Below are 72,089 nucleotides of genomic sequence, written 5' to 3'. Positions count from 1 at the left end.
CACCATCACCAACCCCAGCTATCACCCTTGGTCCGAGGTCCCCATCACCTTTAGCAAGGTCGACTAGTGGGTGGACATCTCTTACATAGGGCGTTTCCCCCTTGTCCTTGATGCAACCATCTAGAAAGTGTTTTTCAGAAAAGTGCTCATCGACGGTGGGAACGCTCTGAACCTCCTCTTCGCTAGAGCCTTAAAGGAGCTAGGCCTTGGGATAGGAGATCTCACACACTCTGACTCCTCCTTCTAGGGTGTGGTACCTGGCAGGGCATCCAAACCGCTGGGAGAGATCACCCTACCAGTATAGTTTGGCACGGCTAGCAACTACCGCGTTGAACACATCAACTTCTACGTCGCTGACTTCAACACCGCCTACCATGCCATACTTGGTCGGCTAGCTCTGGCCAAGTTCATTGTTGTACCGCACTATGCTTATTTGGTGCTGAAGATGCCTTCACCTACAGGAGTCCTGGCCCTACGGGCCAACCTCTCTATCACCTATGCCTGCGAGACAGAGAGTCTCGCTCTCGCCGAAGCCACCGACCTCTCCATCCAGATGGCTAGCGTGGTCACCGACGCCAAGACGGTGCCCGCCGATGACCTAGAGATCCCATTGCTAGTGGTTGATAGCTTTTTGAGATCTTTCTTAAGCTTTTCATTCTCATTCTTGAGCTTGACATAATCATCATAGTTGTCGGACTCAACCAGTTTCTTGCCTTTGCTACTAGAACCTTGCTCAATGCTCTCAACAATCAAGTCATCACATGATGTAGCTATATCAATCTTAACAACATTGTTAGTAGCATCATGTGGCTCATTAGGTAATAACTCATGAGAAAGAACAAGATTGTCATGATTAATCTTAAGATTGGTGTACTCTTCTTTTAGCAAATTGTAACTAGTGATAAGCTCATTATGTATCTCCTCAAGTTTATCATGTTTTTCTCTAAGCTCCTTTTTAGAGGTTGTGAGCTCCTTGAGTTTGGATGACACAATTTTATTTTCTTCTCTAAGCTCAACACTAGCTTTTTTGGCTATGTCATACTTTGCTAAGAGTGAGTCCTTCTCAAGTTCTAGCTTTTCATTTTTAGCTCTTGTCTTTCTAATGATTTTAGTGTATTGGTTTAGCAACTTGACAAGATCATCATAAGAAGGTGATTCAAATTCTTCATCACTATCACTACCACTTTCATCATTGCTAGCATTATCGTCACCACTACTATCATCATCTTTTTGTACCTTTCGTTCACCCTTGGCTATAAGGCATAGGTGTGTAGAGGATGATGGTGGTGGTGTCGATGAAGATAGTGAAGAATCAATCACAAGAGCGGCCACCTTCTCCTTCTCCTTCTCACTTTCATCATCGGATGAGCCACTTGATGAATCAATGTCCATGAGCCAATCACCAACAATGTATGCCTTGCCATTCTTTTTCTTATGAAATTCCTTTTTCTTGCCATTCTTCTTCTTGTATGGCTTGTTCTTCTTCTTTTCATCATCATCTTCATCACTTGAGTCATCTTTCTTGCCCTTGTACTTCTTCTTGTACTTGTCTTTCTTGGATTTGGGGCATTGATGAGCTAGATGACCAAGTTCTCCATAATTATAGTAATCCATTTCGGGGATGGGCTTCCTTCTATTACTAGTGAAGAATTTCTTTTTCTTGCCATCCAACTTGACACCATTCTTGTTTAGCTTCTTGAGCATCTTAGCGGTTCTTCTCACCATGAGAGCAAGACTTGCATCATCAATCTCATCATCACTTGAGCTATCATGATCAACTCTTACTTTGCCCCTTTCTCTTGACTAGCCTAGAATGCTAAATCTTTCTTCTTGGTGGAAGAAAAGCCATCTTGTGGAGTGATGTGCATGTACATCTCATATGCATTGATCTTCCCTAATATTTAAGTTGGTGTAGCGGTGGAAAGATCACCTTAATGAAGCACCGTTACAATATGCCCATACTTATCAATGGGGAGGACACTCAAGATCTTTCTTACAACATCGGATGGTTGCATTTGTGTGAGTCCAAGCCCATTGACTTCCTCTACAAGAACATTCAAGCATGAATACATCTCATTGGCACTTTCTCTAGGAAGCATCTCAAATGAATTAAGTTTTTTCATCACAAGGTGATAGCGTTCTCCATGCTCACTCTTGGTTCCCTCATGGAGTGCACAAATGTCCGACCATAGTGCACGGGCGTCTTTGTGGTTCCACACACGGTTAAAAACATCCTTGCAAAGGCCTCTAAAGAGGGTGTTTCTAACCTTTGCATTCCACTTCTCATAGTTAACCTTATCTCCTTGAAGGTTGGCGGGATCCTTAGGTTTTGGGAAGCCTTGTGAGGCAGCTCTAAGAACTCCAACATCTAAAGCCTCTATGTATGCCTCCATGTAAATTTTCTAATAAGAAAAATCATCTCCCTCAAAGATAGGAGGGGATCCATCCCTGTGGGACATCTTGCTCTAGACGGTTAAGCCTAATTTAGGGAGCACGAGGCTCTAATACCAATTGAAAGGATCAAGATGCCCAAGAGGGGGGTGAATTGGGCTAATTCTAATTTTTTGCAATAATTAAGTCCTACACTTAGCCCATTTCACCCCTTGTGCCTAGAATGTATTTCTATTATTCTCCCACACAAAAGTTTTGCATCCTAGGTTCCAATCCTACTCTAGCATGGCAATTCTAGGAATGTAAAGACATGAAATGAATTGCTCAAATATAAATGCTCAAAGTAAAGAGAGGGAAAGGAACACGGCGATGTTTTCCCGAGCTATTGGAGAGTCGCCACTCCCCACTAGTCCTCGTTGGAGCACCTGCGCAAGGGTGTAGCTCCTCCTTGATCCGCGCAAGGATCAAGTGCTCTCTACAAGCTGATTCTTTGATACTCCATCGCGGTGAATCTCCCACAACCGCTCACAACATGACTTGGGTCATCCACAAGCTCCGTCGGATGATCACCAAGCTCTCAATCACCACCGAGCCATTTAGGTGATGGCGATCACCAAGAGTAACAAGCATAAACTCTCACTTGACCAAGACAAGCCTAATGAAAAGGTGGATGCACACTTGCTACTCCCTATGCACTAATAAGGTCCTTAATATTGGATTATCAAATCTCAATCACCCCACTAGGCTCTTGCTCTCCCTTGCACTCCAAAGGTGTTTCTCGGCTGAACAAATGGGCAAGAGACCTCCCATGGATGAGTGGAGTAAGTATTGATACCCCCTCATTCAAAACATAACGTTTGGAGGCTGAGACATCACTCTATGGGCTGACCGAACGCTCCGGTCAGGGTGACCGGACGCTCCGATCAGTTGTACCCACCACTGTGTCAGAGAGAGTCATTAAGCTCTAACCAGACTCTGACCAGCGTCCGGTCAGCACCCACCGAACGTATTCGGTCAAGAAAAAGCCTCTATAGAACCTCTCTGAAGTTGACCAGACATAGGCACCCCAGCATTCGGTGCTCCTCCACTCAGCGTCCGGTCAGTACCAGACAACTACAGTTGATCAAATAAACTGACCGGACTCACCCTCCAGCGTTCGGTCACAACCAGACCAGCGTTTGGTCAGTACCAGATGACTGCAGTTGATCAAATGAACTGATCGGACTCACCCTCCAGCGTCCGGTCACAACCAGACCAGCGTCCGGTCGGTCATTTAACTCTCTATTCACTTTCAACTTGAAATCCTATGTGAATGAAGTTGACTCCAATTGATTTTAGGGCTATTCCTGAGCTACCTAGTGCTAGGTTTGACAAGTGTGCACCACTCCTAACCCACTAGACTCATCTAGGTCAATCTACTAGTCCATACCCCCCTTAATAGTACAGCCAAAGGAAAAACAAAGTCCTAAACTACTCTAAGTGTCTCTCCAATACCAAACAACACTTAGAACTAGTCCGTCCTTAACTTTGTCATCCATCCTTTGAAAACCTAAACGGTTTCCATCGATAGGGGCATGACAACCATGATTGCCCAATCAATTTCTATTACCATGACCTAACTGAAATTGCTTCTGCAAAACACACATTAGTCATAGTAATCTTGTGTCGTCATTAATCACCGAAGCCCAACTAGAGGCCTAGATGCTTTCAAGCCCCAAGCTAGCCAACCCCTTTTTATAGAGCCCCCTTGGCTCAAAGAGCCGTTGGAGGCTCGTAGACACGACCGAACACACCCTAGCGTCTAGTCGGCTATGTCCGATCAGCCGATGCCTGCCATGTGTCGCGCCTTTGAATTCCATGCATTCGATCTCAGTGGTCACTTAGTGTTTCACACACAGTTAAAGAGTGACCGGATGCGCCGCTCAAAGTAACCAGACTTAGGGCCAAGCAGAGTCCGGTCGAGTCCAGTAAGGCACCATAGAGGTTTTTTGTTCACTGGACGCATCCGGTCAGAGGTGACCTGACGCGCCTGGCGTCCGGTCCACGCACTGCTCCTCTCCGCGTGCCTATGAAGCTGACGTCACCGTACGTCAGCGCTGACCTGATGCACCCCCTACGCGTCCGGTCGCGCCAACTCATCACTGTAGGAAAAAGTGACCGAATGCGTAGGTGCGAACACTAGCGTCCGGTGCTAAACCCTACTGCTGCTGCTTTTAGCCCACTGATCGGACGCACCAGTACAGCGTCCGGTCACTGCAAACAGCGCCTCCTCAACTCCAACTTTGCCACCCTTGATCAAATGTGTCAACCACTAAGTATATCACTTTGTGCACGTATGTTAGCATATTTTCACAAATATTTTCAAGGGTTATTTGTTAGCACACTAGGTCCCTAATGCATATGCAAGAATCATATCACCTAGTAGCACTCGACAACCGCTTAGCCAAAGATTTCCCCTCTTTATAGTACGGCTATCGATCCTAAGTCACTCACACTCTCTATGGTGTCTTGAGTGCAAAACAAAAATCTATTTGATACCTTTGCCTTGATCAACATTATTTTTGTTTTTCTCTTTCTTCTTTTCCAAGTTGAGCACTTGATCATCATCAACACATGTCCATCTCCATCTCCATGGACTTCATCTTGCTCCATCACTTGGATTGGACTACCTTATCTAATTCACACACTTCGATCAAAGGTTAGTCCTAGGGTTTCATCAATTGTCCAAAACCAATCTAGGGCTTTCACCAGGGCTACTACGGCGATGTCTACGGTTGGGTCAAGACGGAGGCGGCGATGGGTTCAAGGCCTAGCGTCTAGATCTGGTGGCCCTAGGACAAGGGGTGGCGCCCGAGATGGTGAGGACACGAGCCCTGTGGCTGCTGACGGCGATGTTGGCAATGACTTCGGTGGGTGCCAGAGCCGACGACGATGGTCAGTGGTGGCCTCGGCATGCGGCAATGTGACGCAAGCGGTGAGTGAGGTCTGGCTCTGCGTGGCCCGGTCGAAGGGAGTGGCGGCCGACGCAGCTGAGCGGCTACTGCGTGCAGCCGGCGCGTCGATGCTCCTCTGAAGGGGCTTATATGGGACGGCAGGACAACGGCGATGGCGGTGAAGGCTGGCAGGGGGTCCGGCTTCGCGACCCAGCGTTCGTGCTAGAGGGTTCTTGGGCGAAAGCCTTGCGACGGTGACGCTGTTAGGCGTCGCTCCCCTGTTGAGGGCGTCGTGTGTTCCCCTCTAGCATGTCTTCCAAGGGTGAAAACTCGGTCCACATTGGACGTGCGATGGTTGCGCCATCGGCATTGCTCCCTTCTTGAAGGCGTCGCATTTGGATTTTTGTCGCGGCTTCGATGCAATGTGAAGGTTCGAGGTTGAAAGTCAGAGCTGCTCTTCGGTGTTTGAGCTTGGCAACGATGACCGGCGGCGGCTGTTAGCCTCGGACTCGTCGGGGGTGACTAGTGGGTGGCCTGTCATGAGCTGCTGGCAGCTTGGCTTCTATGCTCAGCAATGATGATCCATGGTAGTGCGTCGTGTTTGTGCTCAACTGCGTTGCGTGTGATGGTTAACCTTTCGGGTGGTTTTTTGACATCTCATTTGGCTAACCTTCTTATATATAATATTCCTTTGTCTTAATTGTGTGGTAGAGCTCCTGTCTTTGTTTAAAAAAAATGGCAATCGAGTAGAAGGAGAGTGAAGTACAGTGGTCGCTTGAGTATGCTGTGAGCTTTCTGGAAGTCTAAGAAGTTTGGTCAAGTCGGTCTGAGTCGGTTAAGCTAATTTTGGAATTCTTGGACGCAAGAGGCTTACCTTTGGAGTTTGGACTGAGCAACTCTGCTCGGCATGCGTCCATTCCTACTCCAAAACCGCGAGTGTGTGTGGCCTAACGTTCGTTCTGCCGCATCACACAAGACCTTCAACAACCGATAGTCAGATTCCTCAGATACGCCCCCGCGATTATGTTTGGCTGAGTTTAGTTCACGAATTTTAGAAATTTTGACTACCATAGCATTTTCGTTTTTATTTGACAATTATTATTCAATCATGGACTAATTAGGCTCAAAACGTTCGTCTCGTAATTTCCAACTAAACTGTGCAATTAGTTTTTTTCATCTATATTTAATGCTCTATGCACGTATCGTAAGATTCGATATAATGACTACTGTAGCACTTTTTGAAAAACTTTTTGAGACCTAAACAAGCACTTTGGCACAAAGCTAGCGTCCTTTTGAGCTCCCTCCAATAGGCACGTACGAGCGTCACTGGTACAGTAGAAAGTTCAGACCATCAGTCTTCACACTCGTGTCCACACGGCCACGCACACAGAGAGACAGAGTAATAGAATCTGTAAACTGTAACGTGAAAAGAAACAATGTCCTCGCAATGATTCGGTCTCGTCCCGACGGTACATCTGGCATATACGGGCCGGCATATATCTTGGTACCATCATGTTAGCACTGGTGCACACTGCCTGCATTGAACACGTCACAAACACGGGGAGCCCCTCCTGCCATCCCACGACGTGTCACTGTCAGCCACGCGGACGCCTCTCTTCGACCTCGGTCGTACGCTGCGGCTGTGCCTGGGATCTACGTATATACCCGTCCTCTACAGCTTGTACACATCGCGAGGACGTGGTTTGCATGGGTAGATTGATCAGCCACTTGGCCACGTGGTCGTGTCCATGCCCCGAAAGATGCGGCAAGAGGCCGTGGGGGAATCACGGCCGTTCGTCAGATCGACGACGGCGAGGCGGCGCGCCGGGCCCTGTTGTTGCGTGATCAATGATTAGAGGGGGGCCCTTTTTGGCAATGGCAAAGCCTGGGGACACAAGAAACACGGGCGCATCATGGCACCCAACGTAAAAAGGAAGCGTAAAGCGGGTCGGTCCGGGCAGGCGCCTCCATTTTCAAACCACTGATGACTCGTCGTTCTCTGTCATTCACCAATCACCATGGCAGGAGATTCTGTCGTCGCAAAGTCATTACTGATAGCGTAACAGTAGTACTAGCTAGTTCATAGCGTTAACTGTTAGCACATGATTGGGCGCGTGTTTTTACCGTATTTACGGCTACATGTCACAGATCTTTGCATCTACAAGACGCGCTACGTGATTGGTTTGGTTCAGTTTAGCACAGCGAGCGACTGTAAAAATCGGAGCCCGCAGATCACTCAGAAGGGCATCATAATGCATGATTCCTTCAGTGTGTCAGATGCTGCGATGAGTGCAAGGACCAAGGAGCTTAATAGAGGAATATTCCACTGTGATACTTTTTTCTACAAGCGCTGACAGGACGGGTCCCGTTAGTTAGTAACATGCAACAACGCAGCTCAAGGGACAGTTTCTGAATAAGTCACCAAAAAAAGGGACAGTTTCTGAAAATTTACGCGTAGTTTCATCATGAGCGGACCGTGTTTCTGCATTGTTTTTTTTACAAGACAGACCTTTCCTAAAAAAACGCCGGCTTGTTTTACGAAACAAATGCATCTTTTTGGAAAGATAAGTCATTGAACGGAGCGTACTTCGAGTAGTTGGATACCTTGTCCAGCAAGACAAGCATAGAACCATTCAGAACAATGCATACGTATGCGCCGCCAAAGCCGGCTGTGACCACGGTAGAGTGTGAATCGAGTTTGGCGCTGGCTTTGTCATCTACTAGGAGCATGCTGATTGTGTTTTGCATTTTTGTGATTATTCCAACTCAGAGTTGATCCTATCAACCCATAACGACATTATATTTTTGGAGGTGTCTGTATACCAGAGCCGTCGTATAAGTACGGCTCCACCAAACCCTTTAACACAGGGCGAGGAACGTGATGTGACTGTGATTATTTGAATTATTTATGATATGATTTTATGAAGGAGGTAATAACAGGCCAGGCCCAGGCCAAGCAAGAAGAATTAATATCCCGTGGAATTCTTGAGTCTCACTCTTCGCCACATTTTTCAACGGCTAGCTCCTACCCCTTTGATTTGACGTATAGCGAAATAAAGATAATAAAAGGAAGGATTACAGCTTGCATTCTCATGATTACCCGGGCAACCCTGGTTTTACGCCGAGCTGACAAGCACTTTGAGCCTTGGGTCCCTTGATTATCGTCCATGGCGGCTACCTTGATTTTCTGACTATTGTCAAAAAAAAAAAAATCAAGAATGAAGTGTGCAATTGGAAGCATCTGACTTGGTCATAAAGAGGTGGAGATGACTACGGACGGAAGAGAAAGCACTTTCAGCTTTCTATAAGCTTTTATTTGAATACCGAACATTTCAGGAGACCGTCCAAATTTCTATATATAAAAAAAACATCAGAGAAGAGAACGCTACGGTTTCAAGATTTCCAGAGCGTGCAAACAACACTGTGCCTCGACATTCTAAGCCCCCGATTCCTGACATTCACAATCACATGTCATCACCCTTGGAATCTTTCAGATTAAACAAATCGCTAATCACCAACGCACTCAAGCGCTTGTTTTTTAAATATTGTTATATATACCTTACATAAAATAAATCTTGTCAGATTATATCCGATTCCTCTGTCCATTACACGGCCTGTCTGAGTCTGACTGTCGAGTCGAGTCGATCGAAACTCTCCCTGGTCCGCCTTCGGACCCAGTCAGTCAGTCAAACACTCAAACTTCCCGTTCCCGGCGACCGTGGGGCCCACCACCCGAAACTCCTCCCCACGCCGGGCCCGTGTTCCAGTGGCCCATTGGGCTCTAAGAACAGCGCGCCGTGGGGGAGTCCTCCGGGCCCACAGTGCCTGCTACGCGTCCCCGGAAACCCATCCCCCACGCCTCGTCCTTACCGTTATACCCCGACACAGGTCTCGCTGGTAGCCTGGCCTCGTCTCGTCTGCGCCGGCCTCGCCTCGCCTGTCTTCTCTCTCCCCCACTCTCTCTCTCTAGCCCCCCTTCCTCCCTCTCCTCCTCCTCCCCCACCCGCACAGTGCCCAATGCCGCGCAAACCCTAGTGCCCCCACTCCCAATCTCGCGCGGCAGCCATGGGGAACTGCTGCCGCTCGCCGGCCGCCGCGGCGCGGGAAGACGTCAAGTCGTCGCACTTCCCGGCCTCCGCCGGCGGCGGGAAGAAGAAGGCCCACCAGGCGCGGAACGGCGGCGGGGGCGGCGCCGGGGAGAAGAAGCGGCTGTCGGTGCTCGGGGAGGAGGGGTGGGACGTGGGCGCCGGGATCGAAGAGAAGTACGCGCTGGACCGGGAGCTGGGGCGCGGCGAGTTCGGGGTGACGTACCTGTGCATGGACCGGGGCACGCGGGAGCTGCTGGCCTGCAAGTCCATCTCGAAGAGGAAGCTGCGGACGCCCGTCGACGTGGAGGACGTGCGGCGGGAGGTGGCCATCATGCGGCACCTGCCCAAGAGCGCCAGCATCGTGTCCCTGCGGGAGGCGTTTGAGGACGACGGCGCCGTGCACCTCGTCATGGAGCTCTGCGAGGGAGGGGAGCTGTTCGACCGCATCGTCGCCAGGGGCCACTACACGGAACGTGCGGCGGCCGCGGTCACGCGCACCATCGTCGAGGTCGTGCAGCTCTGCCACCGCCACGGCGTGATCCACCGGGACCTCAAGCCCGAGAACTTCCTCTTCGCCAACAAGAAGGAGAACTCGCCGCTCAAGGCCATCGACTTCGGCCTCTCCATCTTCTTCAAGCCCGGTAAGCTCCGAGATCCGTCCCTGATTTCATTTGGGCGAACCGCTGGCCGCAATTTTGGACTTTTTCGTGGATTCAGGCTGGATCCGTGGGGTTGGTTGCCGTTCTAGTTGGGGTGGATTTTCTGTAGTGGTCGTTGCTGTAGCCACTTGCTTTTCTCATGCCTGCGCAATCTGAGGCAGAATTGGTCGTCTTCTGCTACTAAACGTTAGGACTTCTTTGGAACAACTTGTAGTACTGGACATGACAGCACTTATCAGTCCAAGGTAACTTCTTGCTGTTGCCTCTGGCAAGCATTCTTGCTAGCTTTGTTGCAGACGGTGCGGTGAGCTCAGAGATTCGAATCTAGGAGCTAGGGGGCCTGTTAGCAGCTACTAAATTTAGTAGTTTTTAGTCATTTTAGTAACTTTTTAACCAAACGTTAGGACTAAAAGCTACTAAAAGGGCTTTAGTCCTCTCTGGAATTACTAAAAGTGACTAAACCGTTTAGTAGCTCGAACCAAACACCCCCGACACATTGGCTTGCTGAGTCGCTGCCTGCCAGCTATTTTTAGAATTTGGCAACAATTAGTGGGAGCACACGTCACGTAGCTGTTTCCCAGCATAGGGACTTGCCTATAGCGTTGTACTTATTCAGGTTCAACTGAGGTAAGGTGTTTTGGGAAACTCAGATTATGTACAACAATAGTTTGAAATACAAATCTGCATATAGGAGTATGTTTCAGGCAACTTCCATTAGGACTTAGCTGTCTTAGCAGCACTCACGGGTAACTCCTTGTCTCCTTATCACCTAAACAAATGATCCTTTGCTTTGGCTGCAATGCAACTATTTTTGCAGTTGCTGTAAATTGTCATCCACATATAGCCACAATGTGGGTGTGTTGGGATTTGGTTATGATTTGATGTACTTAATTTACTTGCTTTGTGATGTGTGTTTTTTTGGTTTCCTTTGCTAAATGTCTGTATGATATTTGTTTGAAACTCATAAAAGCACTGTTTTCCTTTCCAGGTGAAAAGTTTTCGGAAATTGTGGGAAGTCCATACTACATGGCTCCTGAAGTCTTGAAGAGGAACTATGGACCTGAAATAGACATATGGAGTGCTGGTGTTATCTTGTATATTTTGTTATGTGGTGTTCCTCCGTTTTGGGCTGGTAAAGGGATTTCATTTGTGAGAACACCTTGTCCTCTAGCATTACTTTTGTGCAAATGAGCTTACCAGGTAATAATTGCAGAGACTGAACAAGGAGTTGCACAAGCTATTCTTCGGGGAAATATAGATTTTAAGCGAGAACCCTGGCCCAGTGTTTCAGATAATGCTAAAGATCTTGTTCGGCAGATGCTTCAACCTGATCCAAAGCTCAGGCTAACAGCAAAGCAAGTTCTTGGTAGGTTGTATCTGTATATCGAACTTATTAACTCATAGTGCTTCATTGTATGGCACATTGCATCAGATCTGTTCAGTTGAAGGGATCAAAACCAGTGTTACCCACACCCATGTCCTATTTTTTTTGCCTAGTCAAATACCCAACACCTATGCTGGATACTTGGATTCCAAGTGCCATTTGGAGGGTCCCTAAAAAAACTGCCAAATCGGACCCCCGCACCCGAGTCGGACACTGATACCACACAGGTGTCCATGTAACATGGATCAAACATAGTTTCCAAGTGTAGTTGGTGCAATTTCTGCAGGATCTAATCTGTATCCTTGTTCGAGAAGTTGGTGCAACTATAGTTTGTGCCACTTTTTGAGCTTCCAAGCGTGTTGACTACTTGCTTATGTAATCTGACTAGGTACAGTTACGTAATGCTATGATTGTGTTAAGACGTGTTAACAAAAAAAATTTGATGGATCAAAGTTGGAAGTAAAAAGTGGAAGTAAATGCTTTTCTGTAACTCTTATTTCTAGACAGTCTTTGGAGTTAGACGTGCGTGTTTTCTTATTGCACCTCATGGCAACTTCCAGATGGCAGTTACTTGCAGATGTATTCATTCTCAAAAGAAAAAGCTGGTTAAATAAGCTTGTTGTTTATCTACAAAAAGAGATGATTGATATTGTTTTAGCAATTGAGAGAATACCATTTTCTGCTCTTCTATACATACTGATCACTTGCATGAATTAGGTACCGCCAAGTTTGTTCAATTTTTTAGATACTCTAAAGTTGACTTCTTGTTATATAGCGCTCATGCCCTTTCTTTGTCTCTGTTATCGCAGAGCATCCCTGGCTTCAAAACGCTAAGAAAGCTCCAAACGTTCCTCTTGGAGACATTGTAAAGTCAAGGCTGAAACAGTTTTCAAGGATGAACAGATTCAAAAGAAGAGCTCTAAGGGTTCGAAACCTACCTTTATCATGAAACCGATCTAGTGTGTTTTAATGCATCCTTTTTCTAGCTACCATGCAAACAATTTGCTTTACTGACAAAATGGTGCTTGACTAGGTTATTGCTGATCACTTATCTGCTGAAGAGGTTGAGGACATAAAGGAGATGTTCAAGGTGATGGATACTGATAATGATGGTATAGTTTCTTATGAAGAGTTAAAGAGTGGGATCGCAAAATTTGGTTCTCATCTTGCAGAATCAGAAGTGCAAATGCTTATCGAAGCTGTAAGTATGTTTTGTTTAATTGATTTGAGTCACTATTGCCAGTTGTAATTGATCTGGATCACATGATTTCTGCTACCATTGATGTCTAATATGTTGGATTTTTAGTGTTCCATGGAACCCAGCAATGTAGTTATAGTTGCACCAGGTGGTGCTTGGTACTTGGTCCTGGAGAATTTGGAGGTTGTCAATGTGGCATTATACACATAATGAAACATTTACTCCCATTTCCCTGAAGGACTTGTTTGTTCTACTCAATTTGTATGTTTCTTGAAAGCTGATAAATATAGGGCCTCATAGGTGACATGCCATTGAACTAATTTATTTGTTTAAAATTTACTGACACCTTTAATTTCCGCTTGGTTGCTTAGATTCATATAAGGCCATTTTTTGCTCTGTGAGTGACTTAGTGTCAATTTGAGAACTAGGTTACATGGTTGGCTTCATCTATTATTATTAACAAGAAACAGGTGCTGATTGCATATCATATCTTTGTGTTTGGAATAATAGGTGGATACAAACGGTAGAGGAGCACTAGATTATGGTGAATTTTTGGCTGTCTCACTTCATTTACAAAGGATGGCAAATGATGAGCACCTTCGGCGGGCCTTCCTATTTTTCGATAAGGATGGCAATGGTTTCATTGAGCCTGAGGAGCTTCAGGAAGCCCTGATGGAGGATGTGGGAGCCGATACCATGGACGTGGTGAATGACATATTGCAAGAAGTTGACACAGATAAGGTTAATGATTCACCTAAGGCCCCTGAGATAGCTTCTGCCTTCAAATCTTATTCCATCATCGCAATAACTTTCATTGTTTCTGCAGGATGGTAAAATTAGCTATGAAGAATTTGTAGCGATGATGAAAACTGGCACAGATTGGAGAAAGGCATCGCGGCATTATTCAAGAGGTCGCTTCAATAGCCTTAGCATAAAGCTTATAAAAGATGGATCTGTGAAACTGGGTAGCGAGTGAGGTTGCAGCTTGCAGCCGATGCTCTTCTCCACGCATTGTAGTCTGCCCCTCGAGCCCACTAAGCAGAAGCCCTCGTCCATTTGCTAATGATTATTTTGTCTGGGATTTAGATAGTTGGAGCCTCCCTGATTGGTTTACTCATGTAATTATTAGTAGCCTTTTCAGTATCGCTGAGGAGCATCTGCTGAAGGATGCACGCCTGCCTCAAAGTGTTGTAAAATGTTTTGGTGTTGACCTCAAATGCAATTTGCTGGTACCAGTGTACTGTGTCACCCTAGGTTCATTTGCACCTATAAAGCGATAAAGAGTAACTATGACAGTTTTACAACAGCTGAAGAGCAAATGATGAAGGGCTAGCTGATTTATCTTATGTACTGTATTCTGTTTATGCCAAAGGTTTGCTCTGCTGTCTGCGCGAGGCCTCTCTTCCTCATGCGGCCATGCAGAGGGACCGTGATTTTCGGATCGGCGATTCCCTGGCGATCGTGAGTGCGACACCGCCCCTGACCTCGATCTAGATCGCCGCTTCCGGTGATCTTGATCAGCTAGCGCCGGCGACCACTCCGGTCCTGGCCTCCACGCCCCACCGCCGATCCTTTGTCGGTGTCGGCCACCGCAAATCGAAGGATAGCCGTCCCGGTGCCTTTGACCACAGATTTTTCCCTAGGAACTGAGCGCCGCTTAGGACCCTAGGTCGGGACTGCTTTGTGTCTGCATCGTCTCTACGTGCAGATCACTCGTGGTGTTCCTGCCAATCGAATTGCTATGGCTTCGGTTGGTGATGGAGGAAAGGGAGGCCGCAGCAACTCCGATGGCGGCGACGCTGGCGCCAAGGAGAATGTGACGGGCCTCTTTCTGAGGCTGAACCTCACTGGAGAGGAGGAAACGATCCTGGATTTCAGCGACGACGAGGGAGAGGCCGAACTGCCGCAGGTGGAGTGGGCAGTGGTTGGCAAGGTACTCTCGCCATCGATTGAGAACGTGAGCACTATCCGCGCGGCCATGAAACCGGCCTGGGGAAATCCCCATGGTTTGAAGTTTCGGGCAATCGGGGCAAAGGAAGACAACATGTTTATGGCGGAATTTGGCGGCAAGAAGGAGATGGAGAAGATCATGGCGGGCGCACCGTGGATGGTGGGCAGGCATGCTGTGATTTTACATCCTTATGATGAGCGGCTCAGTGCCTCTGAGATCGTGTTCGACCGGATGGTGATTTGGGCTAGAATTCTTAACCTTCCCCTTGGCTGGATGAACCAACAAAGGGGCCGCAGGGCCATGAGCCTGATAGGTGATGTGGTGCAAATGGATGTTGATGGTGATGGGAAGGCTAGTGGGGCGTTCTTTCGTGCTAGGGTGGCAATCGACATTGAGAAACCCTTGCGCCGTGATGTTTTGCTCCACTTAAGCCGTTCGGAGGAACCAAGGTGGTTTGCCGTGCAGTACGAGCGGCTGCCGTTCTACTGCTTCTCATGTGGCGTTTTGGGCATGTTTATATCAAAATTTGAGAAGAAGAACGCGAGAACTAGAAGCTTCAAGATTATGTCATCAAGAAATCGATTGTATAATGATCGATATCAGCTGGTTCAGATACAACTACTAGGATTAGCTCTCTTCGGATGACGTCAGCAGATAACGTCAATGAGTTACGGTTGGCGTCGGGAAAAACACGTCGGACTCTAAAAAAGGAAAGATTAGGATCCAAGTTATCTTAAGTTAGGAATATTTTCTCTTATATCAAAGTTTGTAATGAGTCGTACTTAAGTAGGAATCATGCTTAGGTTCTGGATATAAATATTGGACCCCGACTATTGTAAGGACGTTCAATCAATCAATACCAATTATTTTTTTTGACTTTTTACGCCAACTCTTAGGAGTAGGAGTAGTGTAGATCTCGACGAGTTCTTCGACAAGTAGGGCTGCATCGGTCCGGCCGACCTCTGGCTTGTCGGTAAGTACCGTCATGGCTTATACTCTGTTTGTAAGGCTGCATCGGTCCAGCCGACCTCTTACGAGCTCTAGTATAAGCTAGTTATCGATTCTTATCTAGTTCAAGTATGGATGCATCGGTTAAGTTCGACATCCACTGCTCGAATTAGACTAAGGTCAAGTTATCGGCTCTACCTAAGGGTAGCATCCTTCGGGTAGATTCATTAAGTTACCGATCTTGATGATGTTCTTATTATCATTAGTTTCAGCAATATCAACCTGCCCGATCGAGATCGATCTAGTTCGGCCTCACATCCTTTTAGTCCATCGTTTACTTTGTTACATTGTGATGATTCTTATTTTAAACGATGGATTATGTTTCATCGGCTGTTCTACTTCGATCTTGATCGTGCATAGTACGCGATTAAGGCATGTCTGATCTTGAGAATGTTTACTAGCTAGTTGAATCTAGTCTATAGCTCGCTATTATGGATGTAACGATCTGGTCGATCCCCACTGTTAGAACTTTAGATCGGAGTATGCTAGCTGGTAGACTCGCTTTCGACCAGACGTGATCTTGGCTGTTTGCTATGCATGTATCGGCTAAATAGCCGATCGCCCACACTTTAACGCTCATAGTATGTTTTCATGATCCTATTAAATGTGAATAGATCTATTTACTTTAAAGGTTTAATCTGTTATCTTTATTATGGCTGTCATCGATCCGATCGAACCCCACTGTTAAAGATAATATGCTAGATTTGATGAGTTTATAAATCTGTTCGTATTAGATAGTCGATTGTTCTCATGCTATGATCTTTTTTCTACCTGAATTGGCTATTTCAGTCGATTTACCTGTGCTTTCACACATATAGCATGTCTTTCAGAAACCTGTCAACGTATAGATGGTTTTATGGATTATTTGGTTTTAGTTTGTTGTCATCATCGTAGCTGCATCGATCTGGTCGAACCTCACTGTTGATGATATCAGATTAGATTCGGAGCGTTTGTAGATCTATTTGTACTAGATAGTCTATTTTAGTTCGCATGTTATATCCTTTCTCGTTAAACTTATCGGCTCAATGCTTTTACATCAGGTTATACTTATCTAGCTAATGATGTTACTTATATCTGGACACATTGCATTCGTTACTATAAAATCAATCATGACCCACGAGTGTTACAGCCCTTAATAGTCGATTTCTTCTCATATCAGCTATTTAGTCGATTTTCCCGTCTGGCTGCTCCCGAAGCGGCACACTTAGAACTGTCTGGACAAAACCAACATGTTCCACCTTAAATTACTGATAAACTTTCTCTCCTTGTCAATTGTAGGATCAAATTGACTGGCACACCCTCGAAAAATTTACAGGATCGACTGGTCCTGCGTTGAAGCCAAGCGGATCTCCAGCTTTGCTCCATCAAGCAGATCCTTTCGGCTTACTGCGTGTTGACACTTTTTCGTGCCGACACGCGTTCTGGCATGCTCGGTGGGACACCACAATCATCATGGCAACTCACAACAACAGTGACATCCTTATGGTGCCTTATGAAGACCTATCCGATGAAGATAAAGATGCCATCAGTAAAGCTATAGAAGAATTTCAGGATAAATGTTTGTTGTCCTATACCAAGACACGTGACAATAAAGTTGTTTAGAAGTATCCACTACCAAGAGTTCTGTTGCATGGGCAGTCAGATACAGACAAGGCTGATGATAGGTGTTTCTTCGTAGATGCTGTAAACAAATCTGTTCATGATGCCAGGTTGCACCATAATACAGCTTTCCTGAACACATTCTATAATACCATGAAAGAGGTGTTTCATGGATATCCAATTGATCAGGTTGGACTGGCTTATTACAGCATTCCACATTCATCGACTCAAGGGACTAATCAAGCCAGTACTAGCCATCAAGAAGCCGCACTAACTGGTAATGATGATGTCCAGGCAGTTCAGAGCTCATCTGAGCAAGTTCAAGGCACCACTACTAATCAAATATAAAATAATCCTAGATTATCAGTACAGTGTGTGCAACAGCCGATATGGGCAAGTTTAGAATCAAATGGTTAATTTTGGCACATTAGGCCAAATACCGTCAGTCGGCTCAAAAAATAGCGCCATCAGTTCAAAGGATTCGTAGAGATATAGATCCTAATATTTATAACCAGAGACTCCAAGCAGCAAACCAACAAAGGACCCAACATATAGAAATTCCACTAAGGATATCATTATGGAACAGATTACAATACCCTTCATATGATTCTAAATCTAGGATATTAAGGTACCCAAAATTTTAATCCGCAGATGGGTCAACAATTGCAGAAAAATTTAGATTTAAGTGCTGATGAGTTATTGCTTAGAGTGACCGAGATGATGAAGAATTAGTTCGGTTTGAAACCAAAAGGGCAGACCTTTTTATACAAACGTTCATATCCAAAGTGGTATGATTTGTTCGCTCTTTCTATAAATTACAGGCTCCTGGAATTTGCTAAGTTCACTGGTCAAGATAGCACAAGTACTATAGAACATGTCAGTCGATATCTTACACAGTTTGGCGAAGCATCCATTGAAGAGGTCCATTGAGTTTCGTTTCTTCTCCTTGTCCCTAGTCAGGACCTAGCCTTCACTTGGTTTTCGTCATTACCAGTCAATTCCATTGTCAATTGGGCTGACCTAGAGAAGATATTTCATACATATTTTTATACTAGGATAGGAGAAAAAAATACCGATTTGACAGCCATAAGGCAGAGAACTAATGAATCGGGTGCCAAATTTCTTCAGAGGTTCCGAGAGACTAGAAATTTATGCTTCTCATTGAATCTAACTGATGATCAGCTAGCTGCTTTAGCTGTTCAAGGAATATTATCAACTGTGGAGAGAGAAGTTGCTTGAGCAAGAGTTTGACAATTTAGGTCAGTTGGCTCAACGAGTGGCAGCACTCAATATAGAGTATGCGCAGAAATACCTGATTCTAAAAGAGTGCCGCAATTGCCGAAACCTATAATCCATATTCAGTTGATAACGGCGATGAGGATAAAGAAGAAGAAGAGGTTGCTATGGTTGAATGGAATTAGGGTGAGAAGACAGTAATGGTGCCAAATCCTTGGGGAAGAGGAGTCGAAGAGAGCTATGATTTCGACATCATAAAATCGGACAAGCTCTTTGATTTCTTGCTTGAGAGAGGATAAATCAAGTTGCTCGCCAATCATGTTATGTTGCCTCCTGATCAGTTAAAGAATAAGAAGTTCTGCAAGTTTCATAGCGCTACTTCTCATTCTACTAACTGAGTGTAGAATTTTCTGGCAACATATACAGAGGGCTATTCAGCAAGGAAAGCTTAAATTCGATACACCTCGGAAGATAAAGGTTGATGATAATCCTTTCCCAAGAGATCAGAATATAGTTGATGTGAAGTTGCTCAAAGGGTAGACTAAGGTCCTGACATCAACCAGAGCAAAAGAAACTAGAACAGTCGATCCCTAGATGCAAATATCGACTGATGAATATAGAGAGATTAAAAGGCGCCGCGACCAATAGAAGAGCCAATATGAGCAGGGAGAGACAGTCAAGGAAATAGGGCAGCTAAGGTCGCAGTATCACATCTCGAATTTTGTTGAATAAATAGCAACGACAAAAGGAAAAGGATTATCAACGTTGGTTATAAGAGAAAGAAAGAGCCATGAGGCTGAGACAACAATCTTGGAAGATTTCGACTTCTATGAGCAGTGGGAGAAAGCCTTGCAGGAGAACAGACTGTCAACAGCAGCCTGCCAGCACCGATCCTCAGAAGCTGCTAGGATACCAAGGCTCAAGGTCCCATGGCCTGATATATCAGATGCATTTTCTAAGGCCGTCCAGTTGAAGGATACTGAGAACAGTGGGACAACCCCGAAAGCTGAGGTTCAGGCCGTCCAGTTGAAGGATACTGAGAACAGTTGAATGATTGTACAATTTTAGTGAGTTTAGGCATAAGAAGCTGCAGAATTATGCTAGCGGTAAAGTTGCATTTTCTACAGTTGAATGTGCAAGTCTTCCATTGTCTCCATCCTTATGTAATTTCAGAGATCCTTTCTCTAGTGTATCTTCGTCTTATTACTCTCAACATGTATAGTTCTACAGTAGTTCCCTTGGTCACATTGCTTCAAAGCACAACTCATGCTTCAAAGCAACTCTTGCACATTATGAATAAAATGAACTCTGTAACACCTTCAGGTAAAGTCGCTGCAGCAGCAAACCTGAAACCATTTGTAACTGTTACACATCCAGTGGCGTTGCAAAATAGATCAAACCTTAAAGCAACATTCAATAGTAATCATGACATTGAAAATAAATAAATAAAAAAGTAATCATGTCCTGTTACAGATTTGCTCACCTCACGAGAGGGAAACAAGGCAAAGATGAATGATTCTGGTAGCACCAAATTTCGACAGGCTACGAGGCAGGAACAAATCCATGCTAGTTACTCATGTTATATATACCATGAAGCATCAAAGCTTCCACATGTTGCCGCATGATGATAAACACACAAACAGCGAGCAGCAAGAACACACAAACAGTGAGCAGCAAGAACAAACAGGAGCCTAATGCCTCTATTGCTTGAGAAAAATTTAGACAAAAAATCATCATCAGAATCTTCTCCTAGAGTACTAAATGAAGGGATGACTCCGTCATTAATGTAAGTGTCATCTGGGTCTTCAGTCTTCATCAAATAGGTCATCGTGCTCAGGTTCAGGCATGGCTGTTGCAATAGCATGCTCAATAACAGAAGCATCAACAGTAGCCCCATCAAGGCTAGACCTATTCCAAGCTGACATCTTCATTTTGTTGTTGAACATTCATATCTTCCATTCCTACAACAACTGAGTCCAGATCGAGATCGCCCATATGGTCAATGCCTTCTGCTTCAGGCATGGCAAAGAGATTTCTAGGCTGCACTCTAAGGACAGTGCACCAATCTGGTTTCTTTATGTTTCTCGCATAAAAGACTTGCTCGTCTTGTGTGTTCAGGATGTAAGGTTCATCTGAATACCTAAACTATGTGATATCAATATCGATGACCCCATATTTATCCTTATTGTACCCTCTCGATCTGCTACTACTAGTTGCAGGGACATCAAACCATACACAGTGGAACAGCATGACTTCCTTGTCACCATGAAAATCAAGGCAAATGATTTTCTTCAGCACACCATACTAGCCCATGTTTCTTGTATTTGCATCGTCCTTCACGAATACACCACTATTTTGAGTAGTTAAGCAGTTCTCTATGGAAGAGACCCGAAAAGGAAGCCATTTATAAAACACCTGTTGAACACACGAGCCCGAGGGTCTAGGACCGCGAGATAGATAATAAATCATGTCATCTATTTCTCCCTTGTGCACGCAATGTGCTGATCTGCATTTAATCATTTTAAAAATATATTAGGGACTAATAAACCTGACAAAGTGGCTAGCTATTATTACAGACTAATAAATTTACAAGAAGCATGTGGAAACTATAGAAATAAAATATGGATAAATATATTAGGGACGACTCACTTTACGCTCAAACCATGATACAAACTCCTCCTTGTGTCTTTTATCAGCATGCCTTGAGCTAATTTTCTTCAGCTCATCCATATGCTCACTATCCACAACAATTGAAAATACGTTCATTAGTTACATATATATTTTAAACATTCATGACCACCATAAAAAACAATTTAAAATATAGCTTACTTTATCCATGGAGTGACCTCGTCACAGTTGGTTAATATGTAATGCCTCATCCTATGCATTTCAATATCAGAAACTTTCTCGAGAGTACTTCCTTTCCTACTGTAGTCAAGGCTCCCAAATATAATTAGCCTAGATGGTGGTTCACTAGCAGTGGCGCTTTCATGACGCTCTGGACGATTAAGCTTGGTACTAATATTTTCAAAAAAACAAGAGCAAAATGTGAGGCACTCCTCAGATATATACCCCTCTGCAATTGAACCTTCAGGGCATGCTTTGTTCTTCACATAGCCTTTAAGAGTACGAAGGTACCTCTCAACTGGATACATCCATCTATAACAAACCGGGCCTCCAAGTCTAGCTTCATCAGCAAGATGAACCGGTAAGTGCATCATAATATCAAAAAAGCCGGTGGAAAAATCATCTCCAGACGACAAACGATCTCCCTAATCGAAGTGCTCAGTTTTTCAATTTCTGAAAACTCCAACTCCTTTGAACACAGTGAGTTAAAGAACCTACTTAGCTCCATCAATGGGGTCACCACATCTTCAGGCAACATGTTGCGCACCACTAAAGGCAAAAGTTTTTGCAAGATTACGTGTAGGTCATGAGTTTTAAGTCCTAGAAAGCTTGCAACCATTGACGTCCACACATCTCCGAATATTTGCGGCATAACCATCAGGGAACTTGACGCCATGTAAAAATTTGCACAGAATTTCCTTGTCATCCTTACCTAGAGAGTACAGCGCTTGTGGCAAGGTGTACTTACCCTTTTCGAGCACTGTATGTTGATCTGGCCTTATACCCAAATGTTGCATATCAAGTCGAGCCTTCTCACTGTCCTTGCATTTACCTTGTAACTCCAACAAAGTCCCCAGTAAGCTCTCACATATGTTCTTCTCTATATGCATGACATCCAAATTATGTCGTACTAGCAATGATTTCCAGTAAGGAAGCTGAAAGAAAATGCTCTTCTTCCTCCAGTTGTGCCACCTATTTTCTTCGTCACGTTGCTTCCTTTTCCTTGTATCCTTTCCAAAAGTCACTTGCTGGAAACTTTCATAGTCCCGCAGCACCTGCTCACCACTGAGCGGCACTGGAGCTTCCCTAGTTTCAGCCTTGTTATTGAAGCTCGTCTTGTTCCTTTGCCACTTATGGTTCATGGGCAGAAATCAGCGATGTCCCAAGTAGCAATGCTTTGAGCCATGTTTTAACCACAAGTAATCAGTATGCTTGTGACTAATAAGGACAAGCAAACTTACCTTTTGTGCTCCAACCAGATAACATCGCATATGCGGGGAAATCATTAATTGTCCACAGCAGAATTGCATGTAGAGTAAAATTCTTCTTCTCCTTCTCATCCCATGTTAAAACTCCATTAACCCATAGATCATGTAGCTCATCGATCAGAGGTTGCAAATATACATCAATGTTCACTCCAGGAGATTTAGGCCCAGGTATCAACATCGACATCATCCAATAAGGTTGTTTCAAACACAGCCAAGGAGGCAGGTTATAAGGAATCAGTATCACGGGCCAACAAGTGTAATTAACATTCAACATCCCAAACGGATTGAAGCCATCAGATGCAAGTCCTAGTCTAACAATTACGTGGATCAGAATCAAACCACTTATACCTGTCATTCACGTGCTTCCACGCCAATGAGTCTGCTGGATGCCACATTTTCCCATCACTAACCAATTCTTCCTTGTGCCACCGCATCAATGATGATGTTTCCTTTGACATATATAATCTTTGCAATCGAGGAGTAAGTGGAAAATACCTTAGAACTTTGCAAGGAGTGCGCTTCTTTGCTCCACCACTTTCGCTAGACTCACCAATCTCATTAGAATTTGTGTCGTCTTTCTTCCACCTACTCTCACCACATGTTGGACACGTGTCCATATCAGCCAACGGCCCACGAAATACACGCAGTCATTCAAACAAGCATCGATCTTAATGTATGTGAGGCCAAGGTCGCGGATAATCTTCTGTGCTTTCTTGATAGTGTCTAGGATACAATGTCCTGGGGGGAGCGTATCTCTCCATAGGCTAAGTGTTTGCTCTGCGTTGTCCTTACTCCATCCACCCATGCACTTAAGCTGAAAGAGCTTGACCAAGAATGATACCTTGGTAAGCTGTGAGCCTGGCCACAACTCTTGTTGTGCATCTTTCAACAAATCAAAGAATTTCTTTGCACTCTCACAAGGCTCTTCATTGGTATTGCCACTGGTCGCACCCCTAATTAATGCGGACAACAGATTGTTGGCGGATGATGCATCATCTGGTGGGCCTACATTCAGATCCCTATCATTATTCAAAAATATGCCAACGTTACCTTTCTCTTTGACAAAGTTCTCATCAAACCCTTTAGTTAGCAAGTCCATTTGAACCTCAGATTTTCTTTTGTACATGACTCCACAACACCTTGAACATGGACACGGTGCAGTTTCTGATGCATAGGTGCCTTCGAAAATAGTATCAATAAATTTGTCCAGACCTGCTTGCCACTCAACTGATGACCGAGGCAACAGCATCCAACTCCGATCATCATCATGTGCCATTAATTATATCTTCGAAATATCACAATGATTTCTCGAGTCCTGCTTGCCACTCATCTATTGACCGAGACAACAGCATCCAACTCCAATCATCATCATGTGCCATTAATTATATCTTCCAAATGTCACAAGGCTTTCCTGCAGCACGTTAATTGAAGGGATCACGACATTATAAACTATATCAGAGATAGGGAAAAAGCAACGATAAAGATCTTGCAATAATGCAAGCATACAGGACTGGTCCTATCAATCTGATGACCCAGAGCGAAGCTTAAAAAAATGAGCCCTTTCCTATATTACTATAATATTAAAAAACATTAAAAAAATAAACTTTAATGCATCCAAAGGGAATTTTATCAAACAAATTACAAATATTATCTTAAAAATTGATGATCACATCAATATTAATCTCATCTAATAATTCTTCTCAATGTATAAAGTTGCAAACCATTTAACCTTTCTTGATAGACATCAAATGATTCTTCAATAATTTTAACTTTGAAAAGGAACATCTTTTAAGTAATTTATGAAAAAATATGTTGTACTAGATTCAACATTAAAATCAAAATTCAGTAAATTACCTAGTTGAGAACTTGATATAATGATTATCCCCTAATAAATAGTCTCAACTCTCATAACACAATGCCCTAACTACACGTATGCACTCTGAAGAATAAAAATTGGAGGTAAAGATAATTGAATATTGATTAAATATATAATTGCCATAGATGATAGATCAAGATTAACAAAGGAACTTAGGAGCAATTTGTCAAACGTAGATTGAACTAGAGCACCTGATCGATGTGTGAACTCGACGACTCGTCACTCATGTCGACATAATCGTGTAGACGTGGCTTTCGGCTAAGTGTCTAGCTGTCGACAAGGTCACGTAGAGTGGTGAGGGCACGGCGATCCAGCGGCACCGATGACAGGGACACCAGCAGCTGCAGGGAGAGGACGCGCGCGACGACGCCTGGGGACAGAGGCGGCTGCGACGACGCCTTGGAAAGAGGAAGCCACGATGCCTATAGGGAAGTCGATCGTGCACATATATGTATACCACTATACCAGATCCGATCCTATTTCAATACATAACGGGTTCTACATTATTTTGTATACGTTCCTGTGACTACCAATGACACAAACACATATATGGTGTAGTGGTAAGCACATATCTTCTGAACTCTAAGGTCCTAGTTTTGAATCCTGGTGGTGATTTTTTATTTAATTTTTTTACTTAACCATTGTGCTCGAGAACCTTAGTTATTGCAACGATTTAGTATTTTGTTGCTATATGTACAATCTTTTTGCAACGCAAGAGACTATTATATACAACAAAACATAATCGTTGCAATATAGACGTGTTATTAATTTGTATAAGCTTTTGTGCCTACTAATGGCAAGAACATAATTATGGTGTAGTGGTTAGTAGCTTTCCTTTAGAGTTAAAGGTCTCAGGATCAAAACCTGGTTACACATCTTTTTTTAATTATTTTTCCTAAAAGCGTCGTGGTGCCGAACCTTAGTGATGGCAACGATTTATTTTTTTGTTGCTATATGTACAACTCTTTTGTAACGCAAGCGACTATTACATACAACGAATCATATTCGTTGCAACATAGATGTGCTTTCGCAACCATCAACTAAAGAGTTGCAATATCATCTCAGTACTGCAACGCCAATAAAACTGCCGGCGACGCAAATCAAATCATGGCAATAGTGACCACTTATTGCAACCGGTTTACAATTGGTTGCGATAGCACTTACTTATTGCAACGATCTTTGGACTCACGGCCACGAAATAATTTGCGTGGCAAAAATTCCACCTATTGCAACCGAAAGTGCAAATGGTTGCGATAACACCCCTTATTGCAACCAAATCTTGCTGTTGCGACAAAAAGCGTGGCATAAGGGTCAGAAGTTAGTAGTGTTAGTTGCGTTGGTCACAGAGTGATCGGACATGTCTGAAATTAGGACCGGGCGTGTCCGGTATTTTATCCAGTCTTGGGGTAGTTAGACAGAAGTGACCGGACACGTCTAAAATCAGGACCGAACGTGTCCGATATTTGGACCCGAGGTGAGCGACTAAGTGAAAGTGACCGGACTCTGGCTTAGTGGAGTGACCGAGCGCTGACGAGTTACTGTTAGCGTCAGGTCAAAGTGATATAGCCCGATGCAGGATTGTAGAGAGCGATCGGACGCGTCCGGTGTGAACCAGCAAGTCTTGGGTTTTCAGCGCAATAATTCATCGAATGCTGAGAGCGTCTGGTTCGGTGTGATCGGACACGTCCGGTCGGCCCAGAGCAGCTTTGGGAGCTCTCTGGACTCAACCTGACGCTGCGTCTCCTGGGTCCGATTGTTTTCTAACAGCGCATCCGATCATGTAGTATTACTGTGCACAGAGATAGCCGTTGGGCGCCAATGGCTAAACAATTTGAAAGGGATACATGGTGGTTAGGCTACGACTGGACGCGTTTGGTCACCACACTGGACGCGTCCGATGCACACGACCTGCGCGTTCGGTCGTCCCGCAGTCAGCCCAATAATTGAGCCAACGGCTCTATTGTTTGGGGTGTCTATAAATATCGTTTGGCCAGCTCTAGCTCAACCTCTTGGCCATTTGCATTGACATAGCAACCTTGTGAGCTTAGCCAAAGCCCTCCCACTCATCTCCATTTTTGATTCTTCATCTTTGTGAGATTGGCAGAGAATCCAAGTGCATTGCTTGAGTGTTTGCATCTAGAGGCACTTGGTATTCATGTTTCACTTTAGGTTTGGCTTGTTACTCTTGGTGGTTGTCGCCACCTAGACGGCTTGGAGCAATGAGGATCGTCGAGCGGAGGATGGTGATTGTCTCCAGCTCCGATCGTGGTGATTGTGAGGGCTTCTTGACATTTCCCCGACAGAGAGCCAAAAGGTACTCTAGTAAATTGCTCGTAGTTTGTGTGATCCTCATCTTGTGTTGGTTGTGTGGCACCCTATTGAGGGTTTGGCGTGTGATGCCAATTAGCGCATAAACCTCCAAGTGAGTGTATCGACACAATGAGGACTAGCTTGCCGGCAAGCAAGTGAACCTCGGTAAAAATCATTGTGTCATCATTTGATTCTGAGGTGATTGGTATTCTTTGGTATTCATTCTTGTGATTGATTGGTTCATGCCTCGACTCAGTGGTCTAACCATCTTGCTCACTCTCTTTACATTACCACAAACTAATTGTCAAGCTCTTTAGTGTAGCTAGTCGTGAGAGCTTGTTAGTTTGGTTAGTGTGACTCTTTAGTTAGCATTTGAGAGCATACTAACTTAGTGTAGTGACATAGCCATTATGTGGATAGTGACTATAGATACTAGAATTATGGTAGGTGGCTTGCATTTTTAGTTGGCTAGCACAACCCTTGCTTTGCCTCATATTTGTCTAACCGGTTTGCTAAGTATTGTTGTAGAAAATTTTAATAGGCTATTCACCCCCCTCTAGCTATTAGGACCTTTCAGACGGTGATGCGTAGGGTGTCATGCTCATCACTCTCCTTTAGGAGGGTGGCTTTCACCTCCCCAAGCTCGTTCCCTAGGCTGCAGCTCTTCATCACCTCCGCCATGAGCCTATGATCAAGACCTGCCCAAAACACGCACCAGCCATGTCGTAAAGCCTACCATGGATCCTAGAGAGAAGGACAACAAAGGAAGACCAGGGGCTTACCATCCATGTCTGCCTAGAGCTAGCGCACCTCATCACGCCATCGGGCCACCTTGGCCTCCAAGTTCTGGGCCTACCCCTAGCGCTGGCTGACCTCCACGGTGAGTCTAGCGGTCACCACCTCTGTCATAGCCTTCATATCCTTCTCCCCCTAGAGCTCACCCTCCAGGAGGTCGATCCACTGTTGGGCGTCGTCAAGCTCCTTCTATAGCCGCTCGATCTCCACATTGTCCATGCGTGTACTCTCGACTAGGTCTAGGAGCTTCTTCCCAGCTTCGCAGGCGTTGTCATGAGCCTCCACGTACTTGATTAGGAGGTTGGCCAACTCCTAGCCAATGGGGGAAAGTTTGGCCACTTCTTGATGAGTGGCAGCGAGCCGGGTGGCTAGTTCCTCATGTAGCTGCTCCCCCATGGCTCGTAGCTATTCCTCCACTGCGAGGCAATCCCAAACTCCCTTCTCGTGGCAAAGGAACATAGACTTCTCCTGGCTGTGGTCCATGAGAACCTGCAAAGAGGGTATGAGTTAAAAGGCAAGAAAAGGGAAGACGAAGGTCAAAAACACTGATGCACTATACCTGGCCAACTGGAGCGATGACATCTTGCAGCGAACTCAGCACAGTGGTCAGGGCATGGACAACGATCCCCACCTCCGTGTGGATGCTCCCCCACTCCCGCTTTTCTACGACGTCGACGAGGGTGAAGAGCATCGCCCCCGGGTCCCAATGGTCGGCCCACCTAATCTAGGGTCCTCCCTAAGTGTGAGGGTCGCCGCTGACCTAGACCAGAGGCCAAGATGCCTTTGCATTGACCCCAGATAGCATAGACCCCTCTCATGACCGCAACTCTTGAGCGAGCCCCCCAGTAGTAGAGTGGGCAAGCGACATGAATGAGGAAGCCAACCCTACCGTTGCGCCTGCCGAGGGTGCACCAGGCGTGGCCTCCTCCACCTATCCCACCACAGGTGCCACCATCTGCCCGAATGACAGCCCTGGTTGCCTCATCGCCGACGCGCCCGCCAGCACGAATGATAGCTCCAGCCGCACCATCTCTGCCTGTGGCATCACAGATGCGCTCAGCCATGTCACGCCTGCCATGGGCACCTTAGATGCACTTTCCGCTGCCTACCCTCCCATAGATGTGGCCAACGGCTACGCCTCCCCGGTCGACCCCATGATCGCCCCAACCACGCTCCCGCCAGCCTCGGAAGTGGCGCTAGATGGGTCCTGGCGCACCCACTGAAGGGCGAGAGTCTTCTTCGGTGCAAGCTTTAGGAGTGTCCCGCGCCCCCGATGCTGCAGAAGGCACGGCGGTTAGTTCGCAGCAAAAAATTCATCAAAAACAAAAGAACGAAAAAAACTCTGAGCTTACCTTGACGTCGTCGGGCGCTGACATTTCGGGGTCATCCCGCCTGACCCCAGCTTCGACTCCTCGTCACGCTGCCATTTTGAACCCTCCCTTTGCTCAGGAGGCTCAGATGAGGTGGAGCCACTGGCTCCCCTCGGCTCTAGGGGCGCCATAGAAGGCCCATATGGCTCCTGCCATCTCTAGGGGTGAGTCCTCCCCCTCTTGCTCCATGAGATGCCATGGGAAGGGCCCCACCTACGGTGAAGGTGGGTCCTCATCCCCACTGACCAGATCATCCCATGGGATGGGTGACCCTGAGCCATCGCTCCCCCCTCCTCTTCTTCTTTCTCCTCATCTTCCTCCTCCGATGAGCCTTGGCGCCGCTTCCCCTACTATAGCTTCACCCGCTCCTTTGCCCATTGTTTCTTCTCCTTGTCATCCTTCTCCTTCTTCCTCTGCTCATTTGTGGCATGGTTCGCTGTCCTCACGGCAACACACTCCGATAGCAATGCGATAGAGGCCCGAAAGCCCAAATCCACTGGCAGCTCGATGAAGCCTAGCTCCGGCCGCATCACGGGATGTCCCAAAATTAGGAACATGGCATCGGACTCATCCGTCGCCTCCTTGACGCGCTATGCAATCTCGCTAGGTGAAGCAGCCCCTGAGCGAGCACCGTCCTGTCGAGTTCCACAACGGGCACCATCCCGAACAACGGGAGGGCGCGTGCCATCAGCAGCGCCACCCTCCTCACATGATATGCTCCAATGATGTCGACCCCATGAAGGTCATGGCTTCTTAATGACATGACGGCCTCGAAGATGTCATGCATCCTTTTATTCTTTTTGTTGGGTGGTCTCCATGGCCACGTCGGCGGCGCCTCTTCGATCAAGCGTCCGGTGAAGTCCGACAAGGGGCGGCGGGGTCATTCTTCAAGTAGAACCACTGAGCGTGCCACCCCTTGTTGGATCTGGACAACTGGCAGGGCATGTACTTGGTCACCCGCTGCCCCTAGAGGTGGATGCTCGTGCATCACATCGGCACCGGGATCTCCCCACCTTTGTCCTTCTTCCTATGCAGGGAGATGGTGAAGAAGTACCTCCACAACTCAAAGTGTGGCTCGATCCCTAGGTATCCCTCGCACATCATGATGAAGGCCATGATGTGCTAGATCCTGTTGGGATTGAGGTGCTGTAGCTCGACCTGGTAGTCGTGCAATAGCCCCTGGAAGAACGGATGAGGTGGGATCATGAGCCCACGCTCATGGAAGGGCGCGAAGGAGATGATGTAACCGTCGAGCGGCATCAGCACCTCCTCTTGGCTAGGAACCAGACACTCCATCACATCAGTCCTCCTACAAAGAAGATCGCGCTTGATGAGGCCCTCCATGCGTGCGTGGGTGACGTTGGAGCAGTACCACGACTCCATGGAAAGCGAAGATAGAGGAGCGAGGACTTTTTGGTGACGGTGAAGAAGCGAAAGCTACAGATCTAGGGCGCTAGCAGTGGACTAGCAGAGGCAGTAGATCTAAACGACGGTGGCGAAAAGGCAAAGAAGGTAAGATTATAGTTTGGTGCACCAAATCATGAAGGGGGAGCCCGCTATTTATAAGGCGGGGTGAGACGAGAGGCGAACCGTCTGCCTAGATCGGCGCACCCACCACACCCTGTCACTTCACCTCTTTAGGAATCGTGCACACACCACCCCCGACCACTCCTTGAAGGGCGCGCCGAACAGCGGTTCACCCCCTCGATGGGCTAAAAACCGTCGTAGGTAAGTAGGGATATGGAGCTAAAATGCTCCCACGGCCCATTAAAGCCCAGGAGTTCGAAGGTTGGCCCACTAATGGGTTCACAACTGCTCCGAGGCACCTTTAGAGTGAGGGGTGGAATGGAATGGGCCCACTAGCAGCCAGTACCCGGGCACACCAACGTCGTGGGCATCCCGAACTACGTTTGAGTCTTGATAGAGCACGGTCCATTTTTTCCTTAAAGAAAGGCAACGAGCCCTCAGGATCGGTCGAACGGATCCAAGAACTATATGGACTGCCGTTAGGAACCTAGAGTCAGTCACTAGCTACCCCATGTCGGACCCCCACGAACACGAAGCCAGGGCCCCACTTGAACTTGCCCGTTAACAGCTCACCGAGCACCATGGTCCGTCCATCGAGAAAAACATGGCACCGCTCAGCCCCTCCGTTTTATCAAAAAATGCTTGAGGGAGGACGACCTTAAGACGAGCCAACCCCTCGACCGGACCCTTGCTACACGTGGGGGCTCGAGAGTTGGACTCGTAAGGAGACCGAATACGCGGTCGCATAACAATGGCAGATCAGTCGGGTCTTAGGGAGGAATCAGAATCAAGAGAGATCTTCTCTGATCCCCCAAATCGTGCAGCTACATGCTCTGAGGAGTCCGAACACGATGAGAAGGAATCTCGACCATACCAAGACATCCCACGGCCCGTAAAGGGAGATCAAGATCCTTAGAATTCTGTCATCTGAAAAATCCTTCGAAGGAGTATCCTACTCCTCCGCAGGCTTGGGGGCTACTATCGGGTATCAGTATCATGGATACCCGGAAGAAGGAAGCTAATGGCTGTGAACGCTAACTCCCTTAGATGGTTAAGAGCGTATCTTGGTCTCGCCTGGCCCAGAGGGCACGGGCTCTGTCTCGGCCGACCTTAAGGATACGGGATCCGGGTCGCCCGACCTCAAGGATACGGGATCTAGGTCACCCGACCCCAAGGGCATGGACTCTGTCTCGCTCGACCCCTTGGGCGAGAGCCCAGTCACATCCGACCTTGAGGGCGCGGACTCTGCCTCCCCTGATCCTGAGAGCGCAGGCTCTGCCTCACCCGACCCTAAGGATGCAGGCTTCGTCTCGCCCGACCCCGAGGGCGCAGGCTCCGCCTCGCCCAACAGAGGTCCGTACCGCCCCCAACCACTATGGGTCTAAAAGTATGAATCCAGGGTCAAACTTCTGATGCCAGAAGGGGAGCAGGCACGTCTTGATGTGGCCCGTGGCCAAGAGGGGCCATGTCTGAGGACGCATGTCGCCAACAGCATCGGGCATGCCGGCGCTGTGCTACCTACTCCCCATATGGCCTCTAGCGGAGGCGTCAGTGAGCCATACCGTCTACTGGGACAGGATGGAGCGCCACGACCGGCTGATGATGCCCGTGTACGACGCCAATGATGAACAGGGCCACGACGTGGAGCCGTCCCCATCGTCATCTATAGGGTCGGCGGGACCCGCGTTAAGGAGATGGAAGACGTTGCAATCCCAAAAGCCTTTCTCTCCTCGTCTCTCTCTGATGTAACCTGCATCTTCCCCTTCATCTATAAAAGGGGAAGCAGGGCACCCCACGGAGAGGGGGGGGGGGGGGGCATTCCCATACATCAAACATGTATGAGCGGCTGAAGCCTGAAGGCTTAGGCACCCGACAGTAGACAGAGAGCTCAACCAAACTCACTCTTTTCATCGGAGACTTGGGACCTTCTCCCTCTCTCTCCTATTTGTAACCCCTACTACAAACCAAGTACCGGTAACACGAGCAGCATCAAACTAGACGTATGGACATTCCGTCTGAACCAGTATAAATCTTTGTGTCCTCCGAACACAGCCATCTGGGTCAGAGCGCAAACTAGAAATTTACTAACCGGTGATTCGAAACACCGACAGGAAGGGAGACACACGTCAACCTACACGAAAGAGGAAGTTGAAGCCTATGAATCCGGTAATGCAAACACCGGACTACTGAGTCTTATCACTGTTGCTTGATTATGGAATGTTATCGCTCAAAGAGGAATAGAGGTAGAAGGGGACGCAACTTTAAATATGAAGATATGTGGCGACGTAACCCCTCTTATATGCAGCTGGTGAAAGATTCTCAGGGAGATGCGAATTCAATCCAGAATACGAGGCACCTGCAGCAAACCTTGGGGCGAATGCAACTGTCTCTCCAGGAATGGGACCGATCTGTGTTCGGCTCTGTCAAACAAGAGTTGAGAAACTTGCGTCAGGAGCTAGAGGATGAGCGGCGACATGCTCTATTCACTAGGCCGTCCAGACGGGAGAGGCAGCTTATGGCCAGGATTTCTAAGCTATTGGCCATGGAAGAGATCATGGAGAAGCAGCGATCGCGGATCGCTTGGTTGAAGGATGGCGACCGAAATACAAAATTGTTTCAGGCAAAAGCGAAAGAGCGTGCAAAAACCAACTAGATTACTGCATTGCGTGCACCCAATGGCGAGTTAGTGACCGGACAGGAGGATCTAGAGGTTTTAGCAACTGATTTTTACAAAGACTCATTCACAGCCCAACATGACTCAGACCCGGATCAGGTCTTGACTCATGTACCTGTGCGTGTGACGAGCATGATGAATGAGATACTTGAGAGCCCATATACAGCAGCGGGGTGGAACGCGCCCTGTCCATGATGGGCGCTAGCAAAGCTCCCGGTCCGGATGGTTTTGTAGCCGGGTTTTACCAGACACATTGGGAGACCGTTGGCCCAAGTATCACCAATGTTGTATTGGATTTTTTGAATGGAAGGCTGCTACCTGATGAGCTGAACCGAACGACACTTGTTTTGATTTCAAAGGTAAAACACCTGCAAGACCTCAAGAATTTTAGGCCGATCTCCTTATGCAATGTCATCTACAAGCTATGCTCTAAGGTGCCTGCTAATCGGCTGCGGGGTTTCCTAGATGAAATTATTTCTCTTGAGTAGAGCGCCTTTGTCCCTGGACGTCTAATCACGGACAACGTCCCTGTGGCATATGAGGGCACTCACTATCTCAAAAGGAAGAAGGGCAAAACCAGGGCGTGTGCAGTCAATCTAGATATGGTGAAAGCATACGACCGGGTGGAATAGAGTTACCTACATGGAATTATGACTAAATTGGGTTTTGCGAAAAGGTTTGTGGATACAGTTATGAGGTGTGTCACCTTGGTGTCCTTCTCGGTGCGAATGAATGGACAACTATCAAATCCATTCAGCCATCTAGGGGCATCCGGCAAGGTGATCCATATCCCCCTACCTTTTCTTGCTGTGCTCGGAAGGATTGTCGTGTCTTCTGCGATCAATAGGGCCGGTGCACTTCTCAAGAGGTGTGCAAGTTGGGATTCATGCCCCGTGGATTTCACACCTCCTTTTCACCGATGACTGTATTATTTTTTCAGAAGCCTCGAGGAGGGGAGCTGATCGGCTACAAGGAATATTGGGAATTTACAGTAGAGGTTCTGAGCAGTTGGTAAACAAAGATAAGTCTGCAATTTTCTTTAGTGCCAACTGTGCGGAGGATGCTAAACAAGGGATGGCATGCAGGGATGGCCTGACATTTGCGCGGATACGGGCGTGCGGAAGCTGCAGCTAGAGACAGACTGCCAAGTTCTCGTCAATCTATGAACGAACCGCACAAGCCAAAAATCTGAGATTAATCCCATTTTCCAACAGATGGAAGATCTCAGCCGGAGCTTCGAAGCTTTTGATTTGGTTTTCATTAATCGGAAATGTAATAAATTAGCTCATGAGTGTGCTCGTCTAGTTTCTCGTGATAACCCGGTGGAGGAGTGGCTTATAACCCCACCCGGCCTTAGGGATATCTCAGACGATGATTGTAATCTTGTTCATGACTAATATATAAAGCTCCGGTTTCCCTAAAAAAAAGACTTCCAAAGGTGTTTTGCTGAAGCTTAAACTGAAACTCGAGTTCACATATACGGGGCTGGGATATCACTCGTTAGTTGCCCCGTCCTTGGTTAGAAAACAGAAAACTAAAGATGGCAAGTACTTCCTTATATAAAAAAGGCAAGTCCTCGTACAGATTACGGAGTATTCCACTCTGTCCTAGTAAAATACAAAGGGTCAAAGTTTATGCTAAGAGCCTCTTTAGCAGGGATTCTCGTGGCTCTGGCTCCACCTGAACCAGCTATTGCGTGGGAGCTATTTCAACCTTTTAAGTTTGACTAAGTTTATAGATAAATATATTATTAGACTAAGTTTATAGATAAATATATTATTATTTACCACATTAAATATAACATGATCATGATTAGGATTATCTGGCTTAGCGCAACCCAAAATCAGGAGTACTCCCTCCATACTGTAATTCAAGTCGTTTTAGACAACAACACGGCCTTAAAAGTTATTCATGATTTATAATTGCAATGAGTCAAGCCTTATCAAAACCGACTGGAATTACGATAGGGAGGGAGTAGCATGTAAGCCGTGATTTGCGTGCACGTGTTGCTTAAAAAATAGTGCAAAAACAGCATGCCGATTGGAGCGTGCCAGGTCTCAGGCGTTTGCTTTTCAGGCAATGGCCCGGGAAGACACAGCGATGCTGCACGAGAGTCAGACGTGGTCTGTCAACTACTGTACGTCTTTCTTTTCCATTTCCAATTCCAACGAGTTTGGGATTGCTGGAGTGGGAGCAGTACCTAACGCTAGCCAGATCTACCAAAATACCATTAATTGCTTCATCAGGCGATAAAGAAATCACATGATGGAAACTTGGAAAGAGACGATCCAGCAGCACCGGCTGGAAATGCAAAAAGCTCGCCGTCCCGATCGGATGTGCCATGTGGTACCGAGCGAACTGTTTGCCTGTTCATCCATCTTATTCTGATCACCTTTTCTGGTATGATATCCTACTACAAAATAACTTATTCTGTAGCTACTTTAAACTATGATAATTACTATGTTGATTTATGAGATTATAATAATTCTTTACTAAATGGTTTATTATAACGTTATGGTAAATATCCTCGTATGTTATAGTAATCCAACTATTGTAAATATATATTAACATTATCGTAAATAGAGGTGACTACAGAATAACTTATTTTTGTAGCTGACTACTGAATATACTCCACACACACACACACATATATATATATATATATAGCCCTGTACGCTGCCAACTAAGGGGGTGTTTGGTTTCTTCTCCTAAACTTTAGTCGTTGTCCTATCGGATGTTCGATACATGCATAGAATATTAAATATAGACTAATTACGAAACTAATTGTACAGCTTGCGACTAATTTGCGAGACGAATCTTTTAAGCCTAATTAGTCCATGATTTGACAATGAAGTGCTACAGTAAACATGTGTTAATGATAGATTAATTAGGCTTAATAAATTTGTCTCGTGGAGTACTGGCGGATTCTGTAATTTATTTTTTTATTAGTATCCAAACACCCCATGCGACACCCTCACGTGACATCTCCTAAATTTTTTAGTCACCGGATCAAACACCCCGTAAATTGCATCCACCTTATATTATCACGAGTACTCGACTCGTGCATATATAATAAATTAAGCGTCAACCTATTGTAGCTAGGCCTTGTTTAGATTGAAAAAAATTTCAACCCGATGAATAGTAGCACTTTCATCTTATTTGGTAAATATTGTCCAATCGTGGACCAACTAAGCTCAAAAGATTTATCTCGTGATTTCCAACTAAACTGTATAATTAGTTATTTTTTTACCTATATTTAATGATCCATGCAAACGGCTAAAAATTGATGTGATGAAGAGAGAGTGAAAAAACTTAAAATTTTAAGGGTATCTAAACAAGGCCCAGTTTTAGAAGTTCGATGACAAAGAGAAAGGGGTGCTTTATCCGCTAGTCTCTGACCACCGTGACAACGAAATTGCCTAGGGCTTCGTCAGGGTGCGGCCAATCCTACCCAATTTGTAGTTCCGATCTCGCTCTCGCAGTCTCGCTCGCCAACAAATTGCTAGTCTCGATCTTCAGCTTTCTCTGAGGTCAGAAACGAGGAGCACCCATAGCTGACGCCGGTAACTCGCAACATGAATTTGTTTGATTCAGATTGAAACTCACCACAGCAGTCGGCAACCAATCGAAGTCATTTGAATTCTTTCTGTGAGCGATTGCATGCGTGTTTACGATGTGCGATGCGTTCTTATACGTCGAGACGAGTCGGAATCGAGACAGGTACGAAGCGGCCTCCGTTGGCAGATCTGGTGCCGTGTCCCCTTCTGCTGTTGGGATCTGATCTGACGCCATCCGCCAGCGCCACCAGCCCGTAACATTTGGCTGGCTGGCTGTCACGGTGTACTACTCACAGGGACGCCGCCGGCCCGGCCCGGCAGGCGCAGCGCAAAATCCCCGGTCCCCACTTCTCCCAGCGAAGCAGAGCCGCAAGGAGGGCGGCGTCCAGGTATCCTGCGGGCCCGCGCGGCAGCCACCGACAATAATGGCGGCACTCCACATCGGAGTCCACTCCCCACCGTCCCGGCGTCCCGACCACCCACCGCATCCGCATCGCCAGTCGCCACGCGACAGCGACGCCCCGCATCCCCGCGGCGCGGAAGCCGACGGCTGGGCCTGCCGCCTGCGCCTCTGGGCCTCTGGCTTCTGGGGGCGGCGCGGGCCCCAGACGTCAGAGCTACACGCTCGCACACTTTAGAAGAGTTATTGTTCGGCGCCCGCCGGGCGCGGCGGCTGTTGGATCCCGTGCCCCGCCGCCTCGCCTCGCCCGTCCTCGGTGCGTCAGCGTCCCTGTCATTGTATCTGCCGCTGTGTGCCTGCGCCGGCCAGCCCGCTTGCTTTGCCCTCGCTTCGCTTCCAATGATAGGAGCCGGTGCATGCTGAGCGACCGCGAGCTTGACCCGGGCGCACGCGGCACGTCGGCTCGCACCAGCCATGTCGGCGCCTGGATTCGATGACCCCAAGCTTCCGCCGCTGCGGCTGCGCGCCTCGTGCGGCGGCGGGGGCGCGATCGCCAGCCCACGCTCCAGCTCCTCCTCTGACACCTTCGTCAGCATGCGTTCCACACCCTCAGGTACCGCGTGCTTGCTTGCGACAGTGTTTTTCCCCCAAATGCGTACATGCCTGCCTCATTGACACCGCCCCCCAATCTCGACACCTCCCCTGGTTGCTTGGCTGCTTGCTCTAAGTTTGTTTACTTCTGATCCTAATTTTGGTCGGTCATGCTTGTCTCGGCTGCTCACCTCCCCGTGGGGATCAGGTACGCTGAATCCGTGCGGCGGGCTATGGTCGCCACCTCGCTCGCCGTCGGAGGCGTCCTCGTCGGAGGTGGAGTTCGGGACGGCCCGCGAGTACGACACCACTGATCCGTTCTTCACTGACAACTGGCTCTACGACAACCACCTGTTCCACAGCAAGCCGGAGAGCGATGGCAGCGAAGGGGAGGACAAGTTCATTGTTGGTCCTGACGTCAGCTTGCAGCGCAGTGAGGTGCGGGAGCTTGGCGATGGCTGCGGTCGCAGGCACGTACATGGAGACTGCAATGCGGACTCTTACGGGTGCACAGAGGTGAATGCTTGCTCGTCGTCACCTTGCGGTTGCTGCTATAATGAGAAGTTGGTGAGAGATTCTTGCTCCGCTGTTTATGGGAGGTATCAGATCATGGACGATATGGAGGTGCTTCATGAATGTGTTGCAGAAGCGTTCCGGTTCAGGCTGAATGTGTTTGATGCAAGCGATCCGTTAGTGGATTTCAAGAAAGGAGAGGATGACGGGTTGGATCTTAGTGCTCTGGAGAAGGAACTTCAAATGCTTACTCCGTACTTGGCTGATGCAGATGCTCTTGAGAGTAAGTAGTTCTGACCTCTTTCCTTTTTCTCAGTTTCATTTCTCGCATTTTTTTTGCTAATTTATATGGAACTAACCTCATGACATTGTAATTGGAATTTGCGCTAACCCTTGGCTACCATTTTGCTTCACACAAATGCCTTTTCTCAGAATATATCCTAAATTTTATTGGCATCAAGTTCAATGTTTGTGATGGTGAATTGAGTTTAGAGTTACTGCTAAAATTCTGCACCAGTGGGTATAACTGCAACAAAGCAAGCTTGAATCCCGTTCCACATGTCAATGATGAAATTAATTTTGCTTCTTAGTCTATATCCATATGCCTTTACCTGGACTTCATCGTTCACACATCTAACGCAAAGGATATTTTTTCCTTGATTAAATGATTTCGTTTTAACTCTAGTTATCTTTTGCAGATACTGGGCTTGAAAATGACTTAATAGGAAATGACGACCTAGATGTTTGTATGGTAACAAATGAGGAAAATGCTGATGGCAAAGAATTTCTAAAAGATAGCTACTGCATACATCCTTTTCCTGAGAGTGCAGTCGCTTTTGATGTTTATGGGGTGGAAGATTTCAAGACTGCAGATACAGATATTCAGAACTCTGCTACTCACAAATTTCAGGAAGACCCAAAAGTCGATCCTGTACTCTCTAAGTTTCAGCAGGAGTATGAGGCATTTGACCTGAAAATTTTCCACCGGAAGAACAGGTTCACCATCAGATACGTTTCTTATTTTCTTCTGCTGCCAAATAATTATAGGGATATTGTACTCATGCTACAGATGTCCACTGCAGGACTGGCTTTGAGGAAAACAAAGAATTCCCCATTGTCATGGATTCAGTTATAGCTGGAAGATATCGTGTCACTGAGTATCTCGGTTCCGCTGCATTCAGCAAGGTTGTACGGGCACACGACCTTCGCACTGGAGTTGATGTGTGCCTTAAAATAATAAAAAATGACAAGGATTTCTTTGACCAGAGTTTGGATGAGATAAAGCTCCTCAAGTTTGTCAATAAATATGATCCAGATGATGACCATCATATACTGCGTCTCTATGATTATTTTTACTATCAGGTGTGATGCACATATTCACTTATTCAGTGAACTAGGCCTTGTGCTTTCTTTTACACCATAGAACTCAGTGAACAGTCATATTGCTCTTAAGGAGGTCATTCATTACAAGTCCTAAGGAACAATTAAAAAAAAAGATACTAGTTTCCTGTTCGTGATGTATACTTCAATAATTTACCTCTTTGATATTTGTCCAAGCTCTTTTTGAACTTGCAAAATGCTGACAGTGAAACAATTTGGCAGGAACATCTCTTCATTGTCACTGAATTACTACGTGCAAATCTTTATGAGTTTCAGAAATATAACCAGGAGTCTGGTGATGAGGTGTACTTTTCGTTGCCCAGAATACAGGTATATGAAACTGTTTTGTGATCAAATCACTCGTTACTGCAGTCATATGGCCAGTCAACTCTAATTCAAGTAATCAGAAAAGGCATTTACAGCTGCCCTTGTAATACCCAGCTTCTGTAAAATAATGTTCTTTTTTATATTTGTTAACCATCTATATCTCAATATATTTTAAAAGGTTGGAATAAATACTTTAAGTGTGATTAAATTTTATTAAGTGGAAACAAAGAAGGTTGCTGAAATAAGAGCCTTTTGTCTTGCTTTCAGGCTATAGCTCGACAATGCTTGGAGGCTTCGGTATATTTGCATCATCTAAACATAGTTCATTGTGACCTGAAACCAGAGAATATCCTTCTGAAGAGCTATAGCAGATGTGAAATCAAGGTTATTGATCTTGGAAGCAGCTGCTTCTTGTCAGACAACTTAAACCTATATGTCCAATCACGTTCTTACCGATCTCCTGAGGTCATTCTAGGTTTGCCATATGATCAGAAAATTGACATCTGGTCTCTTGGCTGCATCTTAGCTGAACTGTACACTGGTGAAGTAAGTTTATATCTTGACTTCCTATTCTCTATTTTGTTTGGTATTATATTGAACTCTCAACATGTGAACCAACTGAGCTGATTTAAGGAAAAACAAAAGACAAATAATGTAGTGCTGACAGTTAAATCCGCATGTCTTTTAACCTTATCTTGCAAATATTAGCATTTTCAAGCGAAAACAGGAGGGCTGTAGGGGGAGACCCTAGTGTGGTAAATAACTGTCAACAAAACCTGATTTGCCATTTTGTTGGATTTACTCTGGTAATGGTATTTGAGGTGCTCATTGCGTTGTTTTACCTTGTTTTGTTACTCATTTCATCCAGAGGAGATCAATATATGCAGGAACTCTGTAGGTGCTTGACATGTTGGTTGAACCTTAGGTGCCATTGCATTAAGAAGAAATAGACACCCAAATTCGAGTTGAAAGAGACTCTAACCTTGGTGATGGCTTTATTCCTGTGGTTTCAAAAGCTTATATTACTATACATCTGAAAAATGCTAGCAATTTCAGACTGCATATAATGGGGAATCATTGTCTTGGTATTATTTTTACTGGGGATAATGTGTCTATTGAAACTAACAGTAGTAGTGGCTACCTCCTGCTTTCTGAAAGAAGTCATATATGTGATTGCGGCCCCTTTGACATGTCACAGGTGCTCTTTCCTAATGAATCAATATCAATCATTCTTGCTCGTATGATTGGGACAATTGGTCCAATTGATATGGAAATGCTTGCATCAGGACAGGAGACCCAGAAGTACTTCACAGATGACTATGACCTTTTCCACAAGAATGAGGTAATTGGCCCCGTTCGGTTTACCCCATATTCGGCGTGTTCGGCTTCTTTTTTCAGCCGGAACAGTGTTTTTCTCTCACAACATTTCAGCCAATTTCAGCCAAGATTCAGCAAGCCGAACGGGGCCATTATTGGATCATATGCAAGATTATCAACATAACTTTGTTTCAGTATGCACTATAGTTAACAACAAATCGGTGATGTTGCTCACGTTGATTTTGCATGATGATATGAAAACCACATGAGTGGCATGGTAAATGCCACCGGTAGTACGTTCAAAAAATAAATAAATGACACCGGTAGTACAATTACTTTGTAATATTCAATCCGTTCCAAATTATAAGACGTTTTGGCTTTTCTAGATTCATAACTTTTGCTACGCTCTTAGATATACACTATGTCTACATGCATAGTGAAAGCAATATATCTAGAAAAGCCAAAACGTCTTATAATTTGGAACGGATGGAGTAGAGGCTTATTTATGCTGAAGCACTTGTTCTAAATTTTCTTATGACATATACAACACACCCTGAGTAGTGCAGAAGTAAAAGCTGATAGCTCAAATACCTGATGTACTAACTACTAAGTAACATTACCAATAGCACCAAGGTACTGTTCGGTAGAAGTCTCAATTCGTTCAAAAAAATGTTTCTTCTCAATTGTACACCATCTGCTAATAATCTGGTCTGTAGGTGCAGACTTGATACATAATACTCAATCGAACATGTAGCTATTTACTTCTATCTTGGTCCCTTGTCAATGTGTATTAATATCCACCAGTTAGTTACTTAGTTGTACTCCGTCCCTGGATAGTTGAGGCGCAGAAGACAATCTAGCCCTGCACTTGTCCTTAAAGGCTATAGTTTGTTGTCACCATGGGATCTTTGGCATAAGAATATTATTTTGTTTGTTCTTTGCACAATTATCATGCAGCACCGAGTGCTTATTTTTCCTATTCCATTTCCTGCTAAAAAAATAGGAGACAGATCAGTTGGAGTATTTGATCCAGAGAAATCCTCGTTGTGGCGCCACTTGCAGTGCCCAGACAAGAAATTTGTTGATTTTCTGTCTTACCTGCTGCAAATAAACCCCAGAAAGAGACCAACGGCCAGCGAAGCATTGCAACACCGATGGCTTTCGTTCAAATATAGTTCAACGGCCAATCAAACTCGTTCCTGACAAGTAGGCCACACTTTCCGAAGCTACTGGCACCTCAAACAACATGTTTCCTTTTGCAGCAGGATCTGGCTTCGTGGGGTTTTTTAGGTCACACTTGGCATTGAAAACCCTGTTTTGCAAGGTGAATCAATCGTGTATACACGCTAGTTCGTGCATGTAAATATGAGAAAAGTTGCTTCTTCTTTTGTACAGTTGCCATGTACTACGATGTTGATCCAACTCATGGTATAGCAAATGGAATTCATAGATTTACCTTACATTTCTTCACGTGAACTCAGCCATCTGGCGCAGACATTGCCGTCTACGGACCCACCTTCGGAGGGCAACGGAGCTATAGGCTTGCTCGGAGTGCTTGCTTGCTTGCAGCAGCAGCAGCCGAAGCGCTGCCACTGAGAGCAATCACTCCCTAGCAGTCACTGTGGCACCTTCATGAGTGTTTGCCAGTCTGGCAGTCATTGTGGCACCTTCATGAGTGTTTGCTATATCTGGATGCAGGGCGAGTGGGTATAAAGCGATGTTTGAGGTGCAGACAGTTTTACAAAACAGAAATAAGTGCTATATAACCATAAAACAAGATTCACGTCACAAATAGAGATCTATCATTGGGCTAAATTACAATTCCTTTTTATCCCTTTCCCTCCCTTCAAACATGTGAACAAGGTCTTCGTGACTTCGTGTATCTATGCAACTGTACAAGAGCAGGTTTTGCCTTTCAATAATCCAATGTGGCGGCTGCAATTCCTAAACTGCCTGTTCAATTTGTGGGATTCCTTGTCTTTGGAACCACTCTGGCATGTGAAACGTTTCATACAATGCAGGCCTAACATCTTTTTGCAGAGCAAGGTGTTCGAGAAGCGGAAATATCGTTCCCATGAGCTAAAATGTCAGAACATGTAAACGGATCAGTAACACTAGGGAATGAAACTGTAGAACCAAATAACTATTTATGTACGTAGCTAGTTTTACCTGATCGTCAACAGGTTGTCCAGCTGAAAATGTAATACATGGTATTCCATTCAATGGTTGCAGTAAGAAACTGTATGGGTTGTTATCAACAAGGACAATTCTCTGGAAATCTTGGACAAACAAGAGAGATCTTTTACATGCTCTCTGTATTCACTGAAATTACAAATATACATTATCAGAAGACTGAACCAGCTCAGCTAATGCGACAAAGGACTTACTTTCTCACTGAATTAAGTATTTTGTCCAATCAACATGATACGAGGTTTCACGGAAACATCAGTAAAACCAGATTTGCAGTTCACGTAAAGTGGTTATGAACAAGAAAATAACTACATAAGGTAGCGAAGTCAGCAGCAAATAAAAAAACAAAAAATAATAAAAGATGAACTAAATCTGCCCAATCGGACTGAACAGAGGGATGTCATGCTAATATGCTGTTGATGAATCACTTGAGAGATGAAAATTTCTATTTGAGACTCAGGCCTTGTTTGGTACATCTTCTCTGGGAAGCACTTTCTAAGCAGGTCCGACCTAGCGTCTACTTGTTAGTATAAATAAGGGATAATTGTCTGTTGGACATCCAAAGTGATGGCCCTTTGCTGGAGGACACCCACTTTGGAGCATTTTGCCAGAAGACACTCTGGTTCGGTGAAATTAGGCCACAGGACACCGCGGACTGGTTGCAGCCGGTTGAGAGAGAACAGCGGTGAAATGGCATTCTTGCCCCTACCGCTTTCTTATTCCTCTCTCCCTTTCTCCGGCCGGCGCTGCTGCTGATACGCATGCGCCGCTGTAGCCCGCTGCCACACGCCGCCGCTGCTTTCCTGCTGAGAGCGCTCACCTGGAGCAGACAGCAGAGGCATGGAGCATCTCTCATCGTGACGCCAGAGCAGACAGCAAAGGCATGGACACCGCGGTGGAGCTGGAGCAGAAGCCGGCAGTGGGGTACTGAAGCGTGATGGGCGCGCCCCTGCGACGCGTGCGCTGCGGAGCCGGCGCGGCTGGACGGCGCGTCTGCAGCCGCTAGGACGGCGCGTTCCTGTGCCCCGGTTGCGATGCCAGGGCGCACGGCGCCGGGTCGCGCCACGCGCGCGTCTGCTGTGCGAGGTCTGTGAGCACGCCCCCACCACCGTCACCTGCCGCGCCGACGCCGCCGCGCTCTGCTGCGCCTGCAACGCTAACATCGACTCGGCCAACCCGCTCGCGCGCTGCCACGAGTGCCTCCCCGTCGCGCCCTTCTTCGGCGCGCTCGCCGACGCACCGCAGCCCTTCCCGTCCCCGGCCTTCGCCGCAGCGGGGGCCAAGGCTTAGGGGCAAGCCGCGGTGGCGGATGACGACGACAGCCACGAGGACAGCGCCGCCGCCACCGCCGCTGTGCGCCTGCGTGGCTAGGGCTGGTCGACGGCGGGTGGCTGCTGCTCAGCAATGGAAGAAGAGATGAGGAGAGAGGAGAAGAGGAGGAAGAAGAAGATGAGAAGATGACAGGTGAGGCCCGCGCGTCAGTGAGAGGGAGAGGGGCGGACCCAACTATGGCTCTGGGGCACCGGATGTCCAAAACGAAATTTTCTCTCCTCAACCGGCTGCAACCGGTCCGCGGTGTCCTGTGGCATAATTTCACCAAACCAGAGTGTTTTCTTGCAAACTGCTCAAAACGTGGTGTCCGCCAGCAAACGACCATCACTTTGGACGTCCGCCAGACAATTGTCCCTCTAAATAAAGGGGTGGTGGGAGTAAGTGTGGCTAGAATAAGGTGACAACGCTGCTACCACTACTCCTGCAGCACTATGTTTCCCCGAGCCAGATCCGCTGGTGTTGGAGCGGTGCGCGAGTGCGGGGACTCCTGCGTGGTCGAACCTATGCTGGAGGAGCTCGTCGCCAGTCGCCCAGCAGGAGCACTGGCGCCTGGGTGCCCGTCGGCGTCGGCGGTGGCCTCTCAGGATGCGAGCGCATCCCAAGTGGACACGCGCTCTCCGGCGAAGGCTGCCCAGTGCATGACGGTCTCACCTACGACGTCGCCAGTGCAGGGGCCACCACAAGTCACGCCGCCACGGGGGGACAGCCCGGCGTCGTGGATGTGGAGACGCGCCCTTACCCAGCGCTGGTCGGGGCAGCCACCCCAGGAGACGCGACGCTTGTGGCTGCTGCGGATGCCGCCAGCCGCACTCCACCCCCACAGATGACCTCCGCTGACAGCCGTCTCAAGCGCTTCATCGAGGGAGTCACAAAGGCAAGACAGCCGCCACTCCTAGAGCTGCCCGGAGTTGATACGGCCCACGCCGGACGTACACCGCCCGCGCTACCCAAGGGAAGCAGGCGGATAGCGGCGCAGAGCATATCGCATATCCCGGCGTCCAAGCGTGGTGAGCACCTTGTCTTGAAGCGTCTGGGACTGACTAGCGGGATGTCATCACCGTCGACGTCGGCCCTGAAGGCGTACGACGAAATCTACGGCGATGACCCCGGTAATATGTAGGCACTACGTGAGTTGTTCCCACAGGACGGCGACGTGGGTGCGCGCAAGCAGCGCCGCCGCCGTTCGGCAGCCCGGGAATAGGCCCCCTAGCCGGCACCGCAAGTCGGGTTGATCAGTATCCAATGTAAGAGCATAGCTTTCCGTACATTAGGGAGGGTCGAGCTTCCATGTACTACTCTTCTGACCACCTAGGGCGCCGTTGAGGCGTGTTGTATTAAACGTTTTCTCTATCTTAATACAAAGACACGCAAACCTTCGGCGTGATCAAGAAAAGAATAAGCTGCAGAAAAGCAATGCCGTTTTGGCTAAGTTTCAGCTTATTTTGGTCATAAGTAGCTTATAAGCTATATACCAATGTGCCAAACAGGGCCTTAGCCTCCAACTGAAACCAGTTGAGTTTTTATGGGCAAGAAACCTTGAGAATATACCAGCCCATCAGTAATAGCTTATGGAAATGCCAAATTGCCAATGACAACTTACGTAGTAACAGTTGATGGCCAATAGAGACAGTGAGTGAATCTGTTATGAGCATCAATCCTGTCAACTAGAGGTTTGGCATAGCCTGGATAAGAGCACAGATTAGTGGCATGAGGTGTGAAATCAACTAGGCTTTTGTTGTCAAAAGATAAAAATAGCTAAGGAGATCAAACCTTCCAAACCAGCTGTAAAGAGAACAAGATCAGCAAATTCGCTAGTTCGCTACAAAAATTCATGCAAGCCAGGACGCTCAAAGACAGTTACACGATTTATCCTCTGCCTTCCATCAGGATCCTGTAATAAACCAAGAAATATACTTCTGTAAGTACCTTTCTAAGAACTAAGAAGTATACTAAACAGCAATAGAAAAGGCAAATGCACAACACTGCAATTTACTTGCCTTTTCAGACGATACGCACTCCATGTCAAAGCAATGCAATCCTGCTTCAACAGCCTGTGTGCGCAGAGTAGCAGGAAGGCTCAATGACTCATACGCGCAAACTAAAGTTTCATCCAAGTCAAGCACCACCTGCAGATTATGCAAGTATCACAGGAAGTTCATTGAAGTAGACTTGATAGCCATAACTAAGAAAGGCAGATAGAAAACAAACGTCAAAAATTATAGCCGAGAATCATGTTAGTACTAAGCAGTCAATTACTCAATTAGGACTTAGGAGTCATGCCTAGAAACTGGAAATCATACCACCCACCGGCCATCAGACCACCAGAGCTCAAAAATAAAATAGATTCAAAAACCTGCGGAATGATCACTAACTTTTCAGTTTTTACATTGGATATCGCCCGCGCCCGCATGAGTCCAGCTACAGAAGCATATATCCCTTTAACAGTCAGGTATTACGAATAACCCCATAGTTCCAATTTCCAACTGATCCTTGGCCCTCCAAAGGTCCAAACTACCTAAGTCACCATCATTTCGCGTTCCAGCAGGTCGAAGGCATGGAGGTCCGTACCGTGAGCCGCCGGAGCGGCGGAGGCGACGCGTCAGCAGGGACCTCGGATGGGAGCTGCACGAAGGCCACCTCAGGCGACGCGGCGACTCGGAGGAGCGGATGGCGCAGGCCCACGAAGGAGAGGAGCTGCGCCCAGGAGGAGGGCGTGCCGCGGATGATCCGGAGCAGGATCTGGAAGAGCAGGCCGACCCACCCCTCCACCACCCGCCACGCCGCCGCCGCATGGCCCCGCTGCTGAACTGGCGCCACCTCCGTCGCCGCCGACATCTTTCTGGAGGCGGAGACTCAGCCTGTTCGTTTGGCTTGTGCTTGACGTATACGATCACGAATTTCTGGTTCAGCCAGCACTATTTTTTCCTGAACCAGCGACTATACGAATCAGCCGAAGAGGCTGAGTTTAGACAGTAGGACGGAACGGATAGGAAGCAATCATAGAGTGTGGTTGCCTGGTCTGTCTTTCCTTTGTGTGGGCAGGTTTCCTTGCCAGAACGTGATATCTGTGACAGCAAGGTAAACCGACAAATATTTCAAAAAAAAAAAGGTAAACCGGCAAAATACCGCCTCGTGCGGAATACGTATAAGCTTGTTCGCATGAATTTATCAGACGTATCGTTTCAGCAAAATAACACTGTCTTTCTCTCACAATAAATCAGTATAGCATCAGTATCAATCGTTTTTCTAGCCAGCCAAACAGAGCCATAGATGACATTCTACTAGTAGGGTGAAACTTAAAAGAATAAATTGAGTATATTAACACCATAAGCCCACAATCTTAAGCCAGTCGGATTTCATATTCTAATGTCTAATATTTCTATGTGTTAGAAATAGTGTGGAATAATTTTATCTTCATAAAACTCATTTTATCCCATAAAATTTTAACCATCTCTCATCATTAATATATTGTGTCATGTCAATATATTTGCTAAGTTGATAGGTTATTTAATATTTCGAAAACTTTCATAAAATTCCATTGAAATTGGTCCTATAAAATTGAATAGTCAAATTTGTAGGCAACGGAATAATAAAAACTTAAGGCGTGTTTGTGACCGCTACGTAAACTTCATCATGGAGTAATTTCACAAAAAAAAACTAGAGTTTGTGGAGCATCTTTTTGGGTGCTCTCATAACTCCACCTTTTTCTCGAGCAGAGTTTGTGAGCTGAACCTATTTGCCAAAAAAAACGTGGTGCAGAGCTGAAAACTATGGAGTAGAACGGTTCAAACACCCCCTTAGGTTGTCTCTAACAGAAGACCCATTGCGGAACCCAAACTAAAAATGGGTTTCCAATGCAATATCTATAGTCTCCAACAGACTACCTATATGGAAGGTTTATTTTAGGTGTCAGGAGAGACATAACTCAAATCTAAGTATCCTTCCTCCTGGAGACCTATTTTCAGAAAGGGTTGTCTTTTTAGTCTTGTTGTGTATTAAACCATTTGTGTATAGCGCTACTTAAAGGACAAATGTGTCTTGTATTTTAGGTCACGGTTTTTGGAGACTGTCTTAGGACACCCACAATAGTAAGAGTCAGATACTAGCTCTGAGCCAACCTCTCCAATAGTATTACCTTTTAACAATGGTTCATAGTATGATTAGGCATATATGACACTCTTCAATATTTCTAGAATATGTGTATGAGTCTAATTCTTAATCAAAAGCTAACTTTTATCTCTCTTCTATAAAAATATAAAAAAATACTTAAAACTAGCTTATAAGTCACCTCTTGCGAGTGCCCTTAAGGCTTCTCCGACGACGTGGCCAAATCGCCTGCAGATGTGGAGGGAGAGAAGATTAAAAAAAATAAAAATAAAAATAAAAAAACTAGGAATCCACTTCACAGGAGAACATGGGGGAAGTAGACAGATACTGTTGATTTGTTAGGCAGTGTGCGTGCTAGGCGATTTCTTCGTCGCTAGCGTCATGCTTTCAGATGCTCTCGCTCCACGTGTGACAAAAGCTGATGACAGCTAGCTATTTCGACAACCGTTGAGGACGCCCTTAAAAAGCATGTGCGCTCCCGGAACTCGATGCTGCAGTAGCCAGAGAGCTCCGGTTATGCATGCAGTCTAAAGAAAAAATCAGTGACAAGTCTTATTCTCGTCGTATGTGTAATACGAGAAGATCACGATTTAAATCCGGAACCTTTCGATCACAAACGGTAAGACTTTACCGCTTGCACTAGACACACCCTTCAACTCAATCCTACAGTAATTAATAAAAAAGAAATTCAAAATAACACACGCGAGTCGAATGGGCGAGTACGCACACACATCAGCGACTTTCAATTCCTCCATGGATCTCCACGCTTGTGCGATTAAAAGGGCAAAAGATTCTTGGTACTATAAATTTACAAGAGGGTACCTTGGGACTAATAAATTATAAAACAAAACAAAGAATAATTTCTTTTACAAACACTAGCATGAACAACCACAATGTATATAGTCAACCTGTTCATATAGATAAGTTCTACAACAAGGGTCAATAGTAAAGTTCAAAAACACAATGCACATGGACCGATTGTCAATAAAGCTAGGTCTCACGCCAAAATAAAAAATCCCACGCCCTCAACTTCCTCTTTGCTGCGCACGAGCCACAACTCTCCGTTAAAAACGTCTGCAACCGCTACTTATCTCCACCCCCCCGATCTCCCTCCACTCATTGAATCCAACCATGCCCTTCCCCTTCTACGTTAGATCTCCAACATCCCTGCTTAGATCAGGCAGCAACCTACTTAGATCGGGCGACCTCGCGTGCCACCGACGGCTGGCACCCACGCAAACTTCCTCCTACCGCCTCGGACTCTAGCTTCTTCGTGCTCGGTGTGCACATGGTGGTGGCCGCGCGGATGCCTGTGGCGGTGTCCTCGCGGGCGGCGCGCGCGGATGTATGTGGTGGTGTCCTCGCGGGCAGATGGCTACGACAGCCTCGCGGATGACCGGGCGGCGGCCTCGTGAGCGGCAGGGACGAACGGGGCGGCGCGTGGATGGCTGGAGCAGCGCCCTCACAGTCAGCACAGAGGGCCAAGGCGGTTGGCGCATACAGCCGGCAAGAGCAGGAACGCAGGAGAGAGATGGAGGGAAACTGAGAAAGTAATATTTTGCCCTATGGGTGGACCATGAGCAACCACATTGTTGCTCAAAAGCAGTTCATAGCGATTAAAATAATGCTCATCAGTTAGTTGAAACACTGTGAGACTAGTCCATAGAGTTGTTGATGCAAAAGTGGATCTGCAAACACAAAGGGCTAATACCCGAATCGATATCCAAAGCGTGCCAGTCGATTTGACCTGTTAATCGACAAGGATGAAGATACGAGCACTTTGGTCCTGACAACAGCGATACGCCCGGAAGTCACGGCCAAGAGGTACTCACGCGGAACTCGAGAATCGCCAAAGGTTGCACTGCGATGCAACTCGCCGAATCAATGAGAACTCGTAAAAAGAAAAATGTGCAAATTGACGAAGTCGTCGAAAAGTAAGTAGGTGCAAATAAGAGTAAAAATTAGTTTTGATATTGATTGATATATCTTTTACATTGCCCTTCAATCTATATTTATACCCTGATCTAAAGAGACATAACCAAACATAACTAGGACACCAAATCCATACCTAAGAAAATACGTGACTCTTACATGAATCATACTCTAATAAATACAGAAAAGGAAATCAACTCCTATCTATTTCCCTGTCCGCCTCAATTACGATGGAAATCTCACCGACCTCCTTTCCATCGGCATACTTCCTGTTTCATCGGCAGTAGTCTTCAAGCCTTCCTTCATCGGCATCGACAAAAACACCTCCAACCTCATCGGCAACACCCGAGTCTAAATCAACCTTTCCATCGACCACCACCAGTCATCAGGAACCATCTTTACAAGCTGACTTTCATCGGCTGTCAGCGTATACAGTAACTTTCCTCCTGCCGATTAGTCCACTCCGATCATTTTGACACGTGCAAAAAACAGTGTCAACACATGCCCCCCAATTTCGGAGTATAAAACCATTAATGCTCCGAAATTTACTCCAGATAACGTTTGCCTTCGCCCGATTACCGTAACTCATCCTCCAAGCCAAAACCTGATCTGTTATCAAATATAATCAAATCTAATCCTGATTCACGCACCTCAGTAAATATCGCACAATCGCCAACCACTCTTGCCTTGATTATGGTTAAGATACCGAAACAATAATCCATCGGCAAGATCCTAACATAATAATGCTGTCATTTTCAGAATTAAAATATCCTGTACCGATATCTCTTCCAAGTCATGATTACTTGCCATCAACTCATCTGTACAATCCCCTGATTATCGTGCAAACAGTTACCATATCCATCTGAACCACCTCGACCTACATGCGCGCGGTATAGAGATAAGTCCAAAATACCCCTACTCCAAGCGGCTTATAAATAGATTCCTCCAGAACGCTCGTCTTCTACCCTCAGACTCCAATCTTTAACATTTTCTCTTTCCGGCGGCGACTCCGACGAACAACTGCGCGACCTCAACCAACAAGAACTCTTCTCCAGCATTAACCTCAAGTCTCCGGCTCGTGCCCCCATCTTCCTCAAGATAATGGCAATCAACTTCGACGTCCCTACGGTTTGTTCCACTTCCATTACCTTTTACCTCGATTCCCCTAGTTTTTGCAAGTTCATACAGTTGGTGATTTTTCTTTTCTTTTGTTCTCCGGACCCTTTAAACTTAGGAACTGCGCAACAAATTAGTTATTCCAACCGATCAGCCGCATGTCCAATGCCTAGGACCAATGGGCAACCCAGATCCAACTGATCTGATTAATACAGAGGTTAACAGAATCCCCTTTAGAGCCCAAAATTTCTCTCTGAATTTATGGAAAGACACATTCCGATCTTGGCCCAAAACCACCAAAGGGTGGAAAGATTGGTACTTGAGGGTTAATAGATCGATGCAAGTATACTGGGCAGAACGGAAGCTAGATCAATGCATTAGGCTATCTATTGCCGATATGCAAAAGAACGAGTCAATGATGATTGCAGCTGCTTACTTCTAGTCAGACACAACAAACACTTTTATGTTTGGACATGGCCCAGCTACTTCCACACTTGCCGATGTCTACATGCTTACTGGCTTGGATATTTCAACTACCGATGAAGGCTCCATCTATGGCAGAAAATCTGAATATAGGGTGAATACTTGCAACATCGGCGGTTGGACCGGATACATTCAAGAATACCAGAAGACCGAGACAGTTAACCAGAGGGAACATGCCACATTCTTGAATATGTGATTAGAAAAATTTATCTTCTGTGGTCGATCAGTAGGACCAACCAACGCTTCCTCCCCATAGCTGAACTCTTGGCTAATGGTGTAAGGTTCCCTCTTGGCCGATACCTTCTGAGCTCCACTTATTATCTTCTTCATCAAGTGTCTCAGAAACTTTTGCTTGGCGAACCCATCGGCAACTTAGGAGGCCCATGGTGGTTTATCAACATGTGGCTGAATGCCCATATGCACAAACGTTTGTAATGGGACTTCTTTGCCCAACAATTCCCATGAGAAATTGCTAAAGACCACGTGCTTGGGGACGAGGAATCGGCAACACGCTCACCCCTTAATTTTGGTGAAGCCATAATTGTCCTTCCTGGGACAGAGGCCAATGAAGACCAGATCGGCAGATTCTTTCAAAGCTTCTACAATGGCCTTTCTCGTGATCATAGGGCCTGGGTACCTTATGTTGACGAAGAAAACAGATTCCCCCTTCTTTTCAACTTTGCCGATGACACTCTGAATCAAGATAATGAACTCATGATGGCCATCATTACTCCCAGGGCAATTCCAGTAAACACATTCGGTAGCGGGAAAAACACTAACATCACATATGAATTTTACAACCCATCGGCAGTATCCCGTCAATTGGCTTTTGGGCAACTGCCAATCAAACTTTGCTTTGCCGATGTGATCAAACCTAGAGAAACAATCACCTGCGGAACAGATTGGAACAAGATAGTGCGACTCTCCCCCGATGCCGATACTACATATGTCAATATATCCATCTAGACACTAGTATCTTTCATCACTGAATCATATAAGCAATGGTGGCGAGAGTGGAAGGAACAACTGTTTGCAACATCTGCTCACACATATCGGCACATGATCGACTCTGAATACGCCATCCCTGATGATGCAGTAAGTTTCTTTTAACTCCCTTCTGCTTTTTCCCTTCATATATCGGTAACTGACTCTCTTATGACAGGTTAACAACCCAGCACCATCTGTGAGCAAAAGTGGGAAACCCTTCGATCTTCAGCCTGTTTCCCCGATATCACCGATCGGCTACAACGCCCCTACCTTGGCTACTTTGACTCACCAGAAGATCTGTGCCAAGACCATCACCTCTAAGTCCAAATTGGCTACAGCTAGGGCCACTCCATCGGCTGCTGCTACAACCTTGGTCAAGGCATTCAAGGTAACAACCCTGTCTATTTCTACTTATGCCGATCACAAACTGTATTAACATTAATCATCAGGGGGTAAGAGCCGCTGCTGGATCATCATCGGCAATTCCTCCGATATCAAGCACCACTTCTTTTGACAAACCTTCAGAGGTATCCCTTTGATTTCACATTTTATCTGTTAAATATCATACCTTACACTTGTTTTGCAGCAACAAATGGGTACATCGGCAAACGTACCAGATGTCCAAGCTTCACAACCAACAAGTGCCGATGCCCCCCAGCCAATCGTTGCCGATGCCCAAGCAAAGCGCAAAGCCTTGACAGATGTCGAGACACAACCAAAACGACAGAAGTCCACACTGACCCCCACATCTGCCCCAATGTCATCGGTCATCATACCCCAAGAGCCAACCACCGATGAGGTTGCAGAGGATATCCCATCGGCAAGCTCAGCCGATCCCCCACACGGCATACTCCAGGTTGCTTCCTCCAGTCAAGCACAGGAAATTGCCTTGAAACAGGTAAACCGATTAACCTAGCTGATTTACAATACTCATACTTATCCTTAACTGACCTCCTTTTCTTTTCCTCAGGAACAAGACTCCCCAAACAGCCTATTCTCCTTTGCCATTGACGTCTCTGACGATGATGGAGAGGAAACAAGTTCTTCCCTTGCACTGGGAACAATATCGGTAGAAACTAAGTCCAAGTTGGAAGCTCTCCTAAGCTTGTTATAGCAGGATACCGCTCAACTGGTAGATGACTCGGACCCTGCAAAGGCAATTTTCAAAACAATCCATGGCCAGGTCCCTGTCGATGTTGAAGAAGTACTCTTCCCAGTAGCCCATTTAGAAAGCCGCCAACTGCAATATCAACGGGCTGCTCAATGTATTGCCGATAGAGTAGCTCAGGCTCAACTCAAAGAGGAGATGCTACAACTGAAACAAATTGCCAATGAGAAGCACAAGGGCATCGACAACTTGTAGACTTCGGGCGCTGAACTTAAGCAGAAAATCTTAGATTTATCGGCAAAGAAGATGGCTCTATTGGCTGAATTGAAAGAAGTCGAGGCAGCCTTAGCTCATGCTCAACAAGAAGAAAGCCAGCTACCCAATGCCACCAAGGCCCTTCAGCAAGAAAGAGACACCCAGGCTCACAAAGCCTTGGCCATGAAGAAAAAACTCAAGCCTATGGAAGGTGCTGCCGATGAAGACATCAAAGAAATGAAGGAAGCCGACCAAATTCGCTTGCGTGCGATATTAGCTATCCAATCCTTGTTAAATTTGTAAATCTTGTCTATTGCATCGGCACTTTATGAGACATTGACATCCTTGTATAATTCTAGCCGATAGGACTGTTATCGGCACTTATACTTTTATGCATCCATCCAGATACTAGGGTAATATTTCTTTAAATATTTTCCATTTAACGCTCTGGGAAACACGACCCCTTCGAGGGTTTCTAGAATATATGCGTTACCAGGAACAGACCGATTTATCTGATATGGACCTTCCCAATTAGGAGACCACTTTCCAAACTTTGAATTTTTAGTCCCAATCGGTAAAATCAATTTCCAGACCAGATCTTCATCGGCAAACTCTTTTACCTTTACCTTCTTGTCATACCATCTGGCTACTCTTTTCTTATTTTCTTCAATGCTAACTAAAGCCCTTAACCGATGACCTGCCACATCTTCCAACTCATCCTTCATAAGAGTATCATAATCATTGGCTATCAGCTGATTTTGAGAACGTATTCGTCTAGAGCCAATTTTAATTTCCCAAGGCAATACTGCGTCATGTCCATATACTAACTGATAAGGCGTTACTTTGGTTGCACCATGACATGACATCCGATATGACCACAAAGCTTCATTTAATACTGTATGCCACCTCCTAGGATTTTCTTCAATTTTACGCTTAATAAGTTTGATGATCCCTTTGTTAGAAGCCTCAGCCTGACCATTAGCTTGAGCATAATATGGAGAAGAATTTAAAACTTTAATTCCCATACCCACAGCAAACTCATCAAATTCTCCCGATGTAAACATAGTACCCTGATCGGTAGTGATAGTTTGAGGAATACCAAATCGGTAAACAATATGCTCTTTCACAAAATCGATCATGTTAGCCGATGTCACCTTTTTTAAAGGAATTGCCTCAACCCATTTTGTGAAATAATCGGTAGCAACTAGAATAAATTTATGTCCTTTGCTTGATGGCGGATAAATCTGACCGATGAGATCAATAGCCCACCCCCGGAACGGCCAAGGTTTAATTATAGGGTTCATAGCCGATGCAGGTGCTCTTTGAATATTACCAAACTTTTGACACCCCTGACATCCTTTAAAATATTTAAAACAATCTTCAAGAATAGTCGGCCAATAGTATCCATTCCTTCTGATCATCCACTTCATCTTGAAAGCCGATTGATGCGCTCCACACATTCCTTCATGAATTTCACCCATCAAACTTTTTGATTCATCACTACTAACACATCTGAGTAAAACTCCATCTATAGTTCGATAATATAATTTATCATCGAGGAGCACATACTTGGTAGCTTGGAACCTTATACGTCTTTCAACCTTTTTATATGGACCCTTTAAATAATCGACAATCTCCTTCCTCCAGTCATCGGTATCAACTGCCGATGTTAGCACTTCCTGAATAGGTTGATACCCTGAAGCATGCTGAGCTAGTCGTTTAGCCTCCTCATTATGCAGTCGAGGAATGTGTTCAAGATGAAAATCTCTAAACCCTTTCAATAATTGCAAACATCTTTCATAATACAAAATTAAAACTTCACTTCGGCATTCATAAATCCCAGCCAATTGATTTATAACTAGCATAGAATCACCAAAGATTTCAATAGCATCGGCACGTATTTCCTTCAGCAATTCTAACCCTTTTATCAAGGCTTGGTATTCAGCCTGATTGTTTGTCGATGTAGCAACAATCGGCGATGAAAACTCATACTTCCTTCCTTAAGGTGAAATCAACACAATGTCGATACCTGCTCCTTCACCACATGTGGACCCATCGAAGAAAAGTGTCCAAGGAGCAACCTCCAGAGAGTCCACTGCATTACAATGCTGAGTGACAAAATCAGCCATAACCTGCCCTTTAACTGCCTTAGTCGATTCGTAACGTAGTTCAAATTCTGATAATGCTAAAATCCACTTGCCGATTCTACCACTTAATATCGGCATCGACAACATATACTTGACTACGTCGTCTTTGCATATGACCGTACATTCGGTAGATAACAAATAATGTCTTAATTTGACACAAGAAAAGTATAAGCACGGACATAATTTTTCGATGGCCGAATACCTTGTTTCAGCATCCACTAATCTTCTACTCAAATAATAAATAACACGTTCTTTCCCTTCAAATTCTTGAATAAGAGCTGAACCGATAACTGTATCATCAATTGACAAATACAACCTAAAAGGTTTCCTGTGTTGAGGTGGTACTAGCACCGGAGGATTTGTTAAATATTTCTTAATTTCATCCAGGGCTAACTGCTGCTCAGCTCCGCATACAAATTCCTGATCGGCTTTCAATTTAAGTAATGGACTGAAAGCCTTGATCTTACCCGATAGACTAGATATGAATCTTCTGATAAAATTAATCTTACCAATCAAAGATTGCAATTTAGTTTTATTGGCAGGAGCAACCACCTTGTTAATTGCATCAATAGACCTCCTACTGATTTCGATGCCCCGCTGATGCACCATAAAACCCAAGAATTGTCCTGTCGATACACCAAATGCACATTTATTAGGATTCATCTTCAATCCATGCTTCCTTGTGCACTCCAATATCTTTCGTAGATCGGCTAGATGTTTTGTGATATCTCCAGACTTAATCACTATATCATCAATGTAGATCTCCACTAATGTGCCGATGTATTCATGAAAAATAAAGTTCATAGCTCTTTGATAAGTAGCACTAGCATTTTTCAAACCAAACGTCATGACTATCCACTCAAACAGCCCTATATGACCTAGACATCTAAAAGCAGTCTTGGGAATATCTTCTTCAGCCATGAATATTTGATTGTAGTCTGCATTACCATCCATGAAGCTGATAATTTGATGTCCGGCTGTAGCATCAATCAACAAATCAGCAATCGGCATTGGATAGCCATCCATCGGTGTGGCTTTGTTGAGATTCCTGAAATCAATACAAACACGAAGTTTTCTATTTTTCTTATAAACAGGAACCACATTAGAGATCCACTTTGCATATCGACACTGTCGAATAAACTTTGCCTCAATTAATTTAGTTATTTCAGCCTTAATGTCAGGAAGTATATTAGGATTGCATCGGCGTGCTGACTGCTGATGTGGTCGAAATCTAGATTTGATAGGTAACCGATGTTCAACTATCGATCGGTCTAATCCAGGCATCTCAGTATAATCCCAAGCAAAACAATCTTTATACTCTTTTAACAAATTAGTCATTTACTGCTTACACTTGGAATCTCACTTAGCACTAATAAAAGTAGGTCTTGGCCTATCGCCATCACCAATATCTACTTCTACTAAATCATCTGCCGATGTGAACCCTTGACCTAATTTTCCATCATTGGCAAACCTATCCATTAAAATTCTTCTTCAGAACCGACTGCTTGGATCGGTGGAATTTCATAGTCAGCAACTCTAAAGAACTCTCTTTCCCAAACTTCTCCTGATATGCATCTGGTTCGCTCATAAGTATCTGATTCTGCCGATGCAATGATATAAGAAGAATCACCAGGAACAACCTCAATCTTATCCCCAATCCACTATACGAGGCATTGATGCATTGTAGAAGGAACACAACAATTAGCATGAATCCAATCCCTCCCAAGAAGCAGATTATATGCACCCTTGCCATTAATAACAAAGAACATCGTCGGCAAGGTTTTGCTGCCAATGGTCAATTCAACGCATACTGCCCCTTTAGCCGGTGACACATTGCCTTCAAAATCCTTCAGCATCATATCGGTTTTGGTCAAGTCTTGATCTCCCTTACCAAGTTTCCAATACATCACATAAGGCATAATATTAATCGTAGCCCCTCCGTCAATGAGTATCTTAGAAACAGGCTGCCCATCAACTCTGCCTTTCACAAACAAAGCTTTAAGATGTTGTCTCTCGTCATTGGTAGGTTTCTCAAAAACAGCCATCATTGGATCTAGTGTCAACTGAGCTGTTTGATCAGAGAGAACAACTTCTTCCTCATTATCAGATAGTGCCAAAAACTCCATCGGCAACATGAATACCATATTAACATCTATCGATGGACCCTTATTTTTGTGTTTTACCTGCCACTGCTGATGACCAGACCTCTCATTGGAGGAATTTTCCTCTCGGTATAAATCCTCTTGATGCTCACGTTGCATCCTCCTTCTCTATGTCTTTGTCAGACCCTCCGGGCACCATCGAGGAAACTTGGTTTTCCAAACCGGCTGATAATAGGTCCTAGTTGATTCTACACGACGTATATTAGGGTCCCTGTAGAATATTTCCTCATCGGGAACTCTTGCGTTTGCCATCTCCTCAAGCTCCTCTTGATTCCTTGGAAAATATCCAGCGCGTTTACCAATCCTCTCATGTACACTTAGTCTGCCCCCCAGCCGATCATGCACTGATGCTCTGCCTCTGATCGGCTCATTGATAGATAAACCCTGATTACCAGGTTGAAACCTCCTTTCTGACCGATTGACCCCATAATAACCATTGCACTCAGGGCAATTTTCAACAGTTGGTAATTTAATACCTTCTTCCTAGCAATGGATGAAAAACGGGCACCTCCAATGATCTTTATGCCGATGCCATTCTTCTCGACGTCTCTCTTCTTGCTGTTGTCGATATCAGTCATTTCGCTGACGCCAACTCTCCTGCTGCCTTCGATGAGTAATCACAATGCCAGGTCGAGGAGGATTTTTGGAACTACTGCTTTCCCCCAGCAAGCCCTTACTTTTTGCATCATCGGTAGTTATCCGATGTTGGGGATCCACTGACGCATTTTTCTCAGCAGCCTCTGACGTCAATACCTTAGTCTTCCCTTTGGCCTCCAACATATTTGCTGGAAAAGGGTGTTGATCAATTTTCATCGGCTTCTGGGCCTTGGAAGTACCAAACTTAATTCTCCCAGATTCAATAGCCGATTGTAACTGTTGCCTGAACACCTTGCACTTATTTGTACTGTGTGAAGTTGCATTGTGCCATTTGCAGTACAAGATCTTCTTCAACTCTTCTGCCAATGGAATAACATGATTAGGTGACAGCTTAATTTGGCCCTCTTGAAGCAGAAGATCAAATATTTTGTCAGCCTTGGTGATATCAAAGGTAAACTTTTCTGGCTCTTTTTGACCAAAGGGACAAGATATCGGCTTTTTATTCTTAACCCACTCAGCTAAGCCGATAACTGGTTCTTCATCAGAATTAGAATCTCCTACTTCTTCAACAAATGATACCTTTTTACTCCAATTCTTTTTAGGTTCAAAAACCCTAGTATCTTGATCAGAGATCCTTTGCACGAGATGACTGAGGCTCTCAAACTCCTGAGAAGCATATCTGTCTTTAAGATGTGGCAATAACCCTTGGAAAGCCAGATCGACAAGCTGCCAATCATCCAGCACCAGACTGTAGCACTTATTTTTTACATCTCGTAGCCTTTGCACAAAGCTTTCTACCGATTCATCATTGCGCTGTCTCAATTTTACTAAATCGGTAAGCTTCTTTTCATGGATTCCAGCAAAGAAATACTTATGAAATTGTTTTTCTAGATCAGCCCAGGTAATAATAGAATTTGGTGGTAATGAAATGGACCACGTAAATGCCGATCTAGACAAAGATGATGAAAATAATCAAACTCTTAATTCATCTCTGCTAGCTGCCTCTCCACATTGAATAATGAAGCGATTGACGTGTTCCATTGTTGATGTGTCATCTTGCCCGAAGAATTTAGTGAAATCTGGTACCTTGTACCGATTTGGGAGAGGAATTAAATCATATGCAGGAGGATATGGAGTCCGATAAGAATAAGTATTGACCTTGGGTTTTATCCCAAACTGATCCTTCATAATTTCTGCTATCCTATCAGCCCAAAAAGCATCAGCCTCCTGATGATGAACTGGCTGAATTTCTACAGGAGGTGCCTGCTGATATCCCTCCACATATCTTTATGGCCCACGATCTCCAGCAACCGGCATATTTGCCGTTACTTGTGGTCCATTAACCTGTTGGAAAGGATTCATCGGCTGTGCTGCCGATGCTTGATTCTGGACACCAGCTTGCATATGACCTTGTTGAATCCCTGTAACCTGTTGATTTTGCTGAACTGTATGTTGAACAGGTAATTGTCCTAACCAACCATTAGTAGAACTCATCGGTATAAAACTTACCGATGCCTGGTAATTTGCTGACATTGTTGGATAATTATAACCAGCTTGAGGCATGAACTGAACCCCAGTTTGACTCATAACAGGGGCTTTCTGCTGCATCGGCAGTAAGCTTGCCGATGGATTTGAACTGGGTGTTTGAACCAAAGGCATCTGGAAACCTCATGGAGTTGGTTGCACAGTAGTTGCTGTGGCATATTGAGGCACTTGGGCCATCGGCGAAACAGCCGATGGTATAGGAGCTTTTCCTACTGCGTCAAATACTTGAGGTAACCTAGGATTGAAAGCAGATGATTCCAGAGGCATACCATATCCCCACCAATTAGCAGGAATCTGGCTATTCTGAGACATAGGGCCTGACATAGCTGATGCCGCTAGATCTGTATTAAGCTGAACTCGTCCTACCGGATCTGATCATATTGGTGTAGATTGAATATTAGGTAAGCCTGTCGATACTGGAGGAGAAGTAACTTCTGTACCCACAACGGCCAAGGGAGCCGATGGAGTATTAACAGATGCCGGCTCTGGTTGGTGATAGGCAGGCCCAACGTAATGCGGTGACGCTTGTCCTTCTTTGAGAGTTCGAACCACAACATTATGAACAGTATTGGACAGTACATTGGAATGATTAATCAAAGCATGATTTACTGCAGAATTAACCATCTCTTGAAGTTTATCAGGATTGGAGTCAAAGGTAACCTGCCAAGGCAACGACAAATCTTGCTTCCAGATGACTTGTCCACTCTTGTTCAGGCTAAACGATTTCAGACAAAGCTGCCTGTATTCTTCTACAGCTTTTTCCATAGCCTGCCTCTGCTCTTCCTTAAGATCTTCTTTTGATACCGCGATAATGTTCTCTGAATTGATCTCGGAATTGAACATATTGATCGGATTGATTGGTCCCACCGGGCGTGCCAAAAGATGTGTTGATGCAAAAGTTTATCTGCAAACACAAAGGGCTAATACCCGAATCAATATCCAAAGCGTGCCAATCGATTTGACCAGTTAATCGACAAGGATGAAGATACAAGCACTTTGGTCCTGACAACAGCGATACGCCCGGAAGTCATGGCCAAGAGGTACTCACGCGGAACTCGAGAATCGCCGAAGGTTGCACTGCGATGCAACTCACCGAATCAATGAGAACTCGTAAAAAGAAAAATGTGCAAATTGACGAAGTCGCCGAAAAGTAAGTAGATGCAAATAGGAGTAAAAATTGGTTTTGATATTGATTGATATATCTTTTACATTGCCCTTCAATCTATATTTATACCCTGATCTAAAGAGACATAACCAAACATAACTAGGACACCAAATCCATACCTAAGGAAATACGTGACTCTTACATGAATCATACTCTAATAAATACAGAAAAGGAAATAAACTCCTATCTATTTCCCTGTCCACCTCAATTACGATGGAAATCTCACCGACCTCCTTTCCATCGGCATACTTCCTGTTTCATCGGCAGTAGTCTTCAAGCCTTCCTTCATCGGCATCGACAATAACACCTCCAACCTCATCGGCAACGCCCGAGTCTAAATCAACCTTTCCATCGACCACCACCAGTCATCGGCAACCATCTTTACAAGCTGACTTTCATCGGCTGTCAGCGTATACAGTAACTTTCCTCCTGCCGATTAGTCTACTCCGATCATTTTGACACGTGCAAAAAACGGTGTCAACAAGAGTAATCTATAGTAAAGGTACCCACAAGCTTATGGACTACCCATAGAGAATTAAAAAATGTTACTTTTTCTTAGGCCTCCCTCTCTCTCTTTCTTGATCTTACACATGAATGGAAATGATGAATTTTTTATATTAGATGGGACCCACCTTATGGACTACTTGTTGGCTAAAATATTGTGAAAACAAAAGAATAGTTATGGACTTATCATGTGGGTCCCATGTATATGGATTACTTGGTCCATATACATTGTGGTTGCTCTGCTATGGATGACTTTAGCTATCGACAAGTGGCGGAGCCAGGATTTCAAGGTTAGGTATTCTCACTTCCACGTCGAAAATAAACCATCCATAGGTTCCAAATATAATTGAGAGTAGTACACCGATAATTAAATAAAGTTTTAAAAAATAATCAAATAACAAATTGTTCAGGTAATCGGCTCTCAGATATGCATGGAACAAACTTAGTAATAAATACGCAGAGGTGAGACTTCAGACTGGATATGCTAAAAAAAGACTTCAGACTGGAGCAGGAGTGCTGGACAGCTTGAATCTGGAGGTAAAGGAGTGGAGAGAAAGCGGCCACGACCAGTGGTGATTTTTTTTAATTTTAATACTTTTTATAAATTAATTTTAAACCTAACAATGTTTGTTTTTTTAAAACTAATATTTTTGGCCACGTCCATTGTCATGGCGCGGCGAAATACCTGTGTCGCTCCATGCATGGTGGCGCAGCAGGAGGGTGACATGGCGAAGACCAGGGCCGCTAACCGGTGACGCGGCAGGGTCTGCCGCGTCACCGATCTTGGCGCGACAGGACCTGGACGTAGAAAGAAGATCGGCTGCTTTTGGCTGAGGATCGGCAGCGACGCGATCATGGACCATGGACCCCCGCTTCCTCGACCCCTTCCTGGTGGGCTCCGACCAGGTGCTCTGTCCGACATGGGGTCACGCAGCATGGTCGACTACTGCACGTCTAACCAGGGTGCCTTCTTCGGTGATTTCATGGCGGCGATGACCAAGCTCGGGAGGATCGGGGTCAAGACGCCGGCCACCGGCGTCGAGATACGCTGGGACTACTGGTTCCTGAACTAGTTGCTACTTAATCTCGCTGGCAGTGCTGCCGCGACACATTGAAACAAATATGAAGTAAATAAATACAGTCCGTGCACAAGTTGACAAGCTGTCATATAAAATTTTCATTGGTTTGACATAAGTTCGACATAATATAACCAACTAAGCCTACAAGTTTCGGACGTCAATATTCATTTGACCTAACAAACTAAGACCCAGGAGTGTAAGAATCCCTCAGACACCTCTGTCTCTTTGGATTTGTTGGCAACACATTGGGAGTGTAGCCAACGTCGGTGTGGTCACGTCGCCGGTGCGTACAGCTCGTACCCTGCAAGTATATGATATGCACGATTACTTATAATCTATATGATTGTTAGTTCATGGAGCCTACGTATTTAAAGAAAATACCTTTGTTAGTACCTATGAGGCTCCTTGGGTACCAAGCGGGGCACCATCTAGCTGAGACATGCCGATCTCGTCCTGCGGCCAATCGTCCCACTGCTCGTGCTGTCTGTGGAAGCCCGGGGGGTCGTCATCCTCGTCCTCATCGTCCTTGATTGCAGGGTCCTTCCCAGCACTATGATGTGGTGGTGTATGCACTGCGGAAGTGGCACCTGTCACCGGCTAAGAAGAGCCGGCTGGTGTCCTCAAAGAGGCTGAAGACGTGCCACTCGACCACGCCGGGAGTGGCGGTTCCACATAAGGAGTGTTCATGCAGCTTAGCTTCTAAGCTAGCTTCCTATAGCTCTTCTTCACCTTCTGCATAAATAGACGTTAAAGTTAGTGCATTTCCCAAACATATATACACTAAAGAAATATTTTTGGAACGGACAAGTTTATATTTACCTCCACAAAAGCCTCAAGAACGCCTGACCCCTATCCTCTAGACTCATGTAGCCAAAACACTGCTTCGTTGGACATCCTTGATAATTGTGTCGCCTAGGTACATAAACGCAGTTGGACAGTTTTAGTACAATACTTAATACCAAAAGGATAACAAATTATACCATTCAAGTATCTTACCACATATCTTTGAAGCGGGGCTCTCTGTAGCTATGTGTCCTCCCTAGTGGCAACGTCATACACATCTTCGATCACATCTTCCTCCGAGTCCTCATCAATCGCCTCCTTAGTGTATGGGGGCTTGATATGTGTCCTCGTAGACCTGTGAAGCCACCGTAGGTACTCGTCGAAGGTGTGCTGGTCGTGTGGAGGACCCGCATGGACCGGCTGCCATTCCCTGGTCTCCCACAAAAGGATGTGCGCGTTGTGTGTCATGTGCCAATCCTTGGTCTTGTACCTCTTCCTACGGTCATACCTGCAACAAAACGATGTTACTTGTACCACACACACCTATGAATTGTAGCTTCATTATTAATCGATAACGCACCCATGCAATCCTTGGTTGGTGGTGTAAAGCGATGGTGGGTAGCCTATCATTCTTCCAAACTATCTATAGACCCTAATGGGCAAGTGAATCTTGACCATGTGGAAGAAAATAAGAGGGACGTTGCAGCGATACTCGTCTGACTCGTCCCTAGTGACAGGACTCAGATAGTACTCGAGCTCCGGAGCATCCCAAGGACACCAATGCACCTGAACATTTCATAATTGAGTTAGGTTGTGATATAGTGTACATTGAACAAAACACATGTATGATAGTAAAGAGAGCATAACCTGGTGCTGTGTTAGGACGTCGAGACCGTCTGTGTACTCCCTGTACTTGCACCTTGCATTCCCTCTAACTAACTCTGCTTCTGTCTAGATATATAGAGCTAGAGGGAGTGTATCCTGCCTATTCCATTGCTGCATTGAACACGATAATGAAATAGCCATTAATAATTTAATCATATGTAACTGCCTCAAAGAATATAGTGAACCGAAGTACTTACCGATAAACCAGTATTAAGGGGCCTCCCAATAGGTCATCATTCTCAACACCAAACCTAGAGTAGGTAGGAGCAACCCCCAAGGTTCGCATACCCTGAGGTGCGACGGTAGGCAACGCACAGCTATCGATACGTCCATGCCAGGACTGTACTACCCCAGCTGTATGCCGCTATGTTCTCCCACGACTGGCGTAGTATGTCAAGGAAGATCTAGCTGATGGTGTTGCCCGAGGCGTCTGGGAAGAGGAAATCACCAAGGAAGTGCCAGAGCCACACTCTAGTGAACCTGTTGATCTGAGCCTCCTCAGCCTGTGGGTCTAAGTAATCAAAGCGCTCTGTGATCTAGGACAATGAAACACTAGAACTTTTCCTGAAATTGACCAAAGAAAATGAGACCCGATGACTGTAGGAAAGCAATGCAAGTATTAAATAGGCTTGAATTGCTCACTTATTTTTCTTGGAAGCCTTGTCATCCGATGGAAGAAAGCCAGTGAACTGAGCCACCAGCTCCCTTTAGTGATCGTTGTCAACTATCCCTATCACTGGAAGTCCCCCCAACCAAAGGCCAAAGATAGCCTTCACATCCTACATGGTCAAGGTCATCTCGCCGCAAGGTAGGTGGAACGTGTGGGTCCTCCACCTATTATAAGAATAGAACGACTGTTAGTTGCCTCAAATTTGTTATAAGAATGTTTACGTACAAAGAAGGCACTCACACCTGTCTACAGCTGTAATAAGTAGTGCTAGGTCAAGGGGTGGAAGACCGTAGTTGACAACACGGACAAGCTCAAGGAAGCCAGCACATCATATATACAGTGCGTAATGCTTGTCCCACTGGTGCGCCTTGTTGTGCATGCGGGGCCTCAAAGTAGGCAAGGCCACCTGTGCGTCAGTGTCACTCAAGATGTATGCTCGGTGCTGGTCGTCGTACTCCACCTCAAGAATGGGATACAACGGGTGCTGCGTGGGAGGGGCCATCCTGTTACAAATTGATAAACAAAGGGTTAGAGTATTCAAATTAACAATATTCAAATTAACATTATGTAGCATTACAAAATTTGAACTACTTGTTATGCAATACAAACACAATATGAAAGCACATGTATATATTCAAAGTAACATTAATAGACATATTAAACAACTTCACTAGAAAAATAAGCATTTGATGAAATTTCATCAAGTCATCCAAATCGCCGTATCACGCACTACTAAGTACCGACAATCAATCCCTAAACCCAAAATCCTAACTAACAGTAACCTAAACCCTAACTACCTAAACAAAACTACCTAACCTAAACCCAAAATCAATCCCTAAACCCTAACTACCTAACCAAACCTTAACTATCCTAAATCACTAACAAATCCTAACAAATTCACTAACCTAACTATCCTAAATCACTAACCCTAACTAAAATAACAATCATAATAACATGAAATCGAGAGAGCCTGCCTTGATATGAGCGGGTGGGTGGCCGGCGACCGTGACGCGCCGGCGTTCGTGGCGCGGCCGGAGTAGGTGAGCGTGGGTGGGCGACCGGCAGGGCTCTGCGCAGTGTGCGGGCGGCCGGGCAGGTGGGTAGGCATGGTGGTCGGCATGCAGGCACGACGGCGGCAGGCGCTGCGAGCGTGGCGGTGGTGGCGCTTCGGGCAGGGGCGGCAGGCAGAGGCAGGACAGGCGGCTCGGGGGTAGGGCGGCTCGCGGGCAATATTTATTTGACCCTGCCGTGCCATGCGACGTGGCACGTTAGTGTCATGCCAAGATCGGTGGCGCGGTAGACCCTGCCACGTCACCAATCTGTGGCCCCGGTCCTCGCCACATCACCCTCCCACCGCACCACCATGCATGGCGCGACACAGGCATTTTGTCGTGCCATGACAATAGGCATGGCCAAAAGTGTTAGTTAAAAAAATAGTGTTAAATTTAAAATTAGTTTACAAAAAGTGTTAAAATAAAAAAAAATCCCAGTGGCTCGCCCTGCAGCTGGCCTAGGAAGGTGGAAATTCATAGACCAGGCCGTTTTTCTCAATGATTTTGACTGCAATGAGCTAAAATAGGACAACAAATTACAATTCACATACATATACATAAGTGTATATGCACATATATACATATAGATGTCCCAAAAAAGTTAGGTATTCCAAGGAATACTGGGAATATCCTTGGATCCACCCATGCTATAGACTACCTTATTGATGCGGCCACAATGTTTAAGACAGTCTATTGGGAATAATTTAGTCACTGTAGACTGCTTTTAGAGCACATTATGGTTGCTCTAGGTAAAGAATAGTAAGGGCTTCTTTGGATCCCACCAGTTTTTGCAGTTTTTAAAAATCTGGCTTTTGGAAAACTATGTGATATCCAAACATGCCCGTTTTTGCTGCCGGTTTTTTGAGAGAAAAAATTGGAGTTCGTGAAGCACCTCTTTAGGTGCTCTCACAACTGAACCCTTTTTCCTCGAAAAACTAGAGTTTGTGGAGCACCTCTTTAGGTGCTTCACCCTTTTCCTCGAATAAAGTGCATGGAGTTGAAACCATTTGGCTAAAAAACGTGGAGCGAAGCTGAAAAAGTGGAGCGGAGCAGTCCCAAACACCCCCCTTAATGTCATAAATCTTAGAGTTTTCTCTATAATTTTAGTCAAACTTGATATACTTTGACTCTTTAAGAAAGTTGGAATGACTTATAATTTGAAATAGAAGAAGCAGTGTTTTTCTTATGGTATGTTAGTTTTTTAAAACATTGTTTCTAACCTAAATCGTATAGAGTCGCATTCATCTTAATAGTATGGCGTTTTCTAAAATCAAATAATTTGACATGGAATAGTAGTCCGTTTTGAGGTAGACCTTTTATGGCCGGTAATTCAACCAAAAATGTGAAGAAAGTGGAGCTTGCTTGGTTTACTTCTACTTCAGCTTAGGCACATTGAGACTGAAAATCGAAACCCCTACCGAACCAAACCGAACTATTGGTTTTTTGGTTTCGGTTTCTAATCCTGGACACTTCGGTGTTCAGCTACGGGGTCGGTTTTTGACTTGAATGGAACCTGAATAACCGAGCAACCAAAGTTAGCAGCAATCTCCCAATCTTCGATGGGCGATGCATGCATCCAGGCCACCAAGGCCCACCACACACCATTGGGCAGGCCTTGAGGGCTGAGGCCTCTCCCAGTCTCCCTCTCTCGTCCGACACTTAAGCCCTGAAAGTGCATCTAGCCCTTTAGTGGGTTTTGGATGATTAAATAACAACGTGATTAAAGCTCTAATACGTTTGCTAAGTGTGGACAGGTAATAGGTTATCTCACAGGTACTTAATGAAAGCCAAAATGATGTGTTGTTGTCTAAATAATCTAGTTCAAGCACAAGACAACAAGGCAAATAGAATTCATGCAAAGGCTTATTTATTGTGGGATTTCTATGTACTATGTGAAAGCAAGCTCGGTAAAAATTAATCAATGAGACATGAGGGATTGCATATGGAATGATCTCATATTTGAAGCTTGCTAAATTAAAATGAAAAAGATAACAATACAAATAAATGGATGATTCAACATAAGATGTGACTTTATGGCTTGAGATGGTGAAGATAGTAAGGAAAGGCTTCAAGGTACTAAGCAAGGGTAAAGGGCAAGCGATGGCTTGGCGGCCAAAGAACCTAGCTAGGGTGAAGAAGGAAGTACTTGCATTTAGTTGAGGTACTAATCAAGCTATGATGGTCATGTTGATGTAGAGGATCAAATCACTATTGGAGTGTTTGATGAAACTGACTTGATACACTTGGGATTATTCATATTTGATGAATGGAATCAAGTCATGTGCTCAAGATGTCTATGCTCAAGTAAAAAGATCAATATCGACATGTTGGCACCCTCACTTGATGAAGATTGAAAGACACGGCATAAATTCAAAAGAGATCAACTCAAGTGATATAAATTTATTTTTCCTTTGATATTGAGTTTAATAGGTATGCTGTACTATTAAGAGGGATGCATCATGTTGATAGATAATTATTCATAAGTGCTCATACCAACCTATGTGAGTTTTGAGTGTTTGAGAGACAAAAGAGCTAACTTGTTTTTCCTGGTCTGGCAATACCGGACGTGTCCCGTATTAATACTAGACATGTCCGGTTTTAATATCGGACATGTTCGGTATGAGTCCAGCCATGGTAAAATTCTTGATGTTCCCGGGTTGGTTCATCGGGAGTTCCAACGTGAGTCGGGTTGGTTCGTCGGGAGTTCTGAGGGTCGGAAGTTTTGGCAATCGTCAGGAGTTCTGACGTCTCGCGCTTAACTGACTTGGAGAGTTAACTGCCTGGTCACACCGAACGTGTCTAGTATTCATACCGGACATGTCCGATATAGTAGGCCAGAGCCCAAGGGCTATTTTTCAAATGACCTGAGGGTCGGGAGTTCCAATGAGAGTGAGGAGTTTCAGCATTCGTCGGGAGTTCCGACACCTCACATACTTTAACTCAGTTACCGTAGTTTTCAAATGTGCTGAGGGTCGGGAGTTCCGACGGTCAGGAGTTTTAGCATTCATCAGTAGTTTTGACATCTCACAATGACACTGTAACTCGGTTACTGCTGGCGCAGTACAAGTCATACTGGATGTGTCAGGTATTGCAACGGCTATAAAACGACTAGTTTTTCTAAGGGGGCTATAAATAACCCCAAGCCTTCATCTTTGGAGGTTGTTGATTCTGCTAAGACACATACACTTTTTGAGCCTTGCAAACACTCTCCAACCCTCTCTTTGTGAGTGTGTGATCCAAGTTGCCAAATCCATTAGTGGGTTGAGAGAAATTCAAAAAGAGAGCAATCCAACCATTTGAGCACTTGTGCATATTGTCTATTTTGTGATTCACATTTGTTACTCTTGGACTCTTTGGCCCTAGATGGTTAGGCATCGTCGGAGAGCACCCGAGAGATTGTGGTTGCCACAGAAAGTTTGTAACAGTCGATTCTGCTGCCACAGAATCAACTAGTGGAAGGAGGAAAAGGAGTTGGAAAAGACTCTGACTAGAGTGACCTTCATGGTACCCTCTAGGGCTAACCTTCGCTGGGTCACCCGCAGCCCCCCTCAATGGAGAGTAGGACTCGAACGAGTCCGAACTTCGGTAAAACAAATATCGTGACTCAATTCGCATTTCATTTTATATTTGTGTTGCTCCAGCTCTTGTGCATGTTCTATGTGTATATTGTCATCTCTAGTAGGTACCTGCAATTTAGTTTGAAGATAGAAATCGAAAAGAGAAAGTTTGGGGCTGCTCTCTAGAAACCGTGTATACCAGACACGTTTGGTATACCTACCGGACACGTCCAATATTTCCTGTTTGTACTGAATATATTCATTCTCTGTTCTAACTTTGTGTCGTAGGGTTGTTGCTTCTAGATATATTATTTATACCTTATATACTCTGTGGTTAACTTGTTAGGGGTGGTATTACTCTTAATTTGGAGTTTTCATTTTGGAAACTCCCACTACTAAATCGTTTCTACATTTAAAGGTGTTAATTTTCAGAAATGCCTATTCACCCCTCTCTAGGCGGCATCCTAGGTCCTTTCAATTGGTATCAGAGCGAGGTTCTCACTTAAAGCTTCACCGCCGTGAGAAAAGGATGTCAACGCCTATTGAGTTGGAGCCGGTGCTTCTCCAAAATAATGGTTCAAACATTCTACCTTGGTCAATTCATGTACTCAATACTTTTTGGGCAATTAGCCCTCTTGTTGAGCATATTGTGCATGCATGCATGCATACCTCTTCCTTTAGTTGATTGGAGCAACTACAAAAATTTATCAAAAGAGGAAGAGATATGTGTGCAACTCAATGCTCAAGCTATTAATGTCATTTTGAGTACATTGAATGCAGAGGTTCAAGATGAGGCAATCTTCAATAGACAACCATCTCCGGAGAGTGCTCATCTCATTTGAACTAGACTTGTTGAATTATATGGAAAATCCAAATGTGATGATGCTATTGAGTGCAATTCAATGGAAAGTATGTCAACTGTGTCTTCATACAGTGAAGAAGCCTCACAAGACCTCAAGCGCGCTGAGTCAGAGCAAGAAGTGCAAGCAGTGCATGACCTATTGTCTACCTGCAAATACCAGACGTGTCCGGTATGGCCGAGGTAGCAAAGCAGCAAGCAGCTATTTGCAAGGATGCTCAAGACCGGTGGCGACCAAGTGATAAGTCAACCTCAGTATCTCATGATTCTCATCACTTGTGTCTCATGGCCAAGAAAAGCAAGAAGAAGAGTAACAAGAAAGATCAAGAAAAGGAGAAAGCACAAGTAGATGATTAAGATAAAAAGTGATGTTGA

At 45.4% G+C, this 72,089-nt stretch overlaps 1 protein-coding gene and 2 pseudogenes across 1 annotated transcript; 2 read left to right on the top strand and 1 right to left on the bottom strand.

Moving 5' to 3' along the window:
* The first annotated feature begins 9,230 nt into the window (after nt 1–9,230).
* LOC136513471 (calcium-dependent protein kinase 16) lies at nt 9,231–15,055 on the top strand. Its single transcript, XM_066507476.1, has 7 exons — nt 9,231–10,053; nt 11,060–11,203; nt 11,285–11,437; nt 12,265–12,380; nt 12,489–12,656; nt 13,164–13,394; nt 13,480–15,055. Exons 1-7 carry the CDS (start codon nt 9,390–9,392, stop codon nt 13,627–13,629), a joined length of 1,626 nt encoding a protein of 541 aa, XP_066363573.1. The 5' UTR covers nt 9,231–9,389; the 3' UTR covers nt 13,630–15,055.
* A 21,792-nt stretch (nt 15,056–36,847) lies between these two features.
* LOC136513470 (serine/threonine-protein kinase ppk5-like) lies at nt 36,848–42,593 on the top strand (annotated as a pseudogene).
* LOC136513472 (uncharacterized) lies at nt 42,381–47,603 on the bottom strand (annotated as a pseudogene).
* Between the last annotated feature and the right edge of the window lie 24,486 nt (nt 47,604–72,089).

The sequence above is a fragment of the Miscanthus floridulus genome, chromosome 16 (genome assembly GCF_019320115.1).
Source record: "Miscanthus floridulus cultivar M001 chromosome 16, ASM1932011v1, whole genome shotgun sequence".
Taxonomy (NCBI): Eukaryota; Viridiplantae; Streptophyta; class Magnoliopsida; order Poales; family Poaceae; genus Miscanthus; species Miscanthus floridulus.
Note: the sequence above shows the minus strand (reverse complement) of the source record. Positions and strands in the feature narration are given on the sequence as shown.

Excerpts from the sequence above, each read along its gene's own strand:
- LOC136513471 (XM_066507476.1), top strand. The coding sequence starts at position 9,390 with ATGGGGAACTGCTGCCGCTCGCCGGCCGCCGCGGCGCGGGAAGACGTC. Across the intron at positions 11,438-12,264 it reads AACAGCAAAGCAAGTTCTTG|AGCATCCCTGGCTTCAAAAC; the intron begins GTAGGTTGTATC and ends CTGTTATCGCAG. Across the intron at positions 12,657-13,163 it reads TGCAAATGCTTATCGAAGCT|GTGGATACAAACGGTAGAGG; the intron begins GTAAGTATGTTT and ends TTGGAATAATAG.